This window comes from Onychomys torridus, chromosome 3 (assembly GCF_903995425.1).
Source record: "Onychomys torridus chromosome 3, mOncTor1.1, whole genome shotgun sequence".
Taxonomy (NCBI): domain Eukaryota; kingdom Metazoa; phylum Chordata; class Mammalia; order Rodentia; family Cricetidae; genus Onychomys; species Onychomys torridus.
Window position 1 is genome coordinate 143,927,959 of NC_050445.1, and position 61,169 is coordinate 143,989,127.

At 38.4% G+C, this 61,169-nt stretch overlaps 1 protein-coding gene across 1 annotated transcript; it reads right to left on the reverse strand.

The window, feature by feature from the left end:
- Positions 1 to 19,274: 19,274 nt before the first annotated feature.
- LOC118580304 (killer cell lectin-like receptor 4) lies at positions 19,275 to 34,340 on the reverse strand. Its single transcript, XM_036181966.1, has 6 exons — positions 34,229 to 34,340; positions 33,105 to 33,194; positions 31,956 to 32,174; positions 29,896 to 30,035; positions 28,237 to 28,340; positions 19,275 to 19,428 (listed from the first exon to the last, which is right to left on the reverse strand). The coding sequence occupies exons 1-6, from the start codon at positions 34,338 to 34,340 to the stop codon at positions 19,275 to 19,277; spliced, it is 819 nt and encodes a 272-aa protein (XP_036037859.1).
- Between the last annotated feature and the right edge of the window lie 26,829 nt (positions 34,341 to 61,169).

The following is a 61,169-nucleotide window of genomic DNA, read 5'->3' on the forward strand; positions in this document are numbered from 1 at the left end:
TCATTGACTTGTCGTAATGTTCAGCTCTATCCTAGGTCTCTGGCCTGTCTGGTCTCTGGGTCCTGGTCCTCCAGGCAGTGTCAGGGGTGGGCTCTCTCCCATGATATGGGTCTCAAGCTTGACCAGACATTGGTTGTCCATTCCCATATTTTCTGCACCACCTTTACCCTAGTATCTCTTTTCAGATAGGGCAAACTGTAGATTGAAGGTTTTGCAGTTGGGTTGAAGGTGGCAATCCTTCCACTGGATGTCTTGCCAGGTTACAGGAAATGGTCTATTCAGATTCTGTTTCCCCCATTGTTAGGAATGTTAGCTAGGTTCACCCTCATAGATTGCTAGGAGTCTCCATTGCACTAGGTTTCTAGCTCATCCCAGAGATGCCCCTCATTCCATTTGTCTTTACCAGTACTCTCTTCCTCCATCTTCCCCCACCTGACCCCTCCTGTTCCCATGCCCTCCCACCCCAATCCATAACCCTCCTACTTCCACCAGCAATGTCTATTCTAGTTCCCTTCACAGTGAGATTTATTGACCCCGCCCCCACCTAAGCCTTCACTGTTACTTAGCTGCACTGGGTCTGGGGATTGTAGTATGGTTATCCTTTAGCTTATAGCTAATATTCACCTATAAGTGCATATACATCATGTTTTTCTTTCTGGGTCTGGGTTACTTCGCTCAGAATGATCTTTTCTAGTTCCTTACAATTGGTAACAAGTTTCATGGTGACATTGTTTTTAACAGCTCCATAGTACTCCATTGTGTAAATGGACAACATTTTCTTTATCCACTCTACTTTTGATGTATGTCTAGGTTGTTTCTATTTTATGGCTGTTAATATTCTGACCCTCCCCTTGGAAACCAATGTTAGTATTCTGAGGTGTCTCTTGGCATGACCCTGGGTCCCAATGTAAAAACCTCATTTTAAGGAAAAACTCTTCTTTCCCCTCTCTCTTCCACCTTTTCACTCCATGACATGGGCTCGCCCCCACCTCTCTCTTCTTCTTCTCCTTCTCCTTCTCCTCCTCCTTCTTCTTCTTTCCTCTCTCTCTCTGTCTTATCTTTCTCTTCTTCACTTTATTATAATAAACTCTGCACTTGGAAGCAGTGTGATGTCTGGGTTGTGAATTATTTGCCACCTCTGCCACAGCTGCCATGCCAGCATGGCATGCATTTGCCCACCCCGCCACTGCATCTGCCCACTATGTTTCTCTCCACACTTGTAATACCCTTTGGAGCTCCCCCCCACCACATGCAACAATTCATAACAATGGCTATTATAAATAAAGCCGCTATGAACATTGTTGACCAAATGTCATTATGGTAGAATGGAGCATCCTCTAGATATATGCCCAAGAGTGGCATAGCTGGTTGAGGCAGGTTGATTACCAATTTTCTGAGAAACAACCATACCACTTTATAAAGTGGCTGCATAAGTTTTCACTCTCACCAGAAATGGAGAAGTTAATTATAATTTTAATACATTTTATATCATTTAAAAATCATTTTAAATTTTATTTTGTTGTTTTTATTTAGATAGCAATTCATGTGTCCCAGACTGGCTTTGAACACCTGATCCTTGTGTTTCCAATTTGAAGGTGCTGGGACTGCTAGCAGGTGTGACTGAGCCTGTCCTGTCCTTTGTCTCTAGAAAGATATCAACTATTATTACTTTACAAGTGTTAGATGGTAATCCTATTATCTGAAGTTTTATGCATTTAATGTACTGTTTCTGTTGTATTTTTTTTTCATGATGTCATATTCTTTGAGGCATTAACTGAATGTCTTCTGCAATGACAGCAGAAACTATCTGAAGCATGTTATTCACAGTGGTAACTATCTCAGGAATCTTTTATTCAGTGCCTGGGAACATGGCAGATATGTTCACTTCTGTTTGAATGTAGCCCAGCCAGTGCATACAGCTAGGTTCCAAATATGCAGGAAAATAATTTCCTCTCTCTCTTCTAAAGACACTCTCATGCAGGCTGTCACAGAGGTGGCCAGAGGACAGACAGCCTTATAAGATGTTTTAATATATTCAGAGCACACAGATTATTACTGTTGGTATTAGTTTTCATTTTTCTATTTGAAGTATCATTTCATACAGGCTAGCCAACTTCTACATCTACCTCCCAAGCACCAGGATGGATGCTGTTTTCTACCATAACCTACCACAGAGTTAATGAAATTATTTACAGCCTACAGCACCATACAGAGTCACAATTGGGTAAGTGGTAACATTTGGAGTGAGGTGTCAGTGCCTGACAGGTATTGGTGAAATTATTAAGGCCACTCCACATAGTTAAAATGGAGGTTTATTTTGTGGGGTAACTTACAAATGAAGGGATAGGTAGGCTGTAGGGTTTGGCAAAGGTATGGTGCAGTCCAGCGGTCTTCTCTGGAGAATTTTGCTCAGTCTACTTCCAGTGTCCAGGGTCCCGGCACCAAAGAGAGCCCCCTCAACTGGATCCCAGGTTTTCAGGATCCCCTCTCAGCCTCACCTTGTGGGTGTGACCATTACCAAAGCCTCAATGGGGGTTGGAACTTCCAGATCAAAGCTGGAACAGCTACTTACTACATCTCCCCCTTTTGTCTAAATAAGAAGGTTCTAACAATACAAGACTATACACAAAGAGATGGTTATCAAATATTGTCCAGGAGTAATGAGGGATAATGACCTAGATAAGATGGAACTACATCAACGCAAACAATATCAAGCAAAAAACACATACTAAAATCCAGGGAAGTCTAGAGTGTGGGTAGGTGGCATGTTACAAAGATCGTTCCAAAAGGTGTCCTATCCTAAAGAACCTGAATCTAACACTTAAGTATTATATATTAATATATTCTATCTAAGATATTGTATATATACTAAGTTTTAACTATAACTCTTAATCTTCAATCACATCAAAGACCTGAGAAGGAATATAATAATATCTGAGAAATAGGAGAAGGATGCAAGCAACTTTCGGGAGTCTTGCAAGAATTGACAGAGACAGCTGGCAGCCTGGACCTCATGTTTCTCAGCATCATTGGTGCATTCAAATTGGCTACAGGTCTAGAGTATATGACAGACCATTTTCAGAAGCAGGAATTCTGAAAGACCATCTTACCCTGTCTTGGCAGAGTACAGTGGTCGCTTTTCTTGTATCCAGCTTGTCCAGAAAGGACAGCATTCATACTGTCAGCAGTTGAGGCAAGGGAAATTCTTTGTCCAGTAGGCCATTTTGTGCCAAGAAGAGCAAACTTCCAAATGGAAATGTCATAGAAGCCCAACATTCTTTCAGGATCAAATTGGTGCTGCCAGAAGCAATTGTGTCTCACGTCAACAGAATTCTAAGTTATTCAAATGCCATATTCTCTAGGTCCATGAAGTATTTGAAGATTACCTGTCCATCTGACCTATGTATCTATAAATCTGGATAACCTAACTAACATAACTATAGAGATGACAAGCATGGGTGACTATAAATCTATAAGTCTTATCTACCTAAACTACCTAAGGACTAAGGCTTCATGTAAACAAGGCAAACAGTCTGGAAGCAAATGTACAGTAAAAGGACAATGACTTTAAAATTGTGACAATACACAAAATATCTTTAACAGAGGTAGGAATGTATAGTGCAATATGAAATGTGACAATAATCCTAACTATATATCAGTATACATAATATCTTAAACAGAAGTAGAACATATATACAGTGTGACAGATATAAATTTACATATGTATCAATATGCAAATATTTCAAATAAGAGTAAGAATATGTCTACATTATAATAAGTATAGTTCTGTATTTGTATCAATATATAAATTATCTTAAACAGGAATATAAAAATAGTTTATATTTGTATCAATATATAAGAATTCATAACTAAAAATTACAGTGCAAATTATCTAAGGTTGCTAATTTACTAAATTTGTTTACTAGTGTATACAATAATCTACCATAATATCTTATACCTATCCATTCCTGTATCCAGTTAAAATATCTTTGTAGACCTTGACTATGCCACAGAACTGCCCACTGATGATGATATGAATACTAGGGCCAGAACTTCAGATTCAGTAAAAAATCCTGGTGTTGAGAAGATTTCTATCACCACCAGAAGCATTTTCTGTAGTAGGAAGATGCAGTAGCCTAGACATCTGTTTCAATGTCAGGTTCTAATGGACCTAGTCAGCAACTATGAGATTAACTTGTCTTTCTTGTGTAGAGCTCCAAATGGGCATCACCATGGAGGTAAAGAGGTCATGATGCAGAATGTGTGCTCTATGTGGATCTTGTGAACAGTTAGTGTCTAGTGGGTCTTTTCCTCTTTGCTCATGTTCAATAAACATGCTTTATCGATTGTACCCATAACCGTGTCTCATGGCTGTCTAATGTGTATTCTCACTCAGACTGTATTTTACTTGTTCTGTCTACACCCCAAAGGCCAATTAGTTTCATTTATCTTCTTTTGCTGTTTCTATGGTAAATCTAAACACAGTCTTTCTAACTGGCTTGAATCCAGGGCTCCACAAATGATGATCTTTTGTTGAAGCTTTATCCCTTTGACATCATAGTCCCTGGAGTTTGGTAGATATCATTCCCTATTTTATTGTCTTTTATACAGATTCTCATCAGCCTTGCCTGGTTAAATCTCACTGTGTGGCCCAAGCCAAGAGACCCTGTCCTGTGTGTCACATACATTTTTTTTTTCCTGTTTTTAAAATGTCTTTATTCCAAAAAGCATCATAGAACATAAACTAAAATGATATTTTAGTGGTACTGAAAATTAAATTTACTTCAAGATGGAAAATTAACAGTGTAGAATAGATACAAAATTGAATTTTGATCAAGACATTTTTATTTTTTATTTTTATTTCATTTATTTATTTTTGTGTGAATGTATGCATGTGTGTTCCCACGTCACAGCACATCTGTAGTCAGAGGCAGTTGAAGGCGTCACTTCTCATCTTCTACTCTGTGTATCCAAGTCTGAACGCAGACTGTCTAGTTTGGTGGCAATGGCTTCTATCCACTGACCTGTGTCACTGGCCCAAGATCTTTTTAAAATGAGTTCAGAGAAAACAAAAAACCTTTGGTAAGACACAATTAATTCTATATTCAGTATATTTTGGTCAATAAAAATTGTTTTTAAAATCATAGCCTACGTCACATCAATATGTTTCAAATTTTAATAACTGCCCATTGTATGTTTTGTTTACAGTAATTTGACAAGAGTGAAAGTATTAAAGGAAAGTGGAGGCTGTTTGTATCTCAGTTTCGGAGGAATATGTGAAGACGACTGTGGTAGAAAACACCTGGAGGGGGGAGGATTGAGGGTGGGGGGTGGAGGGTGGAGAGGGTGGGTGGTGGGTGGTGGAGGGTGGGGGATGGGGGTGGGTGGTGGGGGGGATGGAGGGTGGAGGGTGGGGAGTGAGGGGTGGAGGGTGGGTGGTGGGAGGTGGAGGGTGGAGGGTGGTGGGTGAGGGTGGAGGGTGGAGGGTGGAGGGTGGAGGGATGGTTTAGCAGTTTTCTTAGTTACTTTTCTGTTGCTGTGATGAGATATCAAGACCAAGGGAATTTATAAAAACAAACAAAAAAAAAAACATTTAAACTGAGAATTCAGGATTCCAGAAGGCTGGAGTTCATGAGCATCATGGTGGGGAGCATGATGTTAGAGCACAGAGTGAGAACTTACATCTTATCCACAAGTGCAAGACACAAAGCTAACTGGAAATAGCATGGGCTTTTGAAAACTCAAAGCTCACCCCCAGTGACACACTTCCTCCAACATGGCCTTACCTCCTAAATCTTCCCAAACAGTTCCAAACCTGGAGACTAAGCAGTCAAATCTGTGAGTCTGTGGGGCCATTTTCATTCAAACCTCCACAGCAGGTAAGAGTGCTGACTACTCTTCCAGAGAACCTGGGTTGCATTCCCAACCTCTACAGGGCAGCTCATAACTCCAGTTCTGGGGATCTGACATGCTCTTCTGGCCTCCACAGGCACTGAACACATGTGACGTACAGACACATATGCAGGCAAAGTATCTATATACATAAAAATTAATTAATTAATTAAAACATACAGTGCTTAAGTCCAAGAGTTGTTGCGTTTAAAAAATCATTTTGTAGGAGCTGTTCAGTATATTTTTAAATGCATAATTTATTTTTATTTTATATTTAGTCATGTTTTGCCTACACCAATGTCTGTGTGAAGGTGTCAGAAGCCCTGGAACTGGAATTACAGATAGTTGTGAGCTGCCATGTGGGTGCTGGGAACTGAACTCAAGTCCTTTGGGAGAGCAATCTGTGTTATTTACAGATGAGCCATCTCTCCAGTAAAAACTTCATTGTTTTTTGCAATGATTTTAACAAATGTTTTACTTTATATTCTGTATCACGTGAGTAATTGTCCATTATCTGTTTTACTGAAAGAAAATCACTGAATCCTTTCCTCAGCAGCAGCTCTTCAGAAATCAGCCTTGGCTCATTCTAGGTGCTGTCACCCACATTTCATCCTCGCCGAGCTGTCAAACTGGTCTGTACCAGCTTCACGGTCTAAATAGTTTGGTTTGGGGGAGGGCTAGGTTTGTTCTATCTTTCTATCATTGCTGTTTGACATAAATCATTATCCTGATTCTCCACCAACTGGAAAGTAGGGGTGTTATTATCATTTCTTAGTGAGAAAAATCTGAAATTTAGGAATGTTAGGTGGCCCTCAATAGCATCCTCAATGGGTAAATACACATCTAATATTTGTGTTGCACACCTGTTTGTTGGTTATTTGTAGATAAGAGATGAAGGTTAATAGTGAACATTGAAACAATAAAAAAAGAAAAGAAAACAAAATTGGAGCAATGAGGAAAAATGACAGAAAAGCTTTTGGAATCTTGCTACAAATTTTTACCAATATATCTCCTTTCTTTCTTCAACAGAACACAGCAAGATTTTCCATTGATTTGTAAACTTACTTTATAATTAACATCATATCAGATGCTTCTATTAAAGTATTGATTATTTATTTTAAATTTTCATTCTTGTCAATTATATAATTATATCAAATATTCTTTTTGTTTGTTTATTATTTTAGATTTTAGTTTTTAAATTTTGCTTTTGTTGTTATTGTTATTATTATTGTTTTCTGGGTTGTAGATTTTTGTGTGTTTGTTTGTTGCTTTTCAGCACAGGATTTCTCTTTATAGACCTGGTTGTCCTGGAACTGGAATTTGCTCAGATCAGACTGGCCTCAAGTCAGAAATCCATCTGTGTCTGCCTCCTAACTGCTGGAATTAAAGATGTATGATAGCACACTCTGTTGACTGAATTTTTTGGTCCCACTCATCCCTACTCTGTCCATCCTGGGCAGCAGTCATTTTAAACATAATCACTCAGAGGCTTAATATAAATTACAAACTGTTTGGTCTATGGATCAGGCTTATTGCTAGCTAGCTATTACATATTAAATTAACCCCTTTCTATTAATCTATGTATTGCCATGTGGCCATGTTATTACTGGTCTGTTGGCATCTTGCTACTTAGGTTGCTGGATGGCATCTTTCCTGACTCTGCCCTTCTTCTCCATGTCTCTCTGCTTGGATTTCTCACCTGGCTCTTATCCTGCTTTACCATAGGCCAGAACAGCTTTGTTTATTAACCAATGGGAGCAACAAATATTCATAGCTTAAAGAAAAAATATCCCACAGCATTTCCCTTTTTCTGTCTAATCAAAAATGGTTTTCATTTTAAACATAGTAAAATTACATATAACAAAACAGTTAGAAAGCAAGAATTATAGTTATAATATTTAGTTTATATGTATTTGGCAAAATTAAAGAAAACATTCTATCATCTATCCTACTTTATGATTCTCAAGTTTTATATTTAATTTATTTTTTATCATGACTAAGGAAATCTATAATTGTAACTATCTAGTATTCAGGTCCATCAAAAACGCCAGAAGGATATAACATTACCAAAGTAAACATAAAGTGCATTGTAAGCAATTTCCAAAATTCTAGAAATGAAAGAGGCATCTGGCTGCCTAGACAGTCACCCAAATTTGGTGATATTGTGTTCCCCAATATATTGTGCATCCTAATAAACTTATTTGGGGTCAGAGAAGAAAGCAGACACTAGACAAACATAGAGGCCAGAAAATGGTGGCACTCACACCTTTAATCCTAGCATTCCAGAGGCAGAAATCCATCTGGATCTCTGTGAGTTCAAGGTCACATTGGAAACAGCCAGGCATAGTGACACACATCTTTAATCCCAGGAAGTGATAGCAGAAAGCAGAAAGGTATTTAAGGCATAAGGATGAGGAACTAGAGCTGGGTAAGCTTTTAGTCTTTTGAGCAGCAATTCAGCTGAGATCCATTCTGGATGAGAACTCAGAGGCTTTCAATCTGATGAAACAGAATAAGCTGAGGAATTGCCAAAGTGAGGTAGCAGTGGCTGGTTCTGTCTCTCTGATCCTTCAGCATTCACCCTACAACTGGCTCTGAGTTAGTTTTTAATAATAAGACTTTTTAAGATTTGTGCTACACCCAAATTTCCTCTGCAATATTGAGGCATCCATCTTCAGCCTATAGGCCTAGGTCTAGCAGACATTTTTAGTGAAGTAGGAAATTTTATGGATTATCTCACCAATTGGTGAAGTTTGTCAGTCACTTTTCCCTGTGCTCTGAAGAAATCTGGAAGTTGCCTCTGTAAAGCAGGAATATTAAGGATCATATCATCTCGCCTTCTTTTGGCAAAGTTCACTGGTCATTTCTCCATGGGTTCTGCATGTCCAGGTTATACAACATATTGTCAAGCTGTCTAGGCAAGAACAGTTTCTTGCTCAAGTGGCTAATTTTTTACTTAAAGAATGCAAACTCCATGTGGAGTTTCATTGATGCCCATCATCTTTTCTGAAGTAGATTGGTTCTACCAGGAGTAGACATTTCTCACTGTTGCAGAAAATTCTATGTTCTTAAAACATTTAAAATGCCATCTTCTATAAGTTTTTGAAGTGTTTGATGATTACCTACCTAACTGAAATATAACTTTGTGTACCTAAAAAACATAACTAACATGACTATAAATTTGATTATCATAGATGACTATTAATCTGCATTTCTTAATTATATATTACAAATTTAAATGAGTTGCATAAGCAAAATACCTTAAATGAGACTAGAAATGTATGTATAGTACAACAAAATTAATTTTAAATTTGTATCAAAAACTAAAATCTATAGTAATGAAATATTTCAAATGAGTTGTTGCTTTTTAAAAGTAGATTCAATAATCTACCCTTTCATCCTATCATATCTATATTCTTTTTTCTTCTTTAGAAAGAGATTGTATTTATAATCAATCCTCTTTAGATAAAAATAAACATTAAAAATAATTTGGAAATTTGGACACAGTTTTCCATATTATTTCCTGCTGATATGACATACTGGCAATCTTATGGGTATAATGAGAAAATTTAGAATTATAGTTAAGTGTTGGCTGTAGTAGTCTGTGAGGCTGTATTGTCTCAGCCAGTTGCATTGAACCTGTTTTGGATGTTGGATCACCTGGGTCAGGGGATCTTGGTTGATGAAACCATATTAGCCTGGAAACAATCCAGAGTTTCTCATCTTCTGTAGAAACAAAAGCGAAACTTCTTTTCCAAAGCAACATATTCTTAGACCCAATTTTTGAAGTCAAAATTTACCTTTAAAACTTATATATTTAACTCAGCAGCCTTTACAATCAAATGTCTTTCTGTAGTTAGTTCATTAACAGTCAAAAAATTCAAAGAAAACACAATAATATACATAGTCCAGACTATCTGTGTATGGCTTGACTTCTACATTATTTTCCCTGTCTCTTTAAAGACTTTATCTTTTAAAAATGTTTATTTCTTTGTATATCTGCCTAGATACCTTTTATTTTCTCTCTTCTAAACCTACATATATTTTGAATCATCTTGTTACCTGTTCAGAAATATTTTTCCATCTCAGTCTCTCTTATTGTGGATCTGTACTCCTTTTATGACCAGGACAGTTTTGAAACTGTTAAACTTCTTGGGTAGTATGAAAGTGGCATCAGCCCTGGCTTCTAGCTCTGCCCTGATCAGTTTTCCAGCATGGTGTTATTACCAAGTAGTCATGCTTAACTCCCTAATTCTGAAAAGCAGTATTAAGTACTATACTGGTGATTTTAGGCCTGTAACTGTGCTCCCAAGCCTGCAGGAAGCAGCTGGGAGAAGACTCTTAGTATCTCAGTCAGTGAGAGACACAGGAGCCTGCCATGTTGCTGCTGAAGCCCACTGTGACCAGGCAATGCATCCCTGTACCATGGCTGGTAATGAGAGAGATGAACTAGGAAGCTGATTTTAGCTTCCTTTTTGTATCTCTTTTCAAGTTCTCTCAGGTTTTAGGTGGAAACTCTTGCCACTATGTCTGGGTGTCAAATGTAGCTGGAAGTTTTCCTGTGTGTACCTATAATCTTTTCCTAGGTAGCTCAGTCAGTCTATAGAGCATGAGACTCTTGATCACAGGGTTTTGGATTCATGCTCCATGTTGGGTGCCAAATGTAGACTGAAGTTTCTCAGTCCTGCTCTGTCCCACCGAGGCAGCAGCCTTTTTTAAGATAATCACTCACTCAGAGGCTTAATATTAATTACATACTGTTTGGTCTGTGGCTCAGGCTTATTGCTAGCTAGCTCTTACATCTTAAATCAATCAATTTCTATCAATTTATATATTGCCATGTGGTCATGGCATAACCATTCTACTGGCATCTTGCTCCTTGGGTGCCTGATGGTGTCTACCCTAACTCTGCCCTTCTTCTCTCTGTCTCTGCTTGGATTTCCCACCTAGCTTTTATGCTGCCTTACCATAGGCCAAAGCAGCTTTATTTATTAGTCAATGGTAGCAATGCATATTCATAGCACACGGAAAAACATCCCAAAGGAATACCCTGCATGATTTTAGCTTTTTGAGATAGGAGATCGCTCTGTAGCTGAGGCTGGTTTCAAACTCATGATAATCCTCCTGCCTCAGCTGCCCAAGTGCTGGGATTGTGGGCATAAACACTGTAATAGGCTTTATCAAATACTCTTAACCTTTACTCTACTGTTGGGTACAGGCTTTATCTGGTATTTGGCAATATAATAGATGGTATGGGAAAGAAGTATGGGCATTTTGTAATATATATTATATTCTGAATATGGATTTCAAATTTTACTTTTCATTTTTAAGGTAATAATATATTTTGCTAAGTTTATGTGCAATAATAGACTACTAATATTCCCAATTGCAGCATCTGAGAATAAACTTATTAAGACTCATTTCCAAATTCCTGTGATTTATTGGAGATACTCTCTGGTGGTCACTGTGCACGTCATAAAATCTGGTGAGCTCTTGAGCAATTTTAACACAAAAGTGGACAAATAGTACAGGTCTCATTGGTTCAAGGGACATACTTCCTATTTGGATTCTAAAATTCCCAAAAGCCATTTAAAGTAATGTTACAAACTGAATCACATGGTGCTCATTTTTATCCATTATACCTGGATTCCTGAAGCAGCTTCCACATGATGGGTTTTCTATTCATTGACTTTACAGTTTACTGATGGTAACTATAAGTGAATGTACATTAAAAGGCTTGACCAACGGCTTTTGAGTATGTGTGTAATTACACTCCCTTTATAAAATGTACAGTATTTAGTTATTGTTGGCAGTTCTAAGGCAGCCACCACCAATCATCATCACAACACCCCTTGGCATGCCACTGTGTGATTCTCATGTGAGTCTTCATGCCAGCTGTGGTGGCCCAAGAGAAATTCTGCCACTCAGAAAATTGTGGCGCCGGGCCCTGGTGGTTCACGCCTTTGATCCCAGTACTGGGGAGGCAGAGGCAGGCAGATATTTGTGAGTTGGAGACCAGCCTAGTCTACAGAGCAAGATCCAGGAAAGGTGCAAAGCTACACAGAGAAAACTTGTCTCAAATAACCAAAAGGAAAAAAAGAAAAGAAAATAGTGGCATAAGGATCAAGAGTTTGAGTCCAAACTGAGCCACATATCAAAATCCTGTCTCAAAAGCAAACAAAATGAAACAACAATCTGTTCATAAACACATACCATGCATGTGAGTAGAATGTGCACACACATATTTACAGGTAAGTCTAACTTCTACCAATTATTTAGTAGTAAATGGGTACTGTATAGAATTTTAACATTTAATCAACCATTAAAGTGGAATTATTTGACTCATTTACCCTAAATCAAACTTCTAAATTTCCTTCACTGAAAGCAATTTTTTTCATTTTTCTTCTGTACTTTAAACAACCTCTAAGTTTTTGTTAGTACAAATACATAATTACAAATAAGACTTCTCATATACAAGATGTTTTGAAGCTTCCCCGGGCCATAAAAGACAAGGCAGTTCCTTTCAGTGTTTTTGCCAGGATAGCTGGCTGTTGACATAGGAAACATGTGTGGGGTGATGAAATCATGAAAAATACCCAGCAAGAAGAAGCTACTGGGATCATTGGGTACAGTAAAACACAGTGAGAGTTGGGAATTGCAATATCGGTCCAAATGTAACTGGATGAAACTGCCAACATTATTGTCTTCATAACAGCAAGCGCTTGCACTAACTCTATTGAAATCTGTGTCAAATAAAATATATCTCTCATGTGTTTTCTGTATGTTAACAGTTGACAGATCAAAAAGATAATCCTCTCATGTGGTATTCCTTGTTCTCCCTTTCTGTTCTTGATCCAGCTGGGATCTCCTGCTCCCCTAAGATTTCTTTCCCTCAAACCTTGCCCTTCATTACTCCCATTGTCATCCAGGTTGTTCAAGTAGATCTCATCCATTTCTCTGTCAATGGGCAATCCCTGTCTCTATCTTTCCTAGGGTCTCATTTTCTAGGCAGCCTCCCTGGAGTTGTGTGGCAGTCTAGTCATCTTTGTTTTACATCTAGTATCCTACTATGAGTGTAGGGATAGGCAGAGTGCTAGAGAGGTCCCCAGAAATCCACAAAAATACATCCTCTGTAGACTGTTGGCAATGGTCGAAGGAAAGCCTGATCTGACCTAGTCTGGTGATCAGATGGCCAAAACCCTAACAGTCGTGCTGGAACTCTCATCCAATAACTGATGGAAGTGGATGCAGAGATCCTCAGCCAGGCCCCAGGTGGAGCTCCAGTCCAATTGTGGAGAAAGAGGAGGGATTGTAAGAGTGTGAATTGTTGAGACCAAGATTGGAAAAGCACAGGGACAAATACCAAACTAATGGAAACACATGAATTATGAACCAAAAGCTGTGGAGCCCCCAACAGGATCAGGCCCTCTGGATAAGTGAGACAGTTAAATAGCTTGACCTGTTTGGGAGGTACCCAGGCAGTGGGACCCAGACCTGTCCTTAGTGCATGAGCTGGCTGTTTGGAACCTTGGGCTTACACAGGGACACTTTGCTCAGCCTGGAAAGAGGGGACTGGACCTGCCTGTACTGAATCTACCATGTTTAAATGAATCCCCAGGGGAGTCTTTGCCCTGGAGGAGATGGAAATGGAGGGGAGGGGAGGGGGGGAAGGTGGGGTGGTCGCAGGAGTGGGGAGGACAGGGGAACCCATGGCTGATGTGTAAAATTAAGACACAAATATAATAATGAAAAGAATATAAGCTGTGTGGTGGTTGTAAAGAAAGTGGCCCAAAAAGAGAGTGCCACTATTATAGGTGTGCCCTTGCTGGAGGAAGTGTATCACTGTGGGGGCAGGCTTTGATGTCTCATGTATGCTCAAGCCATGCCCAGTATCTCAGTTCATTTCCTGTGGCCTGTGAGCCAAGATGTAAGAACTCTCAGCTTCTTCTCTATCACCACGTCTGCCTGCGTGATGCCATCCCCTGTAATGACAATAATTGACTAAGTCTCTGAACTGTAAGCAAGCTCCCACAATTAAATGTTTTCCTTTATAAGAAAAAAAAAGAAAAAGGAAAAAAGAAAAAGAAAAGCTGGCAAGAAACAAGCCAAGCTAAGTCCAGGAATTATAATTAAAAAAAAAAAAAAAACGATAGTCCTCTTATTTGGAGATGTTGGATCTTAAATATCATTATGGATATTTTGATTATCACTTCTTCACTACTTAAAGGTTCCAAGTAGCATTTGTGTGTATCAAATGCAGGGGGAAACATGGCTGATAAATACATAGCAGTCAAGCTGTAAAGAGAAATATACTGATTTCTTGGGTTGTTTGGGCTTGTGAAGTCCTGTTCTAAGCTAATTCAAGCAAGAGGTTTATTAGAATAGAAACAGCACCAACTATCAGAATATGGGGATTACATTAGCTTCTACCTATTGCCATGACTTTTACCACTGTGAGAACACCCTCCTTAACCATTTCTGAAGAGGGGAGAAAAGCAATGAGATAGATAATAAGGTGGGAGACCTTCCTGGAAGAAGTGCAGGAAAAATAACACAGCACATATATCCACACTGTGTGTCACATAGAGTTCCTAGTAAAAATCATAGCACATAGCACACATGTTTATACTCTATGTCATAAGGAGTTCCTAATAAACATCACAGCACCCAAAACCACACAATATGTCACATAAATATGGAGTACCCAAGCGTCCCAGAGTTTAGCTATGCCTGCTGTGGGATATCCCAGTGGAAAAATCTGCATACACTATATTCTTATAGCTGTTAACTTTATTCCTCTAAGACAAATTTCCATCGATACAGCTACAGCTCCACCAGGCATTCAAGCAGGAATAACTCTAGACATACCAAGCTCTATGTTTATATCCATTTATTTTATTTCTCTGGGATGAATTCCTGTTTCCATAACTTCAGTTTTGTCCAGTTCCCTAGCTCAGAGCCCTTCTAATAACTAAACTCCTATGCTTCCAGCCTCATCTTTCCTCTGTATCCTCTTTCTCCATCTATGCTGCTCTCTACTCCTGGCACTCAGAAAACTCTTCTGGAGACATGCTTAACCTCTACAGAACCTGTCTTTATTCTCTCTCACCAAGTAGTTCTGTGTCTTTCTACAGAAAATGTCTCCCTTTTCTTCCCTGGGACATGCTGTTCTCTGCCTCCTCAGGAAAATTATTCTACCTCTCACCTTGATATGTAAAAACTTCTTTTGTTCTCAGTCAGTTGCTCTCTAGGCCTCAGGTCAGGGGGATGCTCTGAGCTTCATTTGCACATGAGTCAATGCTATGATTCTCCTGCCAGCTTGTCTTTGCTTACATGACCTTATCCAGGTACTGGCTCCAGCAGGGAAGTTACCTAGAAGTTCAGCAGGTCTGAAAATATTTGGCCACATGAGAATTTCATAACAGAAGACAGCTAGAATATTAAAGTCTGGATAACACCAAATATTCATAATAAATGGCTTGTCTCTTGACAGACCCTTGGCCAGTCAAGGTATAGCTTTAATACTCAGCTGAATCTTTATAATATATTCTTGCAGATCACAAGACATAAAGTGGCAAGTAAAAACCATTTTTTTTTATAGATTTTCTTCTCCATCTAAAGAATTCCTCTGAGGGACTTTTTAGAGTAAAACATACTTCAGTGTTCCCCTCCCTTTGTGTCTGCAAGCTTGAGCAATGATGTCTGCTGGTGATGGATGAAAAATTCTTTATGTTCAAAGAAACAAAATTTTTAAGTTTTATCACTTCAAAGAAATTCTCCTCTTTTGGTGGGCAGAAAAAGATATTAAAAATAACTGGTCAGTATACATAAACCAGAGATCTCAGGAAGAGGCCAGAGGTCTGCAGCTTTGAAGGCCTGGGAGACCTAGGGTCCTGTTAACTCTTCAACCATGAACCACAAAAATTTCCTTTAGATTGCTATCTTCTGTGTGTTGTTTTTCATCATAGGTCATTGTAGTGGGTAGCCATCCCAGCATTGGCCTGGAAGTTCCAACCCCCACTGAGGCTCCAGTAATGATCACGCCCACAAGGCAGGGCAGAGGAGGGAGCGGAAATATGTCTCAAAAAAAAAAAAAAGGGAAAAGAAGAAATGGAATGGATATGTATAAGATATTATGGTAGACTATCACATACATTAGTAAACAAATTTAGCAATATAGCAGCCTTTGCACTGTTATGAATTCTTATATGTTGATACAAATATAAACTTTTTATATTCCTATTTAAGATAATTTGTATATTGATACAAATACAGAACTATGTTTGTTATATTGTACACATATTTTTACTCTTATTTGAAATATTTGTATATTGATACAAATGTGAATTTATGTCTGTCATACTGTATGTATATTCTACTTCTGTTTAAGATATTCTGTATACTGATATATATTTAGGATTATTATCATATTGCATATTGCACTATACATTCCTACCTCTGTTAAAGATATTTTGTGTATTGTCACAATTTGAAGTCATTGTCCTTTTACTGTACAATTACTTACAGACTGTTTGCCTTATTTATAGGAAGCCTTAGTCCTTAGGTTGTTTAGGTAGATGAGACTTACAGAGTTATTGTCACCTATGCTTGTCACCTCTATAATTATGTTAGTTAGGTTATCCAGATTTATAAATACATAGTTCAGATGGACAGGTAATCTTCAACCACTTCATGGACCTAGAGAATATGGCATTTAAATAATTTAGAATTCTGTTGACACAAGACACAATTGCTCCTGGCAGCACCAATTTGATCCCAAGAGAATGTTGGGCTTCTAAGACATTTCCATTTGGAAGTTTTTCTTCTTGGCACAAAATGGCCTACTGGGCAAAGAACTGCCCTTGCCTCAACTGCTGACAGTACAAATGCTGTCCTTTCTGGACAAGTGGGACACAAGGAAAGCGACCACTGTACTTTGCCAAGACAGGGTAAGATGGTCTTTCAGAATTCCTGCTTCTGAAATGGTCTGTCAGATACTCTAGGCCTGTAGCCAATTTGAATGCACCAACGATACTGAGAAACGTTAGGTGACTGTCCAGGCTGCTAGCTGTCTCTGTCTACTCTTGCAAGACTCCCGAAAGTTGCTTGCGTCCTTCTCCCAATTCTCAGGTATTATTATATTCCTTCTCAGGTCTTTGATGAGGTTAGAGATTAACAGTTATAGTTACAACTTAGTATATATACATATATAATATCTTAGATATAATATATTATGTATTAGACTCAGGTTCTTTAGGATAGGATACCTTTTGAAATGATCTTTGTAACATGCCACCTACCCATGCTCTAGACTTCCCTGGATTTTACTATGTGTTTTTTGCTTGATATTGTTTGCACTTATTGTAATTCCAACTTATCTAAGTCATTATCCCTCATTACTCCTGGACAATATTTGATAACCATCTCTTTGTGTATAGTCTTGTATTAGGTTAGAACTTTCTTATTTAGACAAAAGGGGGAGATGTAGTGGGTAGCCATCCCAGCATTGGCCTGGAAGTTCCAACCCCCATTGAGGCTTCAGTAATGATCACGCCCACAAGGCGGGGCAGAGGAGGGAGCGGAAGACCGAGGAGCAGGAGGAGGTGGCTCTCTTGGTTCCGGGACACGGGATGCAGGAAGAGACCGAGCAGAGTTCTCCAGAGAACACCGCCGGATTGCCCTATACCTTTGCCAGACCCTGCAACCTACCCCTTCATTTGTAAGTTACCCCACAAAATAAACCTTCCTTTTAACTACGTGGAGTGGCCTTAATAATTACACCAATAGGTCATCTTATTTTGCACTGTGGTATCTTCTCAACATACTGCACTGCCAGGTTGTAAGACCAAATTTTATAGCTACAGGGATGATAAATCCAGAATGATTATGAGGGATCCAAATGCTTTACCTTGTCTATGAGGGCTTCCTACTTCTAGAAACTGCATTTACTGTTTAATTCTTTTATGTTTTCAGAAGTCCTCTGAAACTCATAACAACTATAAGTATGTAGTCCTTTGGCAAGTATTTGCACATATATAATGAAAAGTCTCAAGCACATTTCAAGGCCACTGGCTTTCCAAATCTCCCTAATTTTTGGTTCTTGTCTTTCTGACAATATGTAGCTATGGTATGCCTGGCATAATACAGGTCAAGATAGCTAAAATGTAAGTCAAGAGCATCCAGAAAGTCTGCAGCAGCCAACTTTATCATAGGTTTTCACAGGAGAGGTAGTATCAGTGGCCATGAGGGCAACAAGGCATCTGGAAGAGTGAATCACTACTGGGGATGGCAAAAGGAAATGCCTTTGGATGGTTTTAACTCAAAGTTGCTACCAAGTTATGATAATGATTATGTAATATTCAAGCAAACACCACTAAAATTTTGAGGGCCTTCCAGAATATGAAAAAGAGAAACCTTATACTGTGTTATTTCTGTAGTATTCTTATCCTCTGCTTGGTTTCTTGTAGTAAGTGTCAGTCTAAGACAGGGAAACAAAGTAATTGCATACGAGGAAATGCATAAGAGAGAGTTGAAAAAATCTTCTTAGATGTGTCAGGAAGGGATTCCCTGGGGTCTGACAGCTTCATGTGGGAATGAAGGAGTACTGAGTTTCTGGAACTCAAATCAAGAGATTAAAAACACAGTTTGGAACTACACAGAATCCTTAGCTTTTTGTTTGTTTTAATCTTTCCATAGAGTTAATTCTTATAGCTATTATCTAAGTCACTAACCTCCCAGAGACTCAGCAGCTACTACATCTAACCAACTTCAGTTATTACTACCATTTCTGTAAGGGTTCAACTTACCATAGATGGTTTAAAGAAAGGTGGGATAAACTGATGTTTTGGATAAAATATATTCAGTAGTTCCTTGAACTTGTAAATGTTCACCAAATTTGAAATTAAATTTCATGGCCAAAGGAAATGTTTATTACAATGAAGAAAATTTGTACATGAGACAAAACATAAAAAATGAACAGAATAGCAATCAACTAACAACTAAGAAATTGAAGCTTCTAACTTTACTGTAGTTCTTTATTGTGCTTTCAATTGAGATGATTTATCCTATTGATAATGACATAGTCAGGCTGTTTTTTAGGGTTCTTTATTTAGTTCTATGGCTATTTAGTTAACAGAAAGAGCAGATTCTTCAGGGCTTGGGGCAAAGGGTGTCCATGCACCAGAGCAGATGTGTTCTGTGTCTTCTGGGAAGAAAGATTGCCTCTGCTCTGCCAAGTCAGATTTCAGAGAATATTTTCAACCTCTTCCAGCTCTTCTCTCTGTTTGCACAGAGAACCAAATCCTGTGATCAAAACACTTGTTCATAACGAGTCACAAATTATTATAGGAATGAAATGAGGATCAACAAATTCCATTTTGCCTTTAGCTCTTGCTGCAGTATGAACCAGGGAATTTATCCAGTCTCTTCTCACAGATACAGGGGTAGAGTTGATTACAGTTATCATTATCTAGTCTTGTTCTAGATAAAAATGCACATCTTCCAGTATTATGATTCAATTTCACTGTGTTCAAGTCACTAAAGTACAAAAACAGTAGGCAATTATTTAATTTTGAACATTCACTGAAGTGTCATGATTTTAAAATTTCTATTTGGCATAATAAACAGATTATGGAACTGTTAATCATAAGTGCAACACTAAAATTTTTTTATTCTCTAACCTCATTAAAAATAAATGATCTCTTGTCATACCAAAATCCCTATCTTATTCCACACTTGCAGGTTTTGATCAGTATGCAAAACTGATTTTTAATATTACCATGGAATTATTGTATGCTAAACCTTCTTTCCCATTTTGTCAATAAATATGCTAGGTATAAACAAATATGTGTAGCACACAGAACAAGGTCTCATATGCTTGTGTTTTAAGGAGAGAGGGAAGATTTGGAATATAGGCACAGATGAAGGCTTGTAACTAATACTTTGGTCTATTTTCAATTTTGTGTTCCCCACCTCATAGCTAATGGGTCTCCTCTGAAACATGGTATCTATTGAATTCCCTGTATGCAACACAAATATGATTTCTACAGGATTGCATATTAGAAGCCATACCTATCCTTCTGTAAAAAAAAATAAATGCAAAATAAAACATATTTAAAAGTTAGAAAACAGAGCAAATCAGTACATAAGCTAAATCAGAATGACTGTGAGTTCCAGTTCAACCTGGGCTATGTAGCAAAACCAGAAATCAAAAAATAATTTATTAATAATTAAGATAATCCTGCAAAAACTGACAGAAATCAGATTCCTGCTCAGGCTGAAGTGTTAGCAGAAGCTGGAAAAAAAAATCTCAAATGGTCAGGGAAGTATTGTAGCCAGTTTTCCCCCTAATAGATAGAGGAAGCTGACTAAAGAATGTATTCAAAATAGAGATCCTCAATAATAAATCCAGCCCAACATAGTTGGACACAATTATAGTTCCAGTATTATGGAGATGAAGGTAGGAGAATCAAAATTTAAGACATAGGGATTTGAGGCACACTTCAATACATAAGGAGTTTGAAGCTAGTGTGGGCTAATAAGACTGTGACAAAGAAAGGAAGGAAAGAAGAAAGGAATGAAGGAAGGAAGGAAGGAAGGAAGGAAGAAAGAAAGAGAAGGAAATCCACTCACACTTCATGGAACTGAGACTTCAAAGGGATCAGTTTTTAGCAAAATAAATCATGTTCTTTGAATCTTGGATTTAAGATGGAGAGAAGTGGAATATTCAAGTTTACTATAGGAATTTAGAAGAAAGGAAGATAAGTGAAACCAAGTGGCTTGTGGAATGCACATAGGAAAGTTTAGATAATTTAGCAATAAAATATACATTAGTCAGCCATGAGACATGCTCATGGGTACAGTCAGAAAATCATGTGTGTATGTTTAATGTGCAAAGGGAAGATATGACACAGAAGATACCAACTGTTCTCAAAAGATATTTACTAAAAAGAAAAATGTATGCTTACACAGTGACTTGTACACAATTGGCATGATAGCTTTCATAATTGCAACAACTCATAATTGTCAAAACTTAGAAACACACCATATGTTCACATATGGAGAAATATTGTGGTATATTTATGTAATAAAAAAGTGCTTTGGAACTAAAAGAATTAAGGGTCTACAGAGGATAAGTAACAAAACAAGACAGTGTCACACAGCTAAAACACATGAGTTTGTATTGGGGAGCCATATGGACTGTGGCTAAGGTCAAGATTAAGAAAAAAATTGAGTCCCAGTAGCCCAGATAACTTAAATTCTTTTCATCTTAATAAAGACAGATGGTTCATAGGTTTCAGTGTGCATCATGGTTGAAACAAAACATTAAAATAACTTCAGGTAAGATTAAGATGTTTTGATAATAGCTTAGAGATGAAAAATCCTAAAAAAAATAATAAAGTTCACAAGGACACATAGCTAATTCATTAGGTTATGAATCAAAAAACAAAGCAGCCCAATTATTACTAGCAGAAGTACTTTCCTTTCTAGGCTTGATTGTTGATCAAAGCTGTTGGTTAATTACTAGTACACATTTCTACCCCCAATCTCCTGATGCAAAAACAAAACATAACAAAACAAAACAAAAACTGTTGATGAGTGGATATGTACCTCTATGTATCCTAAATATTTAAAGTATGGATAATTGATTGATTTCCATATGTAAAAGCTTAGGTTTGTGATTCTTTTAAAATTCCTTAAAAGATTACCTTTTAATATAAATAATAAAAGTGATTGATTCTTTCTTTGTAACCATAATATGCAGCCTGCCAGCAAAAGAACTGGCTGAGAAAAATACTATGGTTGCTCATACCCTGTTAATCTATAACAAGATAATTAGATATATATGTGTGGGGGTTCTTGGGATGTCTTTGTTTTAATCATGTAAGAGAGATGAAAAACATGTTTTGTTTTGTTTGTTTGTTTGTTTGTTTTTACTGTATTCAATATAACCATTCACTTGAAACAATAGAACATAACCTGCTGTGAGATGTCTTTCTGTATGCTGTGTATATGTTTTATTACCATTAGTTAATAAAGAAGCTGCAGAGATACAGGGAGGTGTGGGTGGAGTCTAAGAGAAGCCAGTGAACTGCCCAAGAAGCAAGATGTGAAAGTACCAGTAAGTCACTGGCCATGTGTTGATACATTGATTAATAAAAATGGGTTGTTAAGATGTAAGAGCTAGCTAGTAATAAGCATGAGCTATAGACCAAACAGACTGTAATTAATATTAACCCTCTAAATGGGTATTCAGGAACAAGCAGGCTGGAAAGATTTATCTGTCTATATTTAGTGCCCAGGTGTTTGGCAAGAATTTCTACATAAAACCTGAGAGAGCTTAAAAAAAGAGAGAGATTCTAAAACAGAGCCAGGAGTAGTTTCCTAGTTTATGTCTCTCATTACAGGCCAAGGGACAGAATTACATCCCTGGCCTTGGTGAGCCTCAGCTGAACATGGTTGACTCCTGCAGTCTCTCACAGGCTGAGGTATAAAGAGACTTCTTCAGCTGCTGCCTGCACACTTGAGAGCATAGCTGCAGGCTTAAGAACACAGCTGCATCATACTTCATACTGCTTCCCTGAGTTGGGGCAATAAATGTGTCTCCCACCAGTACCTCTGTGATGAAGCTAGGCACTCAGGAATAAAGGAATGGGACAGTCAGCTGCCAAAGCAACTGCTTTGGTCCTAGTGCTTAGCAGTTTAAAGTAGTTGTCAGAAAAGGATTACAGGTATTCAATGAAGAAAAAATATCAACAGTGACGTGATCCAGAAAACTGACAAAAGTGACTGCTAAGAATATGGATTATGGATTAGAACATATTAATAAATCATCTACAATTGAGTTTAATTGTTTTAGTATGGTATAAAAGAAATTGCTTTTCCCTACACAATATTTGTGGATGGATTATTATTACTATTAATTACCATTATTATTATGAGGCTTCATGAGACAGAATCTCACTCTGTAGCATGCAATGACCTCAAACATACTATGTAGCCTGAGGCTACCCTCAAACTCATTTATCTATAAGGTTATAAGTCTTAACCAAACCAAACTAGTGGGAACTCATGAGCTGTGGACTAATAGCTTTGCCCTCAGCATAGGCAAGACAGTTACATATCTATTTAAGAAGCCTCCTGGCAATTCGATCAGGATCCATACCAAGGGCATGAGTGGGGTTTTGGAACTCACTGCCTATGGTGGGACATGTTACACAGCCATAGTCCAGGGGGAGGGGCTTGGACCTGCTTCAACTGAGTGTATCAGGCTCTGCTGACTCCCCATGGGAGGATCTGTCATTGGTATGTAAAATGAATAGAAAATTTCTTAATAAAAAAGAAAAGAGGCAGGTTGGTGGTGGAGCATGTCTTTAATCCCAGCACTTGGAGGCAGAGAAAGGCAGATCTCTGTGAGTTCCAGGCCAACCTGGGATACAGAGATACAGAGTGAGTTCCAGGAAAGGTGCAAAGCTACACTGAGAAACCCTGTCTCAAAAAACCAAAACCAAAACAAAACAAAACAAAAACAAAAACAAAAGAATGAAAGAAAACAAAAATATTATGTCTTGAACTTTCACATGCACCTGGCCTCAATGAATATTAATGTATCTATGGAGTTTCAACTCAACATCAAATGGTCAAAGAGAGAGTGGGGGGGAATGAGAATACATATGGATTGTGGAAGGTTGTATGAGTGTCTTAAACTAGTCTGGAAACTATTCACTAAGTCTGAAACTATTTTTTGCAGCAAATAAATGCACTCTAAAGATGGCAAATTCTTCTACATACAAAAAGTGTAAAACAGTAGCCAACCAACTAACAAACAGAAACCCACAACTGCATCCTAGTTCTTAATTGTGCTGTCAAAGCCATGGATATTGAAACGGTTTGTTCTAGTGATGGTGAAATATGTGTGCTATTTATTAGAGTTCTGTATTAAGTTCTGTGTGTCATTCAGGAAAAAAAGAGAGTGATTCCTTAGGGCCCTGGACCAAATGCATCCATTCTACAGACACAAGCCACTGTGTTGTACAAGGAAGGAAAATGACTTCAGCTGTTAAGTCAGATTTCAGAAGACTGTTTTTTCCCTTTCCAGTTCATCACACTATTTGTACATAAGACTGAGACCTGTGGTTAAAACATTTGGTCCTTAAGTAATTACAAATCACCACAGGAAACCAACAAAGATGACCACATTCCATTTTTAACTTTCCTATGCACTGCACACTGAATTAGATCATTTATCCACTTTGTTTTTGCAGATACAGAAGTGAGTTCTAACACAGTCATCATTGTCTACACATGTTGAACTGAAAAATGCACTGCCTCCTGTCTTATGTAGCAATCCCATTACTGTTAAATCACTATTAAGTGAAAAATACAATGGGGAATTATTTAAATTCGAACCAGGATAGCCTAAAGAGAATCTATGTCAAAGAATACCAGACAGAGAATGAAATCCACCAAACTCCATGGGACTAAAATGGTAAAAGAATAAAACTTTAACCGAAGATTGCCTTCATTTAACATTGGATTTAAGCCAGATGGAAATAAAAGATTTAGATTTACAATAGGAACAGAAAAGGAAGGTAAATGAAACTAAGTGATCCCTGGATTATATAAAGAACAGGTAATGTATAGTAGGGATAAGTATACATATATGTCAGCCAAAAGATATGATTATGGTACAATCAGTAAAGCATGTGTGTTGAACATGGGCAAAGAGAAAAGACACAGGAGACACTAACTATTCACAAGATACACATTGAGCTCATATTCTGCATCATGAGTTCTTAACTTTACCTCCATGGTGATGCCTTCCTGGACCTCTATCAAGAAACACAACCTCACAGTTTCTCACTAGGATCCTTAGAAGCTGACATTGTAAGCAGGTGTACAAGCTTCTGTAGCTTTCCAGTGGAGAAAATACTTGTGGTGGCCACAGAAACCTTCAGACCACTGGACTTCCTGACAGAAGCCTCATGTTTAGGTCCAATAATCACACCATAATCGGGGAATAGTTCTGTAACATAGTCAAGGTCTACAAAGATCACTTAATCTGGATGGAGACATCCTTTCAGCTGCTAGAACCTCACTCTAAATGTTACCACATGCTCATTTCACGCTGTATGGTGCTGTAGGATACAAATTCGTTAACCCTGTGTCCTTTCACAGTGTCAAACAGCAACACTTCTAGTGCTTGGGAGGTAGATGTAAAGGAGCAGAGCTAGCCTGTGTGAAATGATACTTCCTATGGACAAAACAAAATTAATAACAATAGTGATAATCTGGATGATTTGTACATATTAACACATCATGTAAGGTCTTCTGTCCTCTGGCCACCTCTGTGACAGTCTGGCCACCTCTGTGACAGCCTGCTTGAGGGATCCCTTGAACTAAAGAGGAAGTTATTTTTCTGCAGATGTGGAACCTGACTGTCCACACTGGCAGGAACACCTTTAAATAGAAGTGACCGGCCATGTTCTGGGCAGTGAATGAAAAGTTCCTGAGAAAATTACCACAGTTGATACCCTTCTGCAGCAGATAAAGAAGAAATTCACTGAATACCACAAAGATAATTCCATAATGAACAAAATCTAGCAGAAACGGTACATTAAGCCCACAAAAGTACAGACAATAGGATTTCCAACAAACACATCTAAAATAAGTACGATTGATATCTTCAATGGGATAAAAGATAACCACACCTGCCTGCAGTCTCAGTAATTGAGAGATGGAGATACAAGGATCAGGAGTTCAAGACCAGCCTGGGGACACAAATCTCTATTTCAAAACAACAACAAAACAATAAAAACTAAATTTATTTTTAAATAATTATAAAAAGGAACTTGAAATGTAACTAGATAACAAAGTTTTTAGAGGACAAACACAGAATTATTAGGGAATATTCTTTAAATTTGTATTTCTAAAAAAATCAATAATCAGGAAAAATGAAGAATATGTGATATGAAGGCAGACAAGGGGTTCTGAGTATTAAAGGGTAAAATTAGATGAGTATTGGAAAATAATGGACAGGAGAGAATAAAGGATGGATCACCCATAACTAAGGATGTATAAAAGACCTTATGGATTCCCACTAGCTGACCAACACAAAGCAGACTCGTGTGTGTGTGTGTGTGTGTGTGTGTGTGTGTGTGTGTGTGTGTGTGTGGTTTGGAGACCTTTGTGTGTTGCTTTTTTGTTTGTTTTAGGCAATTTTTATCGTGTTGGGTTTTTTTTTAGTTCCTTTTATTTGTTTTTTGTTTTGGTGAGAGAGAGTGAAATAACAAGAAATTGAGTGTATAGGGAAGGAGGTGGGGAGGAACATGGCATTAAGGGGGAGAGGAAAACCTGATCAAAATATATTCTATGGAAACATAATTTAAAAATACAAGAATATAATTTTAAAAGGAGTTAGATCCACAGAAAATATGAGTTATTAAGTGAAAATCAAAGTGCAAGTCAAGGGATACCTCCCAAGGAATCACCAGTCAGGGAGACCATAGATGCCTCCAAACAACCAGGCTGCTGCTGTGCCCTTGTTTATCCACCATAACTACATGGAAACAACCTATTTCTGAAGACATCACACATTTGGTGTCAGGACATATAAAAACCATCTCAAACTGATCAGGAAATATCTTCCCTTAGGCTATCTTTCAATGGGTCAAAAGGTCCTTTGCAGGTTACTAGGGGGAGTGCCTTAGCTACTAGATTTTTTATTGCTGTGAAGAAACACCATGACCTCAGCAAGTCTTATAAAGAAAACATGTAATTGGGGTGTCTCCCTTACAGTTTCAGAAGTTCAGTCCATTATTATCATGGTGAGGCGCATGGCAGTGTGCAGACAGATTTGGTGCTGGCTACCTCTTAATATGCAAGCTACAGGAAGTCTACAGACATACTTAGCAGTATCCAGAGCATAGGAAACCTCAAAGCCTGCTCCCACAGTGACACATTTCCTCCAATAAGACCCTACACACTCCAACATAGCCACATCTACTGATAGTGCCACTTCCTATTAGATTATATGGGCCAATTACATTCAAACTTCTAAAGCGAGAAAAGATTTGAATGGTCTTACCCAGAGCTGGAACTTGCATGCCACAATATTGACTTGCTAGGCAATATGTAATGTTTGATACTGTAATCCAAATTAAAAAAAAAAAACATAATTGCAGAGGTCATGGGCTCTAGTATGGAACCTGGTACTATCATTTTGCTAAGTGGTCACATGATCAAATTTCATTGTTAATATTTATGTTTTTGGCCTGGACCTGCGATGCTCTCAACCTCCTTCAGAGAAGTTTCTTTTTGCAGTGGTCAGTGGTCATTGCAGAGAAGCAGAACTGGTCAAAGTGCTTAGGAGAAGAGACTATGTGTTCAGCCACAAAGGGGTCATCTTCATAAACCACTTTCCCAAGAACCACTACAACCACTCAGGAAATGGAAGAGGAAACAGAAAGGATATAAGAACCAGAAAGGAAAAAACCACTGTGAAAAGCAACTTTCTGGACATGACAAAATTCCTGCACAGGTGTCTACTACCACATAAGGAATCACTATTGTTAGGTGACTGCTGCTGGAAAAGGGAGATTCACTCTTTTGGAGCGGGGGAGTGTGGCCACCAGTATGTATCCTTGCTCCAGTGGATGCCCTACCATGCACCTAGGGACAGCATCAATAAAGAAAACAGGAGTTAGAGAGGGACATGTTAAAACAGAAGCAGAGGAAGCTTGGGGGGTTAGGGAAGGATATGATCATATTTTATGTATATGAGATATAATATGTCAAGAAAAATAAATATTCTTAATAAAGATAATCAATTAATAGTTTTCTACATGATTATAGATTAATGTAAAACTTGGACTCTACAATATGACATCTTGAAATGGAAGGTAGATATACATACAAACACACACATGTGTGTGTGTGTGTGTGTATGTGTGTGTGTGCAAAAATGTTCTTATATTTATAAATAGCAAGCAATTTATATAAGCTAACTACAACATAAATGAAGTGAATGGTTCAAATATTCAAACTCATAGTATCTATCAGGATGATCTAGTCACTTTCAAGTGATCTTAAGTTGTTGATTTGCTTGTGTTCTCTGCATCTAAGAACATCCAATCCTTAGCTGTGTTCCTTAGCTGACTAGCAGTCAGCTTCTAGACTGTTCTTCTTCCCTGTCTAATGCTTGCTCAAACACTGCCTTATGCATCTTGTCCTTAGCTGTGAGCTCCACTGACAAAGAGAAAAGCAGTGTGAAATGAGAGGAAAGGCTTTGCACACAATCCTCCCAATTCTGCATCAAATTGGAGTGTGAGGGCTCAGGAAACTCACAGTTTAGATGGGCTATTGTCAATCCATTGCCATTTGCTTCTTCTTGTGTCATATGATAATCCAATCCAGTAATTGTTCGGCTTAATTTGGAGCTGAAGGAATTTCTGTAAGGAAAAAACTCATCTGATGATAAAATTTCCCTCTGGTTGGTGAAAAAAGAACAACATAACAGGTCCCAGCTATTCTAATATCAGTTCTCTGCTGTCCTGTCCTCCAGTACTTCCTTCCCTCCAAGCTCATTTTTAAAGTGATTTCCCACTACTAGCTCATTTATGTCAAAACCAATGTTAATTATGTAAGTTATTTAAAATGAACACTTCAGGTTTCTAGAGATACTAGATTCATGAAATGATTTATGTCTTTAGACCAAGTCTCACTATGTAACCAAGGTTAACCCTGAATTCACAATATTACTGTTTGTGACTCTTAAAAACCAGCATACTGCATACATGGTTCATTAAATAATTTCTGACACTCTATGAAATTATTCAAATGTTCATTCCCAAAGACTATAAAGGCATGTGGGAAGTGTTCATATGGTAAGTAATGCCCTATCTTCATAGCAAATTCTTAAGATGAAAAGTCATTCATGAAAACTGGGCATTAAGCTTCATGCTCCAGGAGGAAGTAGTTCTCAAGTTCAGACTTGGAAGTGACAGAAATTGAGGAGGAAAGGGACAGATATTTGGAAAAATTTAGTGTCTTACATGTGAAATGCAAGTGGCATGATATCTAATTAAATTTGTGAATATAGCTTAAAATATGGGTTTAAATTTAATTATAAATTTAATTATGATTTGTATATCAAATGACAAATTACTTAATTATTTGACATTAAAAATATTTTGTTGTAATTTTTATACATGTATTAAATTGGTGGACAAATTTTGTACCATGTTCTAAATGACAGTTTTCAAGCTGATCCTGCAAGTATTTCTCTAGTAAAATATTGTCTTCATATTGGAAGATATTTTGTTAATAATAATTTAAATACAAAACATCCACATCTTGGCACCTTTTTTTCTTTTAATTACTCATTTCTGATAATAGACATCTTTAAAAAAAAAACAAAAATAATAGTATGAAGTAAAGATTATGGGAGAGTTTCACTGAAAATCACATTGGAGCTACCTGGTAAAACTACTTAGACTCACAGTTCTCATATAATTTCCATTTTGCAAATAGCCCTAGAAGTCAGTTACTTTCTCTCTGGTCATCTAATTGCTCATCTCAGACAGTCTCACATCTGGGTTCCAAAGAGGAGTCCTAGACCAAGATGTCACTGGGTGTAGTTGGCACTCTATGGAGATACATAACTGTCCACACAGGATGTACTATACCAAAAATTTGAACTTAGTTTGGGAAAACATGCTTCTCTAAGGGACTCTCTTGCAGAGTCCTAAGACAGAGAGGAGATTACAAAGACATGGCTGTCTCTTTAATGAGTCTTCTTATAACAGATCCTGGGTCCTTATACTAAGCCACAAACAGGAAGGATTCTCCTAATATACTCTTGCTCTACAGTGTTTGCTCACATTACAGGCAAACCATATACAGTGCTAAGAAATTTCTCTTTCAATGAACCTGCCTGGACTCACGATCCAAGGGTTAGAGACAGAGTCTAGGAGAAAAAATGGGCATGTTAAGAGTCTACAGTACCAGTTCATCATCATCATCTATCGTCAATAGTGATAAGCTGCAGTCCCTGCAGGTCTGTTCACATTCATCCCAGTGTTTATTGCCCATGATGAAATAACATTTTATGCCACAGCAGAACCAGTGTCCTTCAACATGTTTTCCTACAACAGAGAAGGTAGATGGTAAAAATTCTTATTTTCTATTATTCTGTTATTAGAAAACTATTTTAATTATACATCAATAACTAAATAAAATTTCAGAGCTCTAAGAAATTTAATTTCTAGAATGTTAAGAGACCCCTTTATACCCATGCTCTATGCAGTGTTTTTTTTTAATAGCAGTAGATATATAGAAACAGCTGATGTGTCCATTGTGGATAAATAAGTAGAAAAAAATATGTAGCTCATGCACACTACTATTTATCCATTAAACTGGTGAGCATGAAGACTTATGCCTAAAACCTGAGCACTACACACAGTGAGACAGGAAGATCACAGCCACTTTGAGGCCATCCTAGGCTAAATAGTGACTTTCATGCCAGCCTTGGCTATAAAGTAGACTATAAGGATAGCCTGGGCTACAGAATGAAGCCATGCCTCACACCTCAACACCTTGAACTGGAGGATGGTGCAAGGGTAAAGTCAGGCCCAGGACCACACTTCATGGCTCAACTCAGATGAGGTTCTAACACAGCCCAACCCTAAGAAGCAGAGGCTTGTGAGAGCTGGAGTATGGGGAACAAACACTTGCTTCTCAGAGGCAGTTACAAGGATGATGGAACTCTAGACCTGCAGTATTCACCCTGCCCTCAGTTTGTCCAAACATACTGTGCACTTAAGGTTGTACTGTGGTCTGTGTTAGATGCTCTTACCTTAAGAGAAATAAAAAAAAAAAAAACATATGAGGGAGCTTTTGAAGATGTTAGTCTATACTCCTGATTATGTTGATGCCTCAACAATATGCCCACATACCCAAATATGTCAAGAAAACATAATAATATGTGTGGTTTGTGTAGCAATAATACCTCAATATAGTGTTTTGTTTGGTGACGGGCTTGGGGTGGCCATGCTTTATTATCATACTTTATCTACAACCTTTGTTTTCCTGTAAAGAGTTATCATTGTATAGTTCAGGATAGACTGGAATTTGCTGAGATGTCCAGATTGTCATCAAATTTATAATCCTCCTGTCTCAGACTCCTAAGGACAGGGACTACAGCAATATGCTACTATTTACAGATAATAAAGTTATTTTTAAAATGAGACAAAATATTTTTCATGGTCTGAAATATTTTTAAAAAATTTTGGCACTTTTTTCCTATCATATTTTATAATGTAGCAGTTTAAAAGATATTGTTATTCCTTGCATGATAATGATTTTTAACCCCTATTATGGTGTAGCAAGATTATATGCAAAAGATCTCTGTAAACTCTAAATTCTGAAAATAATATTTAATAATGAATGATAAACTGTGTCAATTATTGTTAACCAGTCACAATGCAAGGAAAGAAAGGTTCCTTGTAATCCTTGATATTTTCATCTTTCTGGCCTTATTCACGGTGTCACTGACAGTTACACAAGTATGGACACCATTTTGAAGTTCCATAATGTGCTGCAGTGAGCTTCACTATGATCACAAACAGGCCAAATCTCTCATACCAAGGCAGAAAGGAAAAAAATACACATAATTATTTTTATGACTGCATCCATATAATGGTGAGTCAATTTCAGTCTAAGAATTTGGTAAGTGCATTCTTACTAGAAACCTCCATGTTCTGTCAACAACAGAGGTGGATACTCAAATTTGCCCACAGACAAAAAGAACCTCAATTGTCAGTTTGCTGACTTACATCTTCTTAGAGCAGGAGAAGCCAGAACAGCCACTGAATTTCTAAAAGCTATAAGATTCCCCAAATTCAAACAGTGATTTCTGGGGTTCCATGCCCCTCAATGAGATAAGGAAACCCCAAGCCAGTTAACCCATATATCAACAGCATTTTAAGCTGCTAACTGGACTTCAAATCTTCGGGGGAAGAAACATTAGAGAATAAAGCATTCTTTATTCAAGATCCTCTCCTTACCTCTGTGCCGTTTGCAATCTAAAACAAATTTAGTTTCCTGGTAGCATCTGTTCAGTGTTCTTAGTGTTTGCTGATCAAGTTTTAGGGCATCATAATCTATAGACTTGTTTTTCAACGTTTCTTCTTTTAAGTACTTGTCATTTTGCATAATGCTGGTATTTTGATGGAGATTATTTAGAGTTTTCTGCAATTCATGTTTTTCTTGAACATACTGAAAAACTAAAATTAGTAGCAGTTATAACACCAAAAATGCTTATAAGGAGTAAATATTGAAATTTAAGATAACAGAGAAAGCCCATATTGATAACCAACACATATTATTACTGGAACTGGTACTTTGACATTTAGAACGTAACACCTCAATTAACTCACTATAGGAATGGAAACATACATTTCTCTCTATCAGGGTAACATTATTATAAAGCAAACAATACAGATGAATGAAATTATTGTGGATGTACCACATCTTCTAATTATTTAGTTTTTCACAGCAAAAAACTTTAAAATAAAACTTAAGGAAAATATTTAGTGAATACTTAACACAGCATGAAAACGTGAACTAAGAAACATTAAGAAATAGCACAATTCTCATTGGACCAGAGGGGAAGCAAAATATCCAGATAGGTAGTCATGTCTTAACATAGCCTGGGAGTGATTTCCTCTATATATGTGAAGGAATCTGATAAAGCTTTTAAGCTTTAGTGTCTTTGTACAAATGAAGTCTTCTCATTTGACCATGTCTAATATTCATCGAGGAAAATTAAAAGAACATCATGATTTCTTTTGCACAGCTGTTTCTCACAGAATGTTTACATAGGATTCACAACGGTCTAAGCTCAGAAAGCAGACTACCATTAAGTCCTCCAAAGGAACAATTACAAGAATGAGACAGAACAAGGCAGTTCCCAACAGCCCCATAGTTAATAGAATAGGTATGTATGAGAACAAGACACTACGTTGTGTAAGCCAAAAAATAAATAAATAAATAAATAAGGAAAAACAAAACATCAAACAAAAACACACTCCAGAGCTGTTGGGCACATCCCCTGATTATTGGCAAACAATGGACAGAGAGTGCTCACTGCATAATTAGTTTCTGAAGTTATTACTTAGGTAGAAAGGCAAAGGAGAAGTATGCCGGTTACTCACTGTGTGTCACCAACACTGCAACTGTCACCAGCAGAATGGAACAAAGGATTCCCAGAGGTATTGCAATGAGTTGCCACGGAACTGAACTCTCTTAATCAAAACAAACAAACAAACAAACAAACAAAAAGCAAAGCAAGAAAATAATCACTATGAAAAGAGCATGTCCAAATACTTGTTATAATTTTGTGTAGCATGGAAATGAGGGGATATTGGTCTCTAACAGTTTTACACAAGTCAGTCATACAAGCTGACTGAACATGTGCTTTCAAAATTTGTAGCACATCTACCTAAAAATGCACCTACTACAGGAATCCGACATGTGTGAAGTTTCACAGGATTTCAAACTTCTTTTAACTTTGGTCTTATATTATCAATCCTCCTACTTCAGCCTAGAGAAGCTAGATAATAGGTACCTGCCCTTTCACCTAGTTAAACAGGATCAAAAGTGCATCCTTCAGAAAGCACTGGAGGCACAGACACAGTCCAGGTAGACAATCCCAAACTAGAGCATACAGTCAATCAATGATGCATAAGTGAGAATGAGGAGGTACTGAATCCACCAGGTTGAGCTGAATCCCCAGGGGAGTCTTTGCCCTGGAGGAGATGGGAATGGGGGGAGGGGGGCTGGGAGGAAGGCAAGAGCGGGTGTGGGAGGGGGGAGGACAGGGGAGCGATGGCTGATATGTAAAATTAAAACAAAAATATCCATATAAAAATGAAATTTGAAATAAAAAAGAATAAAAACCTAACAGTTTCTCAAATTTGATGAAATGTATTCACTTCTCACCATCAATTTTCAAGAACTGTTTATTTATAGACGTCTATTGATCTCTTCTATCCATCTGACTTTCTCTGTTACCAGCTAACTGTTAAAAATAGTTATAGTTTTCTTTTTCTTTTTTCTTTTAAGAATGATTACTTAATTTTTAAACTTATTTTTGAACAATTTTCTACATGATTACTCCCCCACTTGTTCTCATTTATCTTCTCCCTCCCCCTTGCATCACCAAGCTAAGTTAAAATGGAGAGCTATTGTTTTTTATAGAAGTCAGTAGGATATTGTTTTCAAATGTCAAAAGTTAAAATGCATAAAACAGGTGAATTTAGTGCCTTAAAACACTTACCTCCGTGGCCAGCTTCTCTGGGCCCTTGGGTCTCATCAGCCCTTTCTCGATTCTGCAAGTCTGAAGACTTATGGAAACTCACAGTTGTGTAAGTGATCTCCTCGTCACTCATCTTGGGAGTAAGTGAAGTGGTCTGCGTTAAAATCCGTCTTGAGTGATTTCTAAAGAAAAAGTTAAAATGTTCACCTTCAGGAAATTGCCTGGATCTGATGCTGCAGTGGGGTGGGAAGGGGTGGAGTCTAATTCATTCCCCTGATGATCCAAACACTCTAAATCACATGTACTTATCCTGATTCCCACTAGACATGAGAAGTATTTGACGTTTTCTGTCATTTATATCCCTAATGTTCACAGCACTTATCATTAAGAAATACAAAAAGAATTAAAAATTTACTATAAAGTTATTATAATATTGGCACAGCCTGTTTAAAATAGTTAACATATAAAATATGTAAGGCATAATTGGTACCACTGCAAATCTTTCAAGTATTTTTAAACTATCAATTAAAACAATAGTCAGAGATTTCTGAATATATAAAAATTTTGCTTTAAAATCATTTTTTAAGACAGGGTTTCTCTGTGTAGTTTTGGTGCCTATCCTGGATCTTGCTCTGTAGACCAGGCTGGCCTCAAACTCACAGAGATCCACCTGACTCTGCTTCCCAAGTGCTGGGATTCAAGGTGTGTGCTATTTTGATAAATATTTGAATATAAAGGAAAGTTCTTGCAGTCTTCTCAATTGTATTTGTCTCTCAGAATTTCCCAGACACCACCTCCAAAACATTATATGAAGTTTAACACTGCAGGTAATTACCATTTTGGGCTCCAAGACACATAAATACTTTTGGGGTTAAGTCCAAGCACCTACGCTATTCAACCTACAGATTTAGACTACATATTCTTCATCCAGGGTCAGGCCTGGTAAATGCATGGAACTAGGAAAGATCCTCCTACTGCACAGGGTAATCCCTATACAGAAAGAAAATGCCGCATGTTCTCTCACATCTGAGGCTCCTGGCTCCAACTCTTCAGACATGCTACATAACCTGGAGTGACTGCAGCAGCCAGGAAAACAAAAGGGGATTCCAGGGATGGGGTGTGGGAGCAATAGAGAGGGGCATAGCAGGAAAAATCCTGAAATTTTAATCTCAAATCATTCCATGTACATGATTATTTCACATATTATATTCTAGTATATGATGTTGCCATAGGATCCTGTATAAAAACACATTTTGTCACTATAAAAAGGTCATTAGCTAATGCCCATGAAGGATTCAATCTAATTACAGATATCAATAACTATTAAATTGCAAATATTTGTAACTCACCTTGCCCTTTACATTCATAACTAAGATGGTAGACAACAGATAATATAGAAAACATTTAGTACATGGATTGATTCTCTAGTTTTTTAATTTCTGAAATTATTCAAATTTTCCCTTATTTGCTGAGAAAAAGGAAACTTTCTATTTCAGAATTTTTTTTAAATCTTTATGTTTTTATTATTATTGGGGCTTTTTGGGGGAAGGGGATGCCTGAGCCGAGTGAGGTTCATGTGTTCAGAGGACAACATTACACAGTGAGTTCTCTTATTCCACCTTTATATGGGTCCCAAAGATCAAACTCAGATGATCATTCAGGCTTGTGTAGCATGTAGTGAGTACACACTGAGCCATCATACCTGGCTCCTGTTATGACTTCTTCAAGATGGTTAATACATAAACATTTGACCCAGCTAAAGCGTAATGAACTCCATAGAATTCTACCTAACTCTTAGCAAATGGCAGAAGTCATAGCCGACTCAAAAAGAGAATAGCCAGTGCTAAACTCCACTTTTCACATGCTGCCAGAGTCTACCAGATCTTATACAACTAACAGGGTTTCCCTAGCAATTCCAGTCTGATGGCACAACATCTGAAATTCTCTCGAGTGATAGAAAAACAATAAAAGTAGCTGTTACCTGTGTCTCGACCAAGGAATGATTTTGGTGCAGGTATTGTTCCCTCAGGTGGGGGAATAAGTTGGCCTTCCCTGGAATGATCCTCTCAGAGGCTCCAAAAGAAAAGGCAGAACTGAATCGCCTCTGGGTGATACTTAATTAAGCTCATGACTTTTTGCCCCTCCTCTTAACCAAAGTGAAAAGAGGAAATTGTATAATAAAAGCAGATTCTGATGTCAAAGGAAAGAAACAACATATCATGCCGGATGCTGCAATGATGTCCTTAATTGCTATTTGAACACTAAAATATAACACATCTGCAGAGAAAGTGAAATCAGTGTGTTAGCAAAAACCACTAGTAAAAAGAGGTGACTGATGTTCCTCCACTCCTAATTTTGTAACAGACTGTTGGAAATTTTCCCTTGTGTTACCAATAGGAAAGAAAAATTATTTCATGGTTTTTGAATTATGTTATTATACCTGTGTGTTTTAGGATGCCTTAAAAGTACTCACATTTCCAGTGTGAAACTTACTGTAAACAATTCTGGCTTTTTATTCATAGATAATGTTTACTGTGAACACTGATGTCATTCCATATGGAGTTGTCTATTGCTGATATTTTCATGGTGCTAAGATCTCAAATCTAAGACACTGAGCATGCTCCACAAATACTTTATCAGTGAGCTACAGACTTAGGCTTTGATTCTGTTTTTTGCTTTTTGTTTGTTTATTTGTTTTTGTGTTTGTTTTGTTTTTGTTTGTTTCTTTTGAGAAAATTGTTGTATCATACTTGCTATGTAGCCCAAGCTAGCCTCAAATTTGCAGTGCTCTTGATTCAGTTTCTTCACTGCTGGGATTACAGCTATATACCACCACACTGGTTTACACCGTGATTCTGCTTGATAGCTCCTATTAGATGAAAAGCACTTATAAGTACTGATCTGTGAGTTTTTAAAGCTAACTATAGCTATTAATCACTGCTATTAATCACAACACAAATTAATTAATCCTCTACTGTTGAACATCTAAGTTGTTTTTCAATATTTTGTTGTTGTCAGTTAAAAAACTACATGGGATACACATTAGAATATACTTAGAAAGACTTTTTATGCCTTGAAGTCACAAGATTATCACAATCCCTCCAGTTCATTTATAGTCTACCAGTAGTGTGTGTAAATATTCATAATTCATTTTTTAAAGATGAGATAAGGTTAATTTTCTTCTATGTGAATTCTGCCCATAGGTTTGTGAATGAGATTTCCTGGAAAAAAAAACTGTGTCAGCAAAGACTGATTTAGTGATTAAAAACACAGTACTGGGGAGGCATTAGCTTACCAAAAATATATGTCTAACCCTTTAAATAGCCGTTTCTTGCTCACCTGTGTCAGAACTAATGTCCTCTGACTAGTAGATAGACTTCATGAAATCTACTATCTTAACAAACCACAAAGTCCCACTAACCTGAAAGCTAATAATGTCATCTAATGACCTATACATATTTCTCCATCTTTCTATAACCACCTCTTTTATGTAGCCATCAATATATGTTAAATTTGCCTTGATCTATAACTTACTCTGTTCTGTAAAACTACAAAACTCCATGAACTGTTTTCACCTTGAACATGAAGCTAGGATCACTTAAAATGGCTCCAGAATAAACTACTGTTATCCCTCTAAGGTGAAAACTGTTTTTATATCAGCAGTTTCCATTCAAAGCTCTTGCTGTGCATAGAGGACTCACTCTAACAGTGAATGTTGAAGACTTTAGAAACATCATTGAGACTGGAAATACAGTACAGAGAAGGTCCTTGTGTGGCATTTGCATAGGCCCAGGCTTGACTACAAATATTTCCTGGCATTCTTCTTTTTGTAGACTTAAAAAAATTAATTATATACAGCCAGGCGGTGGTGGCGCACACCTTTAATCCCAGCACTCGGGAGGCAGAGCCAGGCGGATCTCTGTGAGTTCGAGGCCCGGGCTACCAAGTGAGTTCCAGAAAAGGGACAAAGCTACACAGAGAAACCCTGTCTCGAAAAACCAAAACAAATAATTAATTATATATCATTATAATGATGATAATAAGGCAATTATAATAGCGACTACAATGATAGTAACAACAACAAAAATATTATAGTGATGGAAAGGGAGGAAGTACACAGCTTTGATTTCTAGTCTGTTGCCATGAGCTAATGTGGGGCATTTACCCACCAACCCCACAGCTCCCCAGAGTTTTCTTGAGTGTGAACAGCAGGAAATATTAGATAGAAGGATTTATAGTGCGGAGATAAACAGATAGAAAATAAAGAATAGCCTGATAGGGCCTGGAACCTTTTCCAATGGCCCTGTCTCTGCCCCAGGGTATTTATAGAGACGCCAAGGGGTGGGGCAAGAGACCTCCTCCCCCAGCACAGCCAAGTGCAGACCATTTCAGACACCTGCACTCAGGTCTGTGGCCCTAATCATCCTCTATGTGGACCTGCTGGGTAAAGCCACAAGGAACCTGTAAACCGGCTCCCACAAGCTAACCCTTGCCAGAATACCTTGAAATCTGTCACTAAGCTTAACTTTCATTTTATTATAGCTTTTCCATCCTGCTGCTTGTTTTTGATGACACCAATTTAAATTGTTATTTTAATAAGTGACAGAGGTCAATGGGGCACTGGGAGATGGGGAATGGGCTGGAGAAGAGAAGAGAAACTGAAGATGAAGTGGCAAGCATGAGCTCCACTTGACAAGGGTAGAGGAGAACTTCCTGCTTCTCCCTTCCTTTACAAAATTCTAGCCAGCTCTTGGCCTTCATTCACTCCCACCTCCAATGTTTCCTACTAACTGTTTCACAGTCTACACATGTTCTCACCACTAGGTTATGCTGGCTGTGTCTTATATGACCAGATTCTATCTTCTAAATCATTCCTTCTTTGAACTTAAAAAAAAACTTTCATATTTATTTTTATTGTGGTGTGTGTGTGTGTGTGTGTGTGTAAGCGTTCGAATGCATCCATGCCACAAAGTGTTCATGGCTGTCAAGGGAAAATTTTGAGGATTTGGTTTCTCTCTTTCTTCTACCATTGGTTCCACAGATCAAATTTAGGGATTTCATCAGATTTGTATGAATCTGGGAGCTAGGAAGACATGAGTGGAAACACCAAGCTCCTGTGACTTCAGGTAAGTACTATCATTCACAAAGTCTTTGACCACAGTAAACGAAAGTGTAATTTTTCTTCAGAGTTGCTGTGAATTTTTTAATAGGATATACAAATACCTTTTTGTTTGAGGCAACATATCACTATGTAGTCCTGGCTTGTCTGGACCTCACTATGTAGACCTGGTTGGTCTAAATTTCAAGAGATCACCTGCCTTTGCCTCAAAAGTGCTGGGATTAAAGGTGTGAGCCAGCACACTAAGCTTCCCAAATAAATTTATGATCATAACCTGATAAATGGATAAATACACTTATGTTCAACATTAAATATAGTTATTTCAAGACCAAGGTTACAATCTTTCCTTGCCATATAAATTGAGCAAAACACTGAATCTTAAAGACTTTTATCATGTGGTCATTGTGAGTTTGTCATTTACCTCCAGGGTTGGAGTAACTGCCATGAGGAATACAGACAGAAACCTATAGATTTCCAATTTTTTTTAGCTTTCTAGCCTCCAGAAGCTTCTCTAGGACACAAATTAAGCTAGCTTTCCTATGTGACCTTGACAAAGAGTACAGGTGTTTAAAAGAACAGGATGGGGAGGGTATATGAGCCAGTGAGGAACCAAGACACATCAACAGCAGTGAATAACTGTTTGCCTCCATAATAGTTATAACATTATTTATTGCACCAGTGGACATAACTTGCCTGGCACATTGTTTTCTAGCTATAAGGTTTACAGCTCCATAAGAATGTTGGTGGATTTTCTCCCTCCATAACCTGTGTCAACTCCTGTCTCTGTGTACACTAACCATCAGCTAGAAAGCTTTCAGGTGTGTTCCAACTTGATTTCACTATGCCCTACAAACTAGGTGTTCAACAATAGCATCTTATAATATACTTCTGGTGAAAAACTGAAAGCAAAACAATATCCTGTGCTGTTTCTGGGAAGCATCCTACATCTGCACTGGGACTTTTCTTTGGTGGGCTGTGTCTTTTGGAATTGCCATTATCAACAATCACAGAGTACTTCCATTCAGCTGCAGTTGCCAGTTCTGGGCCTGCACAAGTTTCAGTCTGTCAACAGTCAGTCTTGGGTGGGGAAAAGACTCATGGAACGTTATCCCTCCCTACGAAACTATTAGCTATTGACAAATGCAGGGGGAGAGATTATTATTGTCTTCCATTTCATCCCTATGAGTGAGCACACCAAGCTCTATGGATATAGTTCTTTACCTGCACTCTGCAGTCTCCAAGGATTGACCTGATTGGGGCAGTGAGTAAAAGAACAGAAGACAGACAAAGCAAAGCTGTGATCCAGTGGACTGGGCTCTGTAATGGAGAAGATGTGGCACCTTGGAAGTGTGGCTTGTTTATAATACATAATTAAACAGGAAGACAGAGTTATTGCACATAGCTGAACAAGTAGGTAGTGCTTATAGTATATGGAAAAACATGCAGTAAGATTTAGCTTATCATAGAAGGAGCAGCCTCTGTAGGAGAGCACTCTTTAGAACATAAGAGAATGGGGATGAGAGTAATCAGAATTCATTTGAAAGAGATATGAAACTGTCAGATCTATTTTAATTTTTTGAGCTGGAAAAGGGGAGAGAAGTCAATGCAATTCACCAAATTAAATAAAAGTATCAGATTTCTGTTGTTGTAATAAAATACCAAAGTTTGGTTGATTTGTGAAGATAAGTAATATACTATGCTCATAGTCTCAGAGGTTGGAGGTGCAAGACTTGGCAGCCCCATCTGTTCATCAATATGATAGATGGCATTATGGAGGAACCACATGGAAATAAATGGAAAAGGGAGAAATCACATGGTAAAGAAAGGAAACTGAAAGTGGTAAAGATCCCTGTGGTTTTCATTACAGCCTCTTTCTGGAGAACTCAGTCACTCTTCAGGAGCAGAGTTAATCCCCCTACAGGGCAGAACTTATAAAGATCTAATAACTGAGTACAAGGCTGGAGTTGAACCTCCTGAAAGTTTGACCATGTCTGCCCTTTGCAACCGAGGAGCAGGACTCCAACATGGGAATTTATAGGAGACAAGCCACATACAACAATGACAGCGAGAATCCTATATAGTCATTCTACTTCATGCACAAAATCATAAAATTCCACTCTCTCCTAAGAAAACAGTGTGCTAGGTGCAGACTTCCTCCACATCATCAAGAGATCCTGTAAGCAAAGCTACAGCTGGCCTCTCCATTCACAGTAGGAGACTAAAGGCTTTCTCTAAAATGCTGGGTACAAGAAAAGGAAGCCATGTGTCTGCAGTGCCCATAACACCACAGTTGAGGTCACAGCCAGGACAATGAAGCAAGAATAAGAAACAAAGGAGAAAGGGAACTAGAACTTTTTCTACTCAGAAGATGTGATTGTGACAACAGAAAACAAACATCCTAAGGAATCTATTGAAGGAAATACTGAAAATAATGAATAAATTTAGCAAAGTATAAGCATAGGAGTCAGGTTGAAAAAAATTTTAGTTTCATCAATTAACATATAACTTCCAAAAATTAAATAATGAAGTATTGTAAAATTATCAGCAAGTGTAAAGTATTTTTAAAATATTGAGAGAAATGAAGACCTCACCAAATAATGAGCAAAAATATAGCCATGAGTTCTGGCAGTGCTGTGAGGACAGTAATATTTCCACACTATTCATTCAGTGATCTTGAGCATTTTGAAGAGCTTTTGAGAGTGAAGGAAAGTGGAACACTGACCATGGAGGATTGGAACATTCCACTGTGTGGTGCTAGAAATGTAAAGTGGGACATGTGTCATTCCACATTTGGACATCTCCATTGAGACAGGGTAGAGAATTGCAAAATTCACCCACACAAAGTAATTGTGACACTAAACTCTTTGCTCAAAAATATTAGCTTGAGGGAACTGAAGTAATTACTAAACAGTTAAGGATACAGAAACTGCATTTTTCACTCAATTTTATCATGAATCCAAAATGTCTGTTTAGCCATCTTTTGCTGGACATGTAGTCTGTTTCTAATTGATGTCTATTATGAAGAAAGCAGCAAAAAACATAGTTGAACAAGTGTCTCTGGATTAAGAGGTAGTGACCTTTGGGTATATACTGAAGTTTGATATAGCTGGATGTTTTTTATTTTTGCTTTTTTAAGACAAAGTTTCTTTGTGTAAGAGCCCTGCCTGTCCTATAACTCGCTCCATAGACCAGGATGGCCTCAAACTCATTGAGATCTGCCTGCCTCTGCTTTCCAAGTGCTGAGATTAATGATGTGTGCCACCACCTCTTGGTTTCCTAGCTTTTCAAAGGATAACTGCCCTGATTTCCAGGGTGGCTGAACAAGGTTGTATTCCCACCAGCAACAGATGAGTGTTCCTCTTACTCTTCATCCTCACTGGCATGAGTTTTCATTTGTTTTATATATCTTGCCATTCAGACAAATATAAGAAGAAATCTCAAAGTGGTTTTGATTTGCATTTCTGATGACTAAGGATATTGATCACTTCTTTAACTTTTGCTCAACCACTTGAAATTCCTCTGTTGAGAATTCTATGTTAAGATCTGTACCCATAGGTGAGTGCCTGGGGTTATAGTCATAGAGGCAACTGCCCCTGGGTCCCACCCCTGGGCACCATCCTGGGAGGACCTGCCCAACTTGGCCCCAGTTTCTGGCCAATCTGCAGGCCCTGTGGGAAGGCTCCCCTTTTCCAAGACTGCAGGCAGACCTGGCAGTCTGAACACCCTGCCCCCACACCCATTTGCCTGAGACCCCAGCCACTTCCTGAGACTCAGAGACCATCCCCCAGCTCCCATCCACCCTGAAACTCCCATCTGGACCAGAGAGACCCTCCAGTGGACACTTCAACCTCAATGTCCTGACCCCACACACATGTGCTGGAGACCCCAGCCACTTACAGAGACTTAGAGACCAGTGTCCAGCATACCATTCTGCCCTGGAACTCCCATCTGGAAGAGAGCTTCCATCCTGTCCCAGAACTCCCATCTGGACAAGAGGAGCTCCCATCTGGACAAGATAAGGAGACCCAAGGGACTTTCTGAGACTCAGAATCCAGCCCCCCAGCTCCTATCTGGCCAGCACTCTCATCTAGACCAAGCTCCCATCTGGCCCAGAGCTTCCATCTGGACCAGAGAGAGGCTCCCTAAATCTGTCAACTCTGTCTGGACCAAGTACACTGATAAGAACAAGAACGAAACCACAAGGAGATGGGCAGACATCAAGGCAGAAGTACATACAACAAAATAAAGAGCAATACAGCATCACCAAAACCTAGCCCTTCTCCAACAGTTAGACCTGAACATCACAGAATGGAAGAAAAAGAAAACAACCTTATAAGTAACATCATGAAGAGGCTAGAGCCTTATATAGAAAAAATCAAAATAAAGTGGAAGAACAGAGAAACAAAAAAATGGGAAGAACGCTATAAAAAACTAGAGGAAAGGACAATTAAAGCAGAAGAATACAATAAGTCCCTGAAAGAAAATCATGAAAAAACAAGGGAAACAGTCCAAGACCTGAAGAAGGAAATAGAAAAAAATGAAGAAGACACTAGCAGAAGGAATGCTGGAAATAGAAAATCTGAGTAAACAAACAGGAACTTCAAATGCAAGTATAACCAACAGAATGCAAGAGATGGAAGAGAGGATCTCTGTTGTTGAAGAAATGGTAGAAGAAATAGATTCATCAGTCAAAGAAAACACTAAACTAACAAAGACATGACTCAAAATACCCAAGAAATTTTGGACACCATGAAAAGACCAAACCTAGGAATAATAGGGATAGAGGCAGGAGAAGAATATCAACTCAAAGGCACAGAAAATAAATTTAACAAGATCATAGAAGAAAACTTTCCCAACTTAAAGAATGAAATGCCTATGAAGATACAAGAAGCCTATAGAACACCACACAGACTAGACCCCCAAAAAAAGTCCCCTCGCCACATAATAATTAAACAACTAAATGTACAAAATAAAGAAAGAATATTAAGGGCAGCAAAGGAAAAAGGCCAAGTGACTTATAAAGACAAACCCATCAGAATAACACCCAATTTCTCAATGGAGACTTTGAAAGCCAGAAGGACCTGGACAGATACAATGCAGACACTAAGAGACCATGGATGCCAGCCTAGACTACTATACCCATCAAAAGTTTCAATCATCATAGATGGAGTGAACAAGACCTTCCAAGACAAAACCAGATTTAAACAATACTTATCCACAAACCCAGCCCTACAGAAAGCACTAGAAGGAAAATTCCAACCTAAAGAAGGCAGATACACCCATGAAAACACAGGCAATAGATAACACCACAGCAGTAAACCCCAAAGAAGACAAGTACACACACACTACCACCAAAAAATAAAAATAATAACAGGAACAAACAATAACTGGTCATTAATATCCCTTAATATCAATGGACTTAATTCACCTATAAAAAGACACAGACTAACAGAATGGATACAAAAACAGGACCCATCTTTCTGCTGCATACAAGAAACACACCTCAAATTCAAAGACAGACACCTCCTAAGAATAAAAGGCTGGGAAAACACTTTGTAATCAAAAGGTTTAAGAAGCGAGCTGGTGTAGCCAACTTAATATCCAGCAAAATAGACTTCAAAATAAAATCAATCAAAAGAGATGATGAAGGACATTACATACTCGTTGCAGGGAAGATCCAGCAAGATGAAGTCTCAATTCTCAACATTTATGCCCCAAACACACGGGCACCCACATATGTAAAAGAAACATTACTAAAGCTTAAATTACATGTAAAACCTCACACATTAATAGTGGGAGACTTCAACACCCCACTTTCACCTCTGGACAGATTGGCCAAATTGAAACTTAACGGAGACATAATGGTCTTAACTGATGTTATGGCTCAAATAGACTTAATCGATATCTACAGAACATTCCACCTGAACAAAAAAGAATATACCTTCTTCTCAGCCCCATGGAACCTTCTCTAAAATCGACCACATACTTGGACACAAAGCAAATCTCAACAGATACAAAACAATTGGAATAACCTCCTGTGTTCTACTGGACTACCATGTTTTAAAGTTAGATTTTAACAGCAGAGAAAACTACAGAAATCCTACAATCTCATGGAAACTGAATAATACTCAACTGAATCACCAATGGGTTAAGGAAGAAATGAAAAAAGAAATTAAAGACTTTCTAGAGATCAATGAAAATGAATAAACCACATACCCAAACTTATGGGACACTATGAAAGCAGTGCTAAGAGGGAAATTCATAGTACTAAATGCCCACATAAAGAAGCTGGAGAAATCTCACACTAGGGACTTGACAGCACACCTGAAAGCCCTTGAACAGCAAGAAGCAAAGTCTCCCAGGAGGAACTGTTGCCAGGAAATTATCAAATTGAGAGCTGAAATCAATAAAATAGAAATAAAGAGAACAATACAATGGACTGATGAAACCAAGAGTGGGTTCTTTGAGAAGATCAACAAGATAGACAAGCCCTTATCCAAACTATTCAAAAGACAGAGAGAATGCATCCAAAAGAACAAAATTAGAAATGAAAAGGGGGACATAACATCAGACAATGAGGAAATCCAGAGAATCATCAGGTCATACTTCAAAAACCTCAACTCCACAAAACTGGAAAATCTAAAAGAAATGGATAGTTTTCTGGATAGGTACCACATAACTAAGTTAAATCAAAACCAGATAAACCATCTAAATAGTCCAATAACCCCTAAGGAAATAGAATCAGTCATTAAAAGTCTCCCAATCAAAAAAAAAAAAAAAAAAGCCCAGGACCAGATGATTTCACTGGAGAATTCTACCAGATCTTCAAAGAAGACTTAATGCCAATACTCTTTAAATTGTTCCACACAATAGAAGCAGGAGGTATATTACCAAACTCCTTGTATGAGACTACAATTACCCTGAATCCTAAACCAAACAAAGATGCAACAAAGAAAGAGAACTACAGACCAATCTCCCTCATGAACATTGATGCAAAAATACTCAATAAAATACTGGCAAACAGACTCCAAGAACACATCAAAACAATTATCCACCATGATCAAGTACGCTTCATCCCAGGGACGCAAGGGTGGTTCAACATATGAAAGTCCATCAATGTAATACACCATATAAACAAACTCAAAGAAAAAAACCACATGATCATCTCACTAGATGCACAAAATCCAACACCCCTTCATGATAAAGGTCTTGGAGCGATCAGGAATACAGGGAACATACCTAAACATAATAAAAGCAATCTACAGTAAGCCAACAGCCAACATCAAATTAAATGAAGAGAAACTCAAAGCAATACCACTAAAATCAGGAACAAGTCGAGGCTGTCCCCTCTCCCCATACTTATTCAATCTAGTACTTGAAGTTCTAGCCAGAGCAATAAGACAACATAAGAAGATTAAGGGGATACAAATTGGAAAGGAAGAAGTCAAGCTTTCCCTATTTGCAGATGACATGATAGTATACATGAGTGACCCCAAAAATTCAACCAAGGAACTGATACAGCTAATAAAAACCTTCAGCAACGTAGCAGGATACAAGATCAACTCAAAAAAAAAAAAATCAGTAGCCCTCCTATATACAGTAGACAAAAAGGCTGAGAAGGAAATCAGAGATACATCACCCTTTACAATAGCCACAAATGATATAAAATACCTTGGGGTTACTCTAACTAAGCATGTGAAGGACCTATATGACAAGAACTTTAAGTCCCTAAAAAATGAAATTGAAGATGTCAGAAAATGGAAAGATCTCCCATGCTCATGGATAGGCAGGATTAACATAGTAAAAATGGCAGTCTTAGCAAAAGCAATCTACAGATTCAATGCAATCCCCATCAAATTACCAACACAATTCTTCATGGAACTTGAAAGAATAATACTCAACTTCATATGGAAAAACAAAAAACCCAGGATAGCCAAAAGAATCCTGTACAATAAAACAACCTCTGGAGGCATCACAATCCTTGACCTCAAGCTCTACTATAGAACTACCATAATAAAAACAGCTTGGTACTGGCATAAAAACCGACATGTGGACCAATGGTATCCAAGTGAAGACACTGACATTAACACGCACACCTATAAACATATAATTTTTGACAAAGAAGCCAAAAATGTACAATGGAAAAAAGAAAGCATCTTCAACAAATGGTGCTGGCATAACTGGATGTCAATGTGTAGAAGGCTGCAAATAGATCCATACCTGTCACCATGCACAAAACTTAAGTCCAAGTGGATCTAAGACCTCAACATAAATCCAGTTACTCTGAACCTGATAGAAGAGAAAGTAGGAAGTACTCTTGAATGCATTGGCACTGGACATCACTTTCTATATATAACACCAATAGCACAGACACTGAGAGGAACAATCAATCAATGGGACCTGTTGAAACTGAGAAGCTTTTGTAGAGCAAAGGACACAGTCAACAAGACAAAGCGACAGCCTACAGAATGGGAAAAGGTCTTCACCAACCCCACATCTGACAGAGGGCTGATATCCAGAATATATAAAGAACTCAAGAAATTAGACATCAAAATGCCCAACAATCCAATTAAGAAATGGGGTATAGAACTAAACAGAGAATTCTCCACAGAGGAAGTTCAAATGGCTGAGAGACATTTAAGGAATTGCTCAACATCCCTAATTATCCAGGAAATGCAAGTCAAAACAACTCTGAGATACCACCTTACACCTGTCAGAATGGCTAATATCAAAAACACTGAAGACAGCTTATGCTGGAGAGGATGTGGAGCAAGGGGAACTCTCCTCCACTGCTGGTGGGAATGCAAGCTTGTACAGCCACTTTGGAAATCAATATGGCACTTCCTTAGAAAATTGGGAATCCATCTCCTCCAAAACCCAGCTGTAGCACTTTTGGGCATATACTCAAGGAATGCTCAATCATACCACAAGGGCATTTGCTCACCTATGTTCATATCAGCCTTGTTTGTAATATCTAGAACCTGCAAACAACCTAGATGCCCTTCAACTGAAGAATGGATAAAGAAAATATGGTACATGTACACAATGGAGTACTACTCAGCAGAGAAAAACAATGACATCATGAGGTTTGCAGGCAAATGGATGGATCTAGAAAAAAAATCATCCTGAGTGAGGTAACCCAGATTCAGAAGGACAAACATGGTATGTACTCACTCATAGCAGGATACTAGATGTAAAACAAAGATGACTAGACTGCTACACAACTCCAGGGAGGCTACCTAGAAAACGGGACCCTAGGAAAGACACAGGGATCACCCAGTCGTGTTGGAACTCTCATCCAATAACTGATGGAAGTGGATGCAGAGATCCTCAGCCAGGCCCCAGGTGGAGCTCCAGGTGTCCAATTGTTGAGAAAGAGGAGGGACTGTAAGAGCATGAATTGTTAAGCCCAAGATTGGAAAAAGCACAGGGACAAATAGCCAAACGAATGGAAGCACGTGAATTATGAACCAAAGGCTGTGGAAGCCCCAGCTGGAGCAGGCCCACTGGAAAAGTGAGACAATTGAATAGCTTGGACTGCTTGGGAGGCATCCAGGCTGTGGGACCGGGACCTGTCCTTAGCACATGAGCTGGCTGTTTGGGACCTTGGGCTTACACAGGGACACTTTGCTCAGCCTGGAAGGAGGGGACTGGACCTGCCTGTACTGAATCCACCAGGTTTAAATGAATCCCCAGGGGAGTCTTTGCCCTGGAGGAGATGGGAATGGATCGGAGGGTATTGGGCGAAGGTGGGGGTGGGGCGGGAAGAGGAAGGACAGGGGAACCCATGTCTGATGTGTAAAATTAAAACAAAAATATAATAATAATAATAATAATAATAATAATAATAATAATAATAATTAATAATAATAAAAGATCTGTACCCATTTTTAATTTATGTACAGTTGTTGAACTTGTTATATAATTTAAATATTTGCCCTCTACCAAATGTATACTTGGTAGAAAACTATTCCCTCTGTAGCCTGCCTGTTTATGTGACTGTTTATGCCACACAGTAGCTCCACAATTTCATGAGATCCCATGTATTGTTTTTCTTAGTGAGTGTGCTCTTGATGTTTATTCACAAAGTCTTTTTCTGTGCTTATGAGTTCAAGAATATCTCCACTTTCATTGGAATCAGATTTAGTGTATCTGACTACATGTTGAAGTCTTTTATTCATTTGTAGTTGAGTCTTGTGGAGGGTAATAAATTTGTATCTATTTGCATTTTTCTTCTCGAAGACATCCTGTTTGACCAGCACTGTTTCTTGAAGATTCTATCTTTTTACACTATACACTTCTGCCTTTTTCATCAAAGAAAGTATGGCACATTTACACAAGGAAATATATTAGGCTGTTAAAAATTGAAATGGATCTAGAAAAAAAATCATCCAGAGTGAGGTAACTTAGACCCAATGCACAAACATTGTATGTATTTTGCATATATGTGGATGTTAGCTGTGAATGTAGGCAATATGCAGACTATAATTCTATAACCACATAGGTTAGTTATAGAGTAAGGGATTCAGGAGGGGTTAAATCAACATCAGAAATGTAAATAGGAGAGATACCTATAGATGAATAAGGAAATTGGACTGGGAAGACCAATTGATGATATGGAAGAAAGAGGCTGGTGAGAAGAAATATGAGTATAGCAGTGAAAACTAAGGGCCAATGAGGGGTATGGAAATATAGTACAGCAGAAGCTTCCTAAAATATATACATATATTCAGGTGATCTGAATGGAATAGCCAAATATTGGGGAAGATGGAGCCCCAACTGTGTATCTCTCATCAACATATGAAGCATCCAGTCCTGGGAACAGGTTATGTCTAATCAAGTTGTTGAGCAAAGGGACAACATAGGATTTTCCAAACATCTCAGGCTATTGAGCAAGCTATTGGTTGCTCTCCACAAACTGATGATAAGGCCCTATTGTTAACAATATAACACCTACACAACTTATGAAAAATGGAGAATTCCAGCTGGTGCCTACCTAGAACTTTACTCCTTCTCTCTAGTGTCAGTGATACAGGGAGGTAATCTACATGCTACCAAAGGAGAAAGATAAACAACACAGTTGCAAACCCTTCATTCTAAAGAGCAACCTACCTGAAAAATATGTTGGTGTAATTATGGTACAAACCCTGGTGGAGTAACCAACCAATATCGGATTGGAGTTAAGGCCCACTCCATGAAATAGAACCAATAACCAATGCTGCTTAGGTTGCCAAGAACCTGAGACTAGGGATCTAGAGAAAAACCAAGTACAACTTTCTGCTAAAGGAGCATAGCTATAAAATGAATAATTATGACATTCTGCTATATTCGTTGTTCTGTGCCCTCATGGGATCCCAGTAACAAAAGGAGAAGTGGACACAAGCTCAGATCCCTAGCAAGAAGCTCTCTCCATTTGAAAACCACTTGTAAATGAATAGTTCACAGGGTAATTGAAGGAACTCATACAACGATCCATAGTCCATATATGTTCTCATACTCCTCTGTCTCACTGATTTTCTGTTTAGTTGAGACCACATAGATACAGTAATATTAATTAAAGCCAGATGGATGTCTTGGCTCAAACTTATAATCTTATAGGTACATGAGTTTTTGTGTAGCCTAATCTGCATAATAAGTTTGAGGTCATTGTGGGCTAGAGTGATACTATCTCATTAAGCATGATAATAATGATGATGGCAATAATTAAACTGTCCATAGATATTTCCTAGGGACAAGCAATTCCTTTTATAGCATCATACTAAAATTATAAAACTCGAGAAATTTAGTATTGACTAAGTAATATGCTCTACTCTATAACCCATATTCATATTTGTCAGTTTTCTGCATCATATCACTGCCAATATCTCCTCATATTCACTATTGTCAGTGAATTCACTTCAACTAGTCTGGGAACTATTCATCAAATCTGGAAATATATTTTACAGCAAAAGAGTGCTTCTTAAAAATAAATTCTTCTACATATATAAAATAACAAACACTAACCAACCAACTAACAAACAGAAACCTACAGCTGCACCTTAGTTCTTAATTGTGAAGTCAGAGCAGTGGGGTATAGAAATAGCTTATCCTAGTGAGAAGGAGATGGGTATGCTGTTTTTTGTGGTTCTGTATTTGGATCTGTGTGTCACCCAGGGGAAAAAAAATAATGATACTGCAGACTTGGAACAAATGGAATCCATTCTCCAGACATACGCTGCCATGTTCATGAGAAGTAAGATGGTTTCTGCTGTGTTAAGTCAGGTTTCAGAATATTTCTTACCTTTGCCATTCCTTACCCTGTTTGCTTGGCTCATTGAGTCCTGTGGTTAAGACATTCAGTCATTAAGTAAACACAAATCATCCCAGGAAACCAACAAAGACGACAAAATGTTCCATTTATTTTACTTTTCTTCATGCTGAACATTGAATCAATGAATTTATCCATTCTATTTTCACAGATACAAAGGTGGATTCTACCACAGTCATCAGGATGTATACCTGTAAAACTGACATATGCACAGCCTCCACTTTCCTATAATGATTTCACTGTCATCAAATTACTATAAAACAAAACCTATAATGGTCAGTTATTAAAATTTGAAGCTTATATTGATGCAAACTATGATTTTAAAAACAAAGTTTATTTGTCAAAATATACACAATATAGAACCAATTGTGTTATACTAAAGGGTTTTGTTTTCTCTGAACTCCAAGAAAGGGAAAAAAAACACATCTGATGATAAAATTTCCCTCTGTTTGGTGAGTAAAGAGCAATAAAACAGGTCCTAGCTATTCTTATGTCAGTTTTCTGCTGTCCTGTACTCAAACTCTTCAGCTCCTTCAGAGTGATTTCCCACTAGTAGCTCATTTATGCCAAAACCAATGTCAGTTTCAGAAGTTATTTAAAAAGGAAACTTTAGGTGGTTAGATATACTGGATTCATGAAATGTTTTGTGACTGTGTTTTTCAGAAAAAAATCACACTGTGTAGCCAATGTTGACCTTGAATTCACAATCTTCCCATTTCATACCCTTAAATTCACTTTGCATACTTGACTCATGAAGTAAGTCTGACATTTTATGAAATTATTCAAGTGCACATTTCAGAAGACTCCAGAAGCATGTGGAAAGTGTTCATCTTCAGTGACACCACCCCTACCCCCCAACCCCCCACCCCCATCTTCAAACAAAATTCATTAAGATGAAAATCCTCCCTAACACCATCAGACTTCATCAGACTTCATTGGTTCAGGTATAGTCCACGTCAGTCTGAAGAACAGATGAGGGACCTTCTTGCCAGCTGAACTGCACCTCTTCCCAGATTCTGTTCCTAAGGTCCTCTCTCTCCCACCTCATCAGCAGCACTACTGTTGAGCCCTGCTTCCAACTCTGGCAGAATCCCAAGCTGTGGTGTAGACCACACCAGTCAGAAAACCAGGTTGCATTAGTCAGATAAGAGACACCCCGACCCCATGCTACACCAAAGGGCAACCTAAGCACCAGAAGGCCAGATCCCAACATGGACAGAGACTCCCTATGAGATCAGAAGTCTCACTGGCCACCAGAAATCCAGAAAACAAAAATGAGGGACAGAAGCCAAGGAATAAAATACACATCTAATAAAGACATACACAGGAATTGGGACCTAGACCTACAGTCATCGCAAAGGTGTCTGTGAGTAGCCTTCATTTATTTATTTATTTATTTATTTATTTATTTATTTATTTATTTATATTTATTTATTAAGAGATTTTCTATTTAGTTTACATACCTATCACAAATTCTCTTGTTCTTTCTCCTACCACCCCCCATCCCCACCTGATCCAAGGCATGGTCTCCCATGGGGAGTCTGCAGAGCCTGGCACATTCAGCTGAGGCAGGTCCAAGCCTCCTCCCCCCACCACGGCTGTGCAAAGTGTCTCACCGTAGGCACTAGGCTCCAAAGAGCCGGCTCATGAAATAGGGATGGGTTCCAATCCCACTACCTGGGGAACCTGTAAACAGTTGCTGAACAACGGTCTTGCCTATTCAGCGGGCCTGGTCTGGTACCATGGGGCTCCTCAGCTATTGGTCCACAGTTCATGTGTTTCCACTAGTTGAGCTAGTTGTCTGTGTACTTTTCTCCATCATGGTCTCGATGTCCCTTGCTCATAGAATCCCTCCTCTCTCTCATTGATTGGACTCCTGGAGCTCTGCCGGGAACCCAACCAGAGTTCTATGATGACAGATTATTCAGCCATCCGATCACCAGAGCAGACCAGATCAGGCACTCTCTCGACTATTGCCAGTGTTCTATGGTGGGGTCATCCTTGTGGATTCCTGGAAAACCCCCTAGCACTCTGCTTCTCCATAATCCCATGGTGTCTTCATTTATCATGGTATCTATTTCTTCCTCTCCCACTCTATTCCCCTTCCATCTAGAACCTCCCTTGCCCTCCATTACCCCCCAGATCAATAGCTGATGAGCCCCCATGGACTGGACTAGGTCCTCTGGATAAGCATGACAGTTGTTTAGCTTGAACTGTTTAGGGGAACCCCAGGCAGTGGGATCAGGACCTGTCCCTAGTGCATGAGCAGGCTTTTTGGAGACTAGTGCCTATGGTGAGACACTGTTTGCAGCCTTGGTGCAGGGGGGTGGAGGAGCTTGGACCTGCCTCAACTGAATGTACCAGGCTCTGCTGACTCCACATGGGAGACCATGCCTTGAAGGAGGTGAGAATGAGGGGTGGGTTAGGAGGGAAGGCTAGGGGCACAAGAAGAGGGAGGACAGGGGAAACTGTAGTTGGAATGTAAAATGAATAGAAACATCTCTTAATAAAGAAAAAGAAAAAAGGAATAAATAGAAAAAATCCCAACTCAATTAAAAGTGGAGTACAGTTGTAAACACAGAATTCTCAAAAGAGGAAACAAATGGCTGAGAAACACTGGAAATGTTAAACATCTTTCTAAAAGTAAAATATCATTTTGTTTTAATGTCATTTTATTGTATTTTTGTGATTTAAAACAATTCTTAAATTTAAATATATTTTGGTCATATTCTTCTCCCTCACATCCTTCCAGAGCTTCTCCCCTACTACTCACCTAACTTAAGGTCTTCTTCTTCAAAAAAACCCAAACAAACAAACAAACAAACAAACAAAATCCAATACAAAAACAAAACCAAGAAATGGAAATCAAAACTACTTAGGGATTTTTATTTGGCATTCAGAATTGCCAAGATCAATCAAACAACAGCTTACGGTGGTAAGGGTGTGGTAAAAGAAGAACTCTTCTCCATTGCTGGTGTGAGTGCAAACTTGTTCAGCCACTGTGGAAATCAGTATGGCAGTTCCTCAGGAAGCTGGGAATCAATTTACCTCAAGATCTAGCTGTACCACTCCTGGGCACATACCTAAATGATTGTAAATCCTATAATACAGACACTTGCTCTACCATTGCTGCTCTACTCACAATAGCCAGCAATAAGAACAGACTACATGTCCACCAAGAGATGAATGAACAGGGACAGTTGGGGTTCACAACAACTCGAGTGAAAAATGCAGTTTCTATATCCATACCTGCTTAGTCATCTCTTCAGCCTCCTCAAGTTAATATTTGTGAGCAAGAGTTTAATGTCACAATTACTCTGTGGGGTCTACTGTGGGAATTCTCTGTTTTGTCTCAGTGGAGGTGTCCACATGTGGAATGGCATGGGTCCCCGTTTTCATTTCTAACACCATTACTGGGGAATGTACCCGTCCTCCATGTTCAGTGTTTGTCAATCTGTCTTGGTTATTCCACTTCCCTTCACTCTCAAAATCCCTTCAGCAATGCCTCATGGGAATGCACTGAATAGATAGCTTGGTAGTTAGTATACTTGTCCTAAGATACTATTTTAATTCATGGCTGTGTTTTCATTCATTGTTTGGTGAGGTCTTCATTTCTCCCAGTATTTTGACATAGGACTTACACATATTGATAATTTTAATGATACTTTATCATTTAATTTTTTGAGGTTATCTGATAATTTATAAAACAAAAATTAATGTTCTTTTCAACCTGCAACCTATGGTTCCACTTTGGCAAGTTACTCATGATTTTCAGGATTTTTGTTTGGCTTTTCAGCAGATCCCTTAGGATGTTTCTTCACTAGGCTCACAACCACATCTTCTCACACATAGTCTTGAGCATATCACCACTGTGCACCAGTGCAACCACAGAGAACAGCAAGACTGGTGAAAATGGTGTGCTCACCAGGCTCTCCCATAATCTCTTACTCAGTTGGTTTTCTTCTAGCACTCCAGGTTCTGGCTTCTGTGTACAGTGAAGAGGGCAGGGAAGTATGTCATCAGTGCCAAGATGGTCTGTATGTGAACATTTTCCAAATATTTTTGTTTTATATGTATTGATGTTTTGTCTGCATATATGTCTGTGTACCAGATAAGAGCCTGGTACTCCTGGAGACCAGAGAGGAATCCCTGGAACTGGACATACAGATAATTCTTAGGCCCTGTGTGGATGCTGGGAATAAAAACTGGGTCCCCGGGAAGAGAAGCCAGTGCTCTTACCTGCTTAGGCAAATTGCCAGTCCACTATGTGAACATTTTTATCAGGAATATGAGCAATAGCTAACCTTATTTACATATCCAATTCTTAGAAACGTGTCTTTACTTTAAAAATATGAGAGTTGTTATAAAGGGCTCAGGTAAGTAAGTTGAACCACAGATACCTTTGATTGTTTAAATAGCTTAATTCCTAGGCTTACTGGATAACAAGTTAGAATAAAACATCGAAACAAGATTAAAAAAATACACAAAGTAAAAGAATGATGTGAGGGCTGGAACAAGTGACTTACTCTGTAATCCCAGAACTCACAAATGGAAGGAGGAGTATCAGGAATCCAGGCCTGTCTCAGCTGCACAGTCAGTTCTGTGCCATACTGTACTATATCAGACCATTAATCAGGGGTGGGGGGAGGCGGAAATACATTTAAAATAAAGGATGCTTTGAGAAGAATGATCTGAGCTTGCAGACTCCACAGAGGATGTGGTGGAGCTGGAGAGCTACTTAGAGTATCTTCTCTGAACTATGATATATCCAGTAGACAGGGACTGAAGAGGACAAAGCTTAGCTATGGATTTCATTTCCCAGTATGGAAGAGCCTAGATATCCAGCTGAAACTTTTGGAGACCATTTTATTACCATTACTGAGTTCCCAAAACATCTTCCTCATTTTTTTTCTCTCTCAGTGCTTCTTTTTCTGCAAGCAGTATGAGGATAGTCATGTTAATGCAGAGAATTAGCACAAATGTGGTTATAAATGCCAGGGCACAAGAGCTGGTTATTGGCACAGGAAATCTCAAAATAGAGGGTTTGTTTTTGTTTTTGTTTTTCTTGCTTTAAGAACTGTGAAGTTTAGTGTTGTCAAAGTTTGACATCTCAAGAGAATTACCATGAGATCAGAAGCTGGTCAAGAATGGCAGTTCCTCCCAGTGAAGCAGTTCAAACCTAGCTTCTCCTTGGGCTGTTAGCTATTCCTCACCTAGGGCAGGAAGAGCAGTTTGCAGATGTGAAATGATAAAGCCACTGCTGAGGACTGAGGGTGTGACCAGAGGTCTGAAGGTGTGACTAAACTGATGTACACAGCTTCCTGGTAGCTGTCTTACCACAACCGAGTGGGCACATGATGTGGTTTCTCAAATAAGAGAGGCTCATGCAGTAAGGAGCCAGGGACATCAACGTGTATTGGAATATATATTTATGTTTATCTGTATGCGGTTTTGCACAAAAGTGTAATTAGAAGAAAATATTAAAGAAGATGAAAACATTTTTCAGATTTCTCACCTTTTTTTTAAGCTGGATGCAATTCCTTCCTTCCTTCCTTTTTTTTTTTTTTTTTACACCGCACTTTGCTCAAGGAACTGCAGTGTGTCAATCAATTAGTTATGAAGAGTCTCTATCTTCTAATCTAATTGTCTTCATTTGAAGGCTTTTCTCTATCAAAAGCTTGGACCTTTGTAATAAAGAGAAGACAGAACTTGCAGCTGCTGCTTTATTTGGCACTCCAGTTACTGGTAGGATTCTCTTTCTAAAGCTAAATAATTTCTATGAATCTGTCTCCACTTTGTATTTAGTTTCTGTTCACTTTATTGTCTTGTTCGTCAAGCACACTGTTGGCACCATATCTGTCGTCCGCTCTGCTGTCCCAGACAGGAAGGAAAGGATTTTGAGCATGTGCTAAGACTTTGAGAGAGAGGAGACAAACAACCCTCAGACATGTGCATGTGCAGTGGGAGGACAACAGCCTCCCGTCAAGGATGGAAATCAGAAAGATGTCTCAACAGCGTTAACCCTCCCATGAACAGTTTAATCTGACTCCCCAGACCTAAGGTCATTGTGGTGTTTCTCAATTTTGTGGATTTCCCAAGTCCTCAATTTCACTTAAAGTCTCTATTCGAAAACAAAAGAAAACAGAGACAAACCAGCATAGGGAATAAAGTGTTTATTTTAGCTCATAGTCCTTCATGGAAGGGAAGTTGCTACAGCTGGAGCTTGAGGTAATTGGTCACATTTTATCAGTAGCAAGAAACAGTGATTGATGAGTGTTTGTGCTCATATTATCCTCTTCCTTTATATAGTCTGGTTTCCCAGCTTAGGAAAATGGCACCAGCTACAATGGATGGATCTTCCCACCTCAGTTGACCTAGCAAAGATACTCGCTCACAGTTTTGTTCAGAGGCAAATCTAACCTAGATAAACTCAGACAGGTATGCCCAAGGCTTGCCTCTCCTTGTTCCTGTCAAGTCAATAACGCTAACCACCACACCCAGTGACATGGTGGCGTGGAGATCCTAGCTCACTCTGCAGGCTGGTTCATTTCAGTTGCTACAACAGTGCAATAGGCTGAGTAACTAACTTATAATGAAAAGATGCTTGTTTGGGTTCAGACTTGTTAAGGTTGGAAATGTCATAGTCAGGTGTCATCATTTGGGCTGAGGCCTAACATTTGCCAACTCATGACACAAAGTGAAAGAGGACAGCGCAGGTAGGCATGTGTGGAACAATGAGCGGGATGGATGGACTTGCCTTTTGACACCTGCTGTCAGAGGGGAGGGGTGTTTTATAGACACACACACACACACATGCACACACACACACACACACACACACACACACACACACACACACACACAAATCACAATGGAAGTGTGACTACTTTATGGCATCCTTATTATACATTTACTTTCAATAGACACAATTCAAAAACCAAAAGTAGTATTTCCTCTGCAATATTAATGTAAGACAAAATTTCTGAAAATTATTAAAATTTGGAACTGAAGAACTTTTTGTTTGCCCCACTCCTTATTTATATTGAGCTGTTTCTGGCACCTCTTCTAACCAATGGCTTCTTTTAATTACATTACATTTTAGCTGAAGATATTGGTAGTGTTCTCTCAAAAATGTATTTCCCTTTATGCTTTAGGTCAACAAATACTGATTACAAACATGATTCTGCTGCATGTGATGTGGGGATCTTTTCATATGCAGGAATGCAGAGCTCATGTTTTGTATCTTTCAGTATCAACTCTCAACATACAATTTCCTCTTTTCACTTTGGTAAAGCAGAGGGGCAGAACTTTAAGAGCTGAAGTATAATGCAGAAGAAACAGTCTTCTGTGTTACATTTGGAGCCTCTGAGGGGATACAGAGCTGGAAAGAACAACTTGTTCCTCATCCTGGGTTCCCTCCACCTGCATCACCACCTGACGGGGTATAGGTAACAGCTACTTTGATTTCTTCAGATATCTCTATCACAGGATCATACTTATTCTAGAAAAGTGCCATTCAGTTAAAATGTCCTGCATGACCATCACATGCATAGGAAAGACAGTTGAACATATTAGAACTGTTTTAAGTCTGCCTACGAACATTAGAGTTACGCTTCAAGAGAGGTATCTTATGTGTTACGATTTTTGTTGTGTGTGTTCTAAAATGAATGATCAGTAGAATTAATTACTTTGTAATTAGCTCAAGTGGTTTACATAGTTTATTATGCACTTTGTAGAATTTTGTATTAGGAAGCCATTTTATTTTTAGAGAATTAGGGAAATTGTAATTGAATTTAGAAAATTTCATCAATTTAAATGTGTTAGATGTATTAAAAATGAATTGAGTCCATCAACAATTTTTTAATATTACCTGTTTATTTATTCCCCTTTAAATAATATTTAATGGAATAAGCAAGGTAAATTGTTTAAGTACTTATGATTTAATAATATGTATCCTAAGAATGAATGATTTATGAGTATTTATGATGCCTACTGACAAATTTTCATTCTTTTTTTCTATTTTTATTTTTTGAGACAGAATCCCTCTCTGTAGACCTGGCTATTGGGAAATTTGCTAACTAGATGTTCTAGCCTTAAAGATCCCCTGCCTCTGACTCCTGAGTGATAGGACAAAAGGCATGTACCACTGTAGAAATTTTAATTTCCCATACTATTCCTCTCATATAACCCTTTGAACATTGTTTCTTGCATACACTTTGTAAATATGGTCAAAAGACGACAAGATCATTTTATATCTATGTATGTATCACAACATTTACAAATGTTTTTAAAGCAAAGATATTTAGTTTAAAGCAAGTTTTGAATTTTTGATATATTAGTAATAGTTTTAAATCATGTCAGTTACTAAGGTAGCACCAGTTTTGTCAAGCATTCTTATGACCTTGTTACTACCCAATCCTTGATTTGGACATTCAAACTGTTTTCACATACCTCTCAAAAATCATTGATGAGACCACTAGTTAAAAAGGTTTTTCATAGCTTGTAGAAGTCAGCCACTGTCCATACTCTTTGCCGAGTTCGGATCTTTAAAGGAGTTAATAAACTTCTACCCTACCACAACATCAATTCTAGAATATTCTAAACTTGAACGTTTTAATTTTTTCTTTATCTAGACATCATCCCAAGACAAGGTTTTAATTTAAACCTCATTGCTTCTTTCCAAGATGAGCAAACAGAAGGTGATTTATTTAAACTCAAGAGATTTTGAGTCTTCTTTGGAGTTACAGAATCCAATCAGGCCTGATGAGACTCAAGGTCCCAGAGAGGTTGGACACAAAGGTGAATGCTCTCCTCCTACTCACTGTACACACCAGACATTGAAGATGGTCCTAGCTTTACTGCTGATGGTCAGCTGGTAATAGGTGATCACAGTAGGAATAAGTGAAGAATTAAAACCTTTATTATTATTATTATTATTATTATTATTATGTGTTTTAATTTTATATATCAGCCATGGGTTCCCCTGTCCTCCCCACTCCCGCCTCCACTCCCACCTTCCCCCCAGCCCCTCCCCTCCATTCCCATGTCCTCCAGGACCAAGACACCCCTGGGGATTCATTTAAACCTGGCACATTCAGTACAGGCAGGTCCTGTCCCCTCCTTCCAGGCTGAGCATGTGTCCCTGTGTAAGCCCAAGGTTCCAAATAGCCAGCTCATGCACTAAGGACAGGTCCTGGTCCCACAGCCTGGGTGCCTCCCAAACATATCAAGCTATTCAATTGTCTCACTTATCCAGAGGGCCTGATCCAGCTGGGGGCTCCACAGCCATTGGTTCATAACTCATGTGCTTCCATTCGATTGGCTATTTGTTCCTGTGCTTTTTGCAATCTTGGATTCAACAATTCACGCTCTTGCAGTGCCTCCTCTTTCTCAACAGTTGGACACCTGGAGCTCCACCTGGGGCCTGGCTGAGGATCTCTGCATCCACTTCCATCAGTTATTGGATGAGAGTTCCAAGACGACTATTAGGGTGTTTAGTCATCTGATCACCAGTCTAGGTCAGATCAGGTTTTCTC

Excerpts from the sequence above, each read along its gene's own strand:
- LOC118580304 (XM_036181966.1), bottom strand. The coding sequence starts at position 34,340 with ATGAGTGACGAGGAGATCACTTACACAACTGTGAGTTTCCATAAGTCT. Across the intron at positions 33,195-34,228 it reads CAGAGAAGCTGGCCACGGAG|AGAGTTCAGTTCCGTGGCAA; the intron begins GTAAGTGTTTTA and ends GTTTTGATTAAG. Across the intron at positions 19,429-28,236 it reads GACAATAGCCCATCTAAACT|TGACTTGAACACAGTGAAAT; the intron begins GTGAGTTTCCTG and ends TTTGTACTTTAG.